We start from the raw sequence: 72,089 nt of genomic DNA on the forward strand, positions 1-72,089 counted from the left end.
ACTTATCTAATGCAAATACTACTGAAAGTAATTCTTTTTCAGTAGTTGAATAATTTATTTGGGCACTATTTAAGGTTCTACTAGCATAATAGATTGCATAAGGTTTTCCTTCTTTTCTTTGTCCTAACACAACTCCTATAGCATAATCACTTGCATCACACATTAATTCAAATGGTAAAGACCAATCTGGAGGTTGTAAAATAGGTGATGTAACTAAAAGATTAATAATTTTTTTAAAAGCATTTTCACATTTCTGAGTCCATTCAAATTGTGTATCTTTTGTTAAAAGAATTGAAATTGGTTTAGATATTATGCTGAAATTTTTTATAAACCTTCTATAAAATCCTGCATGACCCAAGAATGATCGAACATCTTTGATCGTTTTTGGTGATGTTAAATTAGCAATAACATCAACTTTGGCTTTATCAACTTTAATTCCTTTTTCAGATATCACATGTCCTAAAATAATCTCAGATTTAAACATATAATGACATTTTTCCAAATTTAAAACAAGATTTTTTTCTTCACATCTTTTTAATACTTCTTCTAGATTTTTAAGACAATTTTCAAATGAGTTTCCAAAAACAGTTATATAATCCATAAAAACTTCTACATATTCTTCAATCATATCACTGAAAATACTTAACATGCATCTTTGAAAAGTAGCTGGAGCATTACATAAACCAAATGGCATTCTTTTAAATGCAAAAGTTCCGAAAGGACAAGTAAAAGTAGTTTTTTCTTGATCTTCTAATGATATAGGTATTTGATAATACCCCGAATACCCATCAAGAAAACAGTAATAAGAATTTCCTGCTACTTTTTCTAGAATTTGATCTAAAAATGGTAGTGGGAAATGATCTTTTCTAGTTGCATCATTTAATTTTCTATAATCAATACACATACGCCAACTAGATGGAATCCTAGCTTGTAATAACTCTCCCTTTTCATTTTTTATAACAGTGATGCCGGACTTTTTAGGTACTACTTGTGTTGGACTTACCCATTTACTATCTGAAATTGCATAGATAATTCCAGCGTCTAATAGTTTTAATACTTTATTCTTAACAACTTCCTTCATATGTGGATTTAACCTTCTTTGTGGTTGTTGATATGTTTTAGCATTTTCTTCCAAGTGAATTTTATGTGTACAAATTAAAGGATTCATACCTTTTATATCTTTCAAAGTCCATCCAATTGCATTTTTATATTTTTTAAGTAATTTAATCAAATCTTCTTCTTGATTTGGCAACAGAGTGGAAGAAATTATAACAGAAATATTTTATTTTCACCAAGAAATACATATTTCAATTCTAATGGTAAAACTTTTAATTCAAGTTTTGTATTATCATCTTCTTTAAAATTATTTTTAGACTCAAAACTTTCTATTGAAAAAACTTCAGATTGTTGATTTAAGTTTTCTTCTTGTATATTTTCTTCCACAATTGTTTCAATTTCATTATCATATTCATTTTCATTAATACTTGGTTGTTTACATAAATTGAACACATTAAGTTCTAGAGTCATATTTCCAAAAGACAATTTCATTATTCCATTTCGACAATTAATTAAAGCATTTGAAGTTGCTAGAAATGGTCGTCCCAATATTACTGGAATTTCATTATGTACTTCTATTGGTTGTGTATTCAAAACAATAAAATCTACATGATATATGAATTTATCAAATTGAACCAACACATCTTCTACAATACCTCTAGGTATTTTGATTGACATATCCGCCAGTAAGAGAGTAACAGAAGTGGGTTTTAATTCTCCTAAATTAAGTTTTTCATAAACTGAATAAGGAAGTAAATTCACACTTGCTCCCAAATCCAACAAAGCTTTTTTAATTTTATTTTCTCCAATAATACATGAAATTGTTGGACAACCAGGATGTTTATATTTTAAACTAGAATTATTTTGAAGAATAGAACTTACTTGTTCAGCCAAGAATGTTTTTTTCTTCACATGCAATTTTCTCTTTACAGTACATAAGTATTTTAAAAATTTTGCATAAGAAGGTACTTGTTTAATAGCATCTAATAATGGAATATTTATCTTCACTTGTTTAAAAACTTCATAGATATCAGAATCACTTTTTTGTTTTTTATGATTTGTTAATGCATGAGGAAATGGTGGAGGTTTATTAGACTTATTTACTATTTCAGATGATTTATCATTCACCATATTATTCTTAAAATTTAAGGTATCATCATTCTCAAAAGTATCAGGATTATCATCCTTACTCTTTGATTTTAAATGATCCTTGTTTTCATTACTATATGGATCATTAACTATTTTACCATTTCTAAGGGTAATAACAGATTTTATTTGATCAATTTTTTCATTTTTTAATTCTTGATTTTGATTTTTAGGATTAAGTTGAGGTTGAGATGAAAATTTTCCTTTTTCATGAATATTAAGTGCAGATGCAAATTTTCCAAGAGTTTCTTTCAAATCACTCATAGATTGACTTTTTGAATATTGATAGACTCTTGCTTTTGGATAAATACATGAATTACATCTTCAAAGTTTTTTCTTGGAGGTGTAACATAAGGAATATAACCTTGATGATTTTGGTTATTTTGAAAATATTGTTGTGACGGTTGTGCATTATTATCATTCCTCCAACTAAAATTAGGATGATTTTTCCATCCAGGATTATATGATGGTGAAAAAAGATCTAGTATTGGTTTTTCATAATTGTTAACATAATTTGCTTGTTCGTGGAGACATTCTTTAAATGAAGGTAATGTTGGACAATCTTTTGTAGCATGATCATGTGTATCACATATATGACAAACAATTTCTTGAATACTTTTTAATTGACCACTCTTTTCATTTCTAATGACTCAAATTTTCTTGCTAAAGATGCAAGTTTAGCTTGAATATCTATATCATCTTTAAGATTATAGATACCACCCTCATTTGTTGAATTATTGTTTTAGTTGTTGGTGGTTCTATTGTGCCTATATTATCCCAATTTTGAGCATTTTCTGCTAATGAATCCAAATATTCCATAGCTTTATTTGGGTTTTTATCTTCAAAAGTTCCATTACACATGAATTCTATCATTTGCCTATCTTTATGTATTAGACCTTCATAAAAGTGAGAAACTATTCTCCATGTTTCAAAACCATGATGTGGGCATGTATTAAGTAATTCTTTATATCTATCCCAACATTGATAAAACGTTTCTCCTTGTTTTTGAGAAAAAGTTGTAATTTGTCTTTTAAAAGAGTTTGTTCTATGGGAGGGGAAAAACTTTTTGAGAAATTGTTGTTGCATTTCTTCCCATGATCTTATTGAACTTGATCTTAAATTTTGTAGCCATGTTTTAGCTTTATCTTTTAAAGAAAAAGGGAAAAGCTTTAATCGAACTATATCCATGCTACAATTTTGATCATTATAAATGTTACAAACTTCCTCAAATTCTCTTAGATGCAAATATGGATTTTCAGAATCTAAGCCATGAAAATTTGGTAAAAGTTGAATAATTTGAGGTTTGAAGTTGAAATTAGATGCATCAGGAGGAAAAACTAAACAAGATGGGGCACTAGTTCTAATAGGGTTCATATGGTGCCTAAGTGTTCTTAATTGATCATGTTCTTGATTATTATTATTATTATTATTATTATTATTATTATTATTATTATCATTATCTTGATTATTTGAATTATCATCCATGTTTAAATTATTTTCAAATACTCGAATAAGTCTACCACTTTTTTCGACTCCAAATACTCATACAAAAAAAAACAACACAATACTTATAAATAAAACATAATTAACAAATATAAACTTAATTTATACCTCCCCGGCAACGGCGCCAAAAACTTGCTACTACTTAAATAATAATTCACTCAAGTGTAGGTTGTCTGCAAGTAATATGTTTCGTAAGTACGAGATCGATCCTCAGAGAGGTTATTTTGAGTTTAAATTTATTAATTTATAGATTACCAAATGCAAGAATAAAGTTTTTAAATTATAAATTTTGTCAAGGCTTGAGGATTTATTCTTGGTTTGTGTAATATTGTTTAACTAAAAGTAAAACAAAAGAAACCACCATAAATAATGGTTCCAAGAAAATTAAATACACACATAATATAATATAGTTCCCACTATAAAAATACCGAATTAACCGATATTTTATATATGGTACCTATGATTATAATTATAACTATATAAATAAATAATTGCATAAAATAAATGTTAAATTAAATCATTATATTTCATTTAGAACAACCGGCAGAGCCACGCTATTGCCAAAATGAAATATATTGATTTAATAAGTTAGTTGCGGTAAAGTAAAAGTTAGTTGCGATAAAATAAATGTTAGTTGCGGAAAAGTAAAAGTTAGTTGCGAGAAAGTAAAATTTAGATGCGAAAAATAAAAGTTAGTAGCGATAAAGTAAATGTTAGATTGTTAGATGTTAGTATTAAATCATAATATTTCATTTAGAACAACCGGCAGAGCCACGCTATCGTCTAAATGAAATATTATGATATTATTATATAAATATATATATATCTATATATATATAATAATAAGTGATGAAATATTTATTGTATCAAAATTAAACAACAAATCAAGATAACCACTTTAATGGTATCAAGCATTTGATGTAAATTGATAACAACAAATAATTCATTTTTATACCTACAATAAAAATAAGTTGGCTAAATGAAAAGAAATAAAGAAAGAATATACAAAATATAAACAATCTTACTTCACCAAGAATGCATCCTCTTCACCTTGGCATAATAGATTTAGCTTGCCATAAGCTTACTTTTGATCAACACTAAAATATCACTCATAGTTGAGAACATGAAAGAAAATATATTGGAACTTAGAACTTTGATACACACTCACACTATATTTTACAATGAGATAGAATGATTCTCAAGCTAGCACAAGGCCTCTATTTATAGGCCAAATGAGAGCAAGGGTCAAAATTTTTATTAATGCCATGTAGTTGCAATAGTATTCTTTGTCTCCTCCAAGTTCAATTCCATGTCTCTTCTTTCAATGCTTTGTTCCACAACTTTAATCACCGAATTTGACTCTGCTCAAAACGGCAAACATGTGGGGAATTGTCTATAGATGAATTTGGCCACTTGGTTCATCTCATTTGGTTAAATATTGAAATAGCTATGATTTTTTTACTATATGCTGGTCATAGTAAAAGTAAATTTGTCCTCCTTTTGATATTTGCACAATTTGGTCATCTTAATGAACTTTTTAGGCAATCATGTCTTCTGAAAAGTTGTAGATAATTTCTCAAGGATTCCAAACATGTTTGAGTCACCTCCATTTGAATTTTCTAGCTTGAGTTATCATTATTTTACCAACACGTAGAAAACCTGAAAATAAAACATATTTAGTAAGACAATTAAATATAAACAAACAATACTAAAATAACATAATTTTATAATTTTAATGAAACTTAAATTTTAAAATACAGGTTTTAACATATAATAAATTATTAATTTTAAGTTTCATCAGTGGACATCGAGGGAAATGTAGCATGCATAATAGGTTCTGACTCTTCTTATAGTAAAAAGAAAAATAGGGAAAAGATTTGTGGAGAAAGACATCCAACGAAACTTGCTTGTATTAAAGCATGTTAGGCTCATAGTTTTGATTAAAGACAGATTTAGTAAAAGAAGAATTGTTTGAGGAACTCCAATCCAAGAATAAATCATATTTTATGGCAAGGATAAGGAACATAAATCCTTCCTTTCTGCTTCTCAGATCTAGAAAGGCATGGAGTATGACGAAGAAGTCTAACTAGCAATAATGAGAGAAGCAAAAGAAGGAATTAAGCTCAAGATATAAAATATTCCCGTGGTAGCGAGCTTTGGAAAAGTTACTTTGAATTATCTCATACTGTGATGTAGAATTCGAAAGTAACTTGATAGCTCGTGCTACACTATAATCTAAAGAACCCTAGGAAATGGCTTCAGTTGAACTCAAGAAGCTAAAAGATCAATTCCAAGATTTGTTAGTCAAAAACAAATCAGACTCAGTGCCTCTCCTTGGGGAGCTTCAGTCTTATTGACACAAAAGAATGGTGAAAGCACAAGATAGTGTGTCGATCTACAAAGAACTCAATATGATCAAGAACAAATGTCATCTTTCAAGAATAGATGACCTTTTCTATCAGTTAAAAGGAGCTAAGATCTTTTCGAAGCTCTATCTAAGGTCAGACTACCACAATTGAAGACCAAGGCAGAGAATATTCCTAAAACAGCCTTAAAAAGAAAAGGGTATGGACACTATGAGCTAACGATAATACCTTTTGGCCTGACCAATGCTCCAGCAACATTCATAGAACTCATGAACAGAGTGTTCAAGAAAATTCCTCGACAAGTTTGTAGTAGCATGAAATTCTTGCATATTCAACAAGTGAGTAAGACCGCAAGGAAGATCTTCGTCTTGCTCTACCCCTTGCTCAGAGGAAAATAACTAAATACTAAATTTAAGAAATGTGAATTTTGATTAAAAAGTGTCACATTCTTCGGTCATATAATCTCTGAAATGAGCATATCAGTGGATCATCAATAAGGTGGAGGCAATGATAGACTGGCCTTGATCGAATACCGGAATAGAAATTTGAATTTGGGATTAGTTGGCTATTAAGAAAATGTGTTGAAGGATTTTCTTCCGCTCACCAAGCTCACTCAGAAGAACTCTAAATTCAATTAGAGTGAAGAATGTGAGAAGAGTTTTTAGATCCTGAAAAAGAAACTCGTTTCTACGCTAGTATTAATACTTTCCGAAGAAGGCAAGAATTTCACAATTTACAATGATGTATCAAAAGAGGATTGTGATGTGTTCTCATTCAAGAGGGCAAGTAATTGCCTATGCATCAATGAAATTAAAACCATGTGAGCAAAATTATCCAACACATGATAGTGAATTAGCCACAGTTATATTTGAGCCAAAGATCCAGAGAATCAATTTCTTTGGTGTCAAATGTGTGAAATTTATCGATCATCAAAGCCTCAAATACTGTTCACACAAAAGGAATTAAACATGAGTCAAAGACGGTGGATCGAACTATTGAAGATATTTTAGGGCGTGTGATAGGATCGATTAACGTATCAAGAGTGTTTAGAAGAGGGGGTTGAATAAACACTCACAATTAAAACTAATCTTTTCGAATTTTGAATTCAGTTTGGTGACAAACTGATTCTCGGAATCTTGTTGGTCAATGACAATCAGTTAAACTAAAGTAGTTGCGGAAAATACCTGACTGAAAGATAGAATACGAAACTGAAATAAAATAGGCAAGGGTTGTTTCTGGATGTTCGGAGAATTTAATTACTTCTACGTCACCCCTTCTATCTGAAGGATAGGATATCCACTAAAAGACTTTGATCAAATACAAGAATTGTACTGACCCACTTCAGTTTGGACTTAACACTGCCAAAAACTGAAACTCTTAGTATTACAGAATGTTCTCAGTGCATAACTGACCTTAGCACTATCGAATTTCAACGATTATTACAACTTGCTAATGGGCTCAAATTGTAGCCTTAACTGCTACGAACATATCAAGTAAGATTGAGCTGAGATTTTGACAGAGTGACAGCAAGCTTTTTGAATAGTGTTGACTCTCTTTTCTTCAACTGTTCTTCTGTCATATTTATAAGTTTCTTTTCTCCAACGGTAACTTGAGATGAATTTGAATCTTTGTATCCGTTGATTATTCCTTGGACATTGTTTGCTTCATTTATTGTGATGCGGCGTCTTAATTGCTTTCGTCGAAATGTGTTTTTCTAAACTGTATTGATTGAAGTGCGGCGTTGCAATCTTCTATGTCTCTTGACGGTTGCTTGTTCTTTCCCGAGATTTGTTCAGTTGAAGGGTGCTTAGCATACGGCTGAATATATGAACTGATCAGTTTCCAACTGATCAGTCAGTTGATTTCAGTTATTAAGTCCAGTTGCTGAGTTCAGTTTACTTGATCAGTTGGTTCGTATTTTCAGTTGATTCATATTTTGTCAAACGCCGGAATTTAGTTTCCAACAATTTTCCCCTTTATGGTGTTTGACAAAACTAAGTAAATAATAACTGAACATCTGAGCTCATTGTAGATAAAATAAGAGATTGAATTTCTTGAACTGAAAGATATCTTGATTTAATAACAGCTGAATCTAATAATCTGATTAACTGCTTCTGCTGTTTTCTGCTGTTTTTCAAGATGCTCTTTGATCTTTGATTTCTTCCCCTTTTTTGTTAAACAAATCCATCTTCTCAGATAATTTTCGAACGTCGGTGGAAAGAATTTTGACATCTGCGGAGATACTTGAGACAGCAGTTTGTAAACAAGTCTGCAGCAATTCCATTTTATTAGAAACAGAAGTTTCCAATCGCTCAACTCGTTGACGGATTATATCCTGAGTTGTATAGAGACTTTGAGCTAGACCTCTGTTATTTTTCATCTCAAGTACAGTTCGGGTAAGAGACTCCATGTTTGCTTGAATGGCTTTCAGTTTTGCGGAGTCATATTCAATTAAAGAATCCAATTTGACAATATGAGAGAATTGTGTGGATTGAATTTTCTTTATTTCAGTAATCATATGCTGCATATTGTGCTGCATATTCTGGATTTTTTCATGAACAAGATCTATTTCTGTGGATTGAAGAGGAGGTGACTGATTAGATGTTCTTGGTTCATGTGAGACTTGATCAAAGACCACCATGGTTCTATCAGATAATATCGTTTCAGAGACAGTCTGTGCTGGAACATCTGTTTCAGTTACTGCTACTTGGACTGGAGGAGATGAAGATTGATGTTGATCAACAATTGGGCTTTCCTGCTGAATAAGATTTTCAGTGAAAGGGTCATGAACTGCCTCCATATTTTCAGCAATCTGTTGATTTGGTGATTGAGTAGGCACCACTGTTTGCTTCTTTAGTTCAGAAACAACAGGCTGAACTGGTGCTTCTGTTGAGATAGAAACCTCTTGAGTGATTTGATCAGTTGAGTGATCAACTTCTTCAGAAATGGTTTCATTATCCATAGATTCTGTCATTACTGCTTGAATTATTTCATTAATGTTGGCAAAATTCAACTCGGCTTCAGAGTACAGCTGATGTTCCACAGCAGATGATTGTGGCACATCCTGAACTGGTTCTTCAGTTGTAACAATAGTTTGTTCTGAGGATGGCTCTTTCTCCTGAGAGGAGGGGTCTTCTTCTTCTTCTTCAGAGACTTCAGAGGCTTCCTCAGGAAGAGCTAACTCCTGATCCATTTCCTACATTTTTATCTGAGCTTGCAAGCTAGTAAGATCTGTATCTAGCTGAGTGATCACAGCTCGATCATTATAGGCAGTTGGATTGGTGGGAATGTAGTTTGCCTTTAATTTCTCAAGCAGTTGAGATAGCTTCTTAGCTGGAATTTGATAAAAAAAATATGTTTCTCTCTCCAAAGCCTGAACAACTGTAGCAGCTTTGATCATCTTGAGGACAATTGCTTCCAGTTTGATAAATTTGTTCAGCTAGGATTTCTTTTTCAGCTGCTTAGCAAAAATTTGAGTTCTGTAGACGGTCCAGTCATCATAGATTTTAAGTTTTGATGCTGCAAAATTATTAACCTGTTCCCAAACAAGGTCAATATGAGTTTGAATTGAATTGGATGGCCTGGGCTCTTCAATCAATTTGCCTTTGCCTTTTTCAGTACTGAGGATGTGTGGAATTTCCAATCCAGTACGAGTAGTATCCACCTGTTCTATAATCTTTATACCTTTGGGTCTGGGAGGTGCTAGAACGGTAGGACGATTGATGTGGATTAGAGGAGCTTTGATTCTAACTGTTTCCTTTGTTGCACCAGCTGAGATTTCTGGTGGAATAATCTTCAGAGGAACTGCTTGGATAGGCTGTTGGGCATTTGAAGATATGAGTCTTTCAGTAGGAATTTATTCTACTGTGGTTGGTAATTTTGTCCTTTGTGTTCTTGGTTTCTTGGCAATTTTTGGAGAGGGCGTCTTCTCAGAATCGGATTCATTAATAATCAGTTTTCTTTTAACTGTCTTCAGTTGAGCCAATGTCTTCTCCTGTTTAACTGGTTTGGGAGCCGCCTGTTGAGTCCCAATCTCCTGTTTTATCTTTACAAACTGAGCAGGAGAAATGTCTAGTTTAGTCTTGAGTGGCAGCATATTCTTCCCATTGAAAATTTTGAATTTAGATAATTGCTCCGAATCATCAGCCACCAACCCTTTGACTTTCATCAAATAGCTTAGCGGCACTGCAAATCCTTTGGATTGCTTGGTGGAGGAAAACATGTTCTTCAAGATACTAAAAATGAGTTGCTTCCAGTTGAATTTTCTTCCAGCCATAATGATCGTAATAGCTTGAAACTTCTCCAAAGTCAGGGCAGCATACGATCCTGCCTTGGCCAATAGCCCTTTGGCTACGATATCAGCCAGCAACTGAACCTCATGCTTCAGTTCCTTCTTAGGATCGGAAACTTTGATTTTCCGTCCATCAGCAGAGAGTGCAGTTTGCATTTCTTCAATATCTGATGCTTTAACATCAGCAAGGTGTACTAATCCATCAGAGGGTAATGAAAAGATTTCTCCGAAAGAATCTTCAGAAATGGTCACCGACTGACCGTTAATAGTGGCAATGATGTTTCCATCAGAGTTGATATATCCATTTGAGTAGAGGTCTTTGAGTTCTTTTGGGTAAATCTCCTGCGAGTATTGTCCCAAAAACATTCTGAGACCAGCAGATTCAATCTTCAAAAAGACGTTCTTAATTTCAGCTTCGTGAACTGATAGAACTGAGTCAAAATCAATGGCCATAGCGTTCAACATGTGAGCTGGGATTTGATTCACCATTGCTGAGAGTAAGGAAACCTGAAATTTTGAGAAATACAAGCTCTGAATGTATGAGTTTGCTCTGATACCATTTGATAGGATCGATTAACGTATCAAGAGTGTTTAGAAGGGGGGTTGAATAAACACTCACAATTAAAACTAATCTTTTCGAATTTTGAATTCAGTTTGGTGACAAACTGATTCTCGGAATCTTGTTGGTCAATGACAATCAGTTAAACTAAAGTAGTTGCGGAAAATAACTGACTGAAAGATAGAATATGAAACTGAAATAAAATAGGCAAGGGTTGTTTCTGGATGTTCGGAGAATTTAATTACTCCTACGTCACCCTTTCTATCTCAAGGATAGGATATCCACTAAAAGACTTTGATCAAATACAAGAATTGTACTGACCCACTTCAGTTTGGACTTAACACTGCCAAAAACTGAAACTCTTAGTATTACAGAATGTTCTCAGTGCATAACTGACCTTAGCACTATCGAATTTCAACGATTATTACAACTTGCTAATGGGCTCAAATTGTAGCCTTAACTGCTACGAACATATCAAGTAAGATTGAGCTGAGATTTTGACAGAGTGACAGCAAGCTTTTTGAATAGTGTTGACTCTCTTTTCTTCAGCTGTTCTTCTGTCATATTTATAAGCTTCTTTTCTCCAACGGTAACTTGAGATGAATTTGAATCTTTGTATCCGTTGATTATTCCTTGGACATTGTTTGCTTCATTTATTGTGATGCGGCGTCTTAATTGCTTTCGCCGAAATGCATTTTTCTAAGCTGTATTGATTGAAGTGCGGCGTTGCAATCTTCTATGTCTCTTGACGGTTGATCGTTCTTTCCCGATATATGTTCAGTTGAAGGGTGCTTAGCATACGGCTGAATATATCAACTGATCATTCAGTTGATCAGTTTCCAACTGATCAGTCAGTTGATTTCAGTTATTAAGTCCAGTTGCTGAGTTCAGTTTACTCGATCAGTTGGTTCGTATTTTCAGTTGATTCATATTTTGTCAAACGTCGGAATTTAGTTTCCAACAGCGTGTGCCATGGACCTCGGAGGAATTAAATAAACACCCCCCTTGATTGAATTTGCCGATAACAATAATTATCATGGATTTATTGAAATCAGAGAGAAAGTTATCATGATACTTGAATTGTTGATAAAGTAGCTATTATCAAGCAAAAAACGCAAGGCAGCTCATGATCGACAAAAGAGCTGGGCTGATTTAAAGTGAAAACCATTGGAGTTTGAAATCGATGAGAAAGCTTACGATAAAGTTTCCCCTATGAAAAGAGTGGTTCGATTCAGTAAATCTAGAAAGCTAACTCCAAGGTATGTCGGACCCTTTGAAATACTGGGAAAAGTGGGAAACCTAGCTTATCGGCTGGCTTTACCACCAGGCATGTCAAGGATTGACAACGTCTTCCACGTCTCACAGCTAAGGAAGTATGTCTCAGATCCAAGTCAGAATCTTAAAGTTGCATCGCTACTAAACGAAGGGAAGAAGTCCCTATTCCAATAGTGGACACCAAAGACCAAGTGCTGAGACGCTAAACAATTCCATATGTCAAGATACAATGGTCAAATCATATGGAATGAGAAGCAACTTGGGAATTTGAAGAAAGTATGCGTACTCGACACCCTCATCAATTTAAAGATCTAGCTAACTAAAGTTTCGAGGACGAAACTTCCAATAAGGAGGGTGGGATGTGAGAACCCGGATTTTTCGAAGCAAAGCACCTCAAAAAGCTCGGAAAGTAGCTCAAAAAGAAGCCGAAGCAATGCAAAACCTTGAGAATTGAGGGTACGTCACTTGGAAAAGAAACCCTCGGCTCATACGCTAAAACCCTCAGCTCAAGGAAGCTCATTAATTGTCGGGGAGGAAATCCCTAGCTCATGAATTCAATATCCTAGCTCAAAGAAGCTCATCCTTTCTTGTCCTAAAAGAACCAAAATGGAGCTAGGAGAAGAGCTAAAAGATTGGACAAATTTGCAAGAAATGACCTTTGAGTTAACCAAGAAGAAGAGCTAAAGGAGCTAAAGGTTTGAACAAACTTATGGTGCAAGAGATGACCATTGAGTTAACCAAGGAAGGAGCTAAATGAGCTAAATGTTTGGACAAACTTATTATGCAAGAAATGACTATTGAGAAAACCAATGAAGGAGCTAAGGGAGGAGCTAAAAGGCTAGGACACATTTAAGGTGCAGGAAATGACCTTTGATGCTTGATATACCTTGACCATCATTATGAGCACAATTACTCCTTTTCTTAGGCTCCAATTGGTCGACCAAATGGGGTAGGGAAAGGCCATTTTGGCATCTATAAATAGGACATCAAGGTGATAGAAAAACCATTCCAAAAATTCTCCAAGTTTCGGCCCTCACCCTCATCAAGCCTCTCCAAAATTTCGGCCAAGCTAAGCAAGGAAGAAGAAAGAATTTTCGTGCAGTCAAGTGCTGAAATCCTGCGTCGAAGTGCTGCTCGATCAAAGATAGCATTTGCTGAGATTATGTCGAAGTGTTTTCTTCTATGCTTTGAAATTCTTTGGTTCCGCTGAATCCGTCTGAAACTCTGCTATCTGAAAACTCGGATACATTCTGTCTGGTAAACTCTGAATTCTGTGTTGCACTGTTACGATTCGAATTTGAAATGGGACGAGAATTGTAATTCTGTCTGGCCCCCATTGGTGGGTATAAAACCATGTTCTGTCTGACCCCCATCAATGGGTATAAAACTGTGTTCTAGCCTTACCCCTTAGAGGACTAACATATTGGGGACAATTTGACCATGGAAATGAGATGAGTAACAGTGTTGTGTCTGTTTGTGAATTTGTTATGCAATGATCTGATTTGCTTCCGAACTGCTTTGAATCAGCTGTTAACTTCTGTCTTATTCGCTTCGTTTCTGTTATGATATGTTAAGGGTAATAAGTTTTGAAAGTTTGTTAAAGAAATGTTTTAAGAAAACTAAGTTCTCTATATGTATCGTTGGAAATCGATCGACCCCCCACTTGCTGAGTGTTTCCCAAAACACTCACCCCTTACAAATTTCAGATAAAAACGAGGAGCAACTGAATGAGGAAGAGCAAGATGCTTTTTGGGGATGGTGAATCAAGGATCGAGATCAAGATTCAAGAATATTATTTTCCTTTGTTTAGTTCCGCATTTGCAACTCTGATGTATTTTATTCTATTGTCAATGTAAAGACAATTTTTTAATAATGAAAAAGACTGGTTTTTGGCATTTCGATACGAGGCTTAATTGTTTTCAAGAAATTTTTAAACAATGCTGGATGTAACCGACGCTTCGGACACGGGGCGTGACATGGACCCTATGGATTAATCAATCATCATTGCATGTGTATGAAAGATAGTAAATGTAAAAAGAACTTTTCAAAATCATTTGTCATATACTTCTTGAGAAAATGATTCATATACTTTGTATCAAAGACATGAAGGTAGACGAGTAGTAGCTAACAATTGTGATCAAGTTATTATTGATCATGGTAAGTACACATACAAATACATTCATAAAGGACCTGGTCGTGTACCGTTAAAGTTATGTAATAGACAGAATGAAGATGAAATCCAACAATATGTTGATGGAAGGTAGATTTGTGCTCCTGGGCACTCTGGAGAATTTACTCTTTTGAATTCAGTAGAATGTATGTATCCTTCATTTATTTGATTGCAAATACATTTACCAAACGAGTGTTTAATCCGTTTTGACCCGCTGCAACCCTTAAAAGATATACTTACAGATAAAAACAATTCCAATACTATTCTTACATAATTTCTCAAAATGAATTTTGATCCTTGTTTGGTTGAAAGTAATTATATAGGAAATTTCCACAATATTACATATGGATACAATCTGGGAAAAAATGGATTCGTTGAAGATGTCAAAATAAACTAGTCTGAAGGATATATGTTATATAATCGTATGAAAGTGAGAGATTTTATCTTCTTATACTTCCGAACCATATGAAAGAGCCAAGTTCTTGAAGAACTGATGATGGTAATGGAATTAAATATAAAACATTCAAAGATGTAGTTAAAATGAGAGGGCTTCTTCAACATGATGATTATATTCTCCAATATTTTCAAGAAGCGTGTTCTGTTAACATGTTGTCTTCATTAAGAAGGTTGTTCGTCTCCATATTACTGTTTTGTCAACTAACAAGAGTTAGAGAACTTTGGGATGAGTTCCACCTATATATGTCTGAAGATTATGGTAGATCAATTTTCAGAAGTAGTGTACTCATCACAAATAAATTGCTTCTTGAGATACAACAATTGATGCATCAATATAAAAAGAATTGGATGATTTTGATTTGCCGTCAGTAAATATCGAATTTTTAGGAGACTCGCCACTACCAAGAATAATCAAGGATGAGCTTTCAATTCAGACATCTGAAAAAGATTTGAGATTAATTGAACCTTTAAATTATCATCAATAGATGTCTTTTGATATTATGATGGAAAATATTACGTGCAATCTCTCAAAAACTTTCTTCATTGATGGTCCAGGAGGGACCGGTAAAACATTTTTTATCTATCAATTCTAGCAAACCTAAGAAAAATAGTAAAATTGTCACTGCAGTAGAAATGTCTAGGATAGTTGCAACATTGTTGTCATGTGGTAGGTTTGCACATTCACGCTTGCAAATCCCACTAAGCCCAACAACATCGAGACTGCAAGATTAAAAAACAGTCAGATTTTACGGAATTAATTAGATGTGCAACAGCTGTAGTATGGGATGAGCCTCCTATGGAAAATCGTTATGCTTTTGAATCTATTAGTCTAACTTTCAAAGATATACTTGTAGAGCCCAAAAATCAGTACACGTAAAACTCATGTATTTATTTAATTGTTAAATTTATTTATTTAAGTTCAAAATAATTTTTAATGATGCATGATTTATGAAATTGTATTATTTTAAATTATTTATGTTTATGTGATGCATGATAAAATGTTTTCTCGAGTTTCATGTTTCAGCGATTATTCGATGCGGGATCAAGGAAAAGAGACCGGCGACGATTTTGGCGATTTTAAAATGTGGTGTTTTATTTTTAAGTTAGGAAATGTCATTTAAATGATTCATTAAGTTTTAGCATTTTTAAAGCCTAATTTAATTATTAGGTGATTTTATGACTTTAAACTTTTTTTTTGAAAACGACCAACATCATTTATTCAACTTCAACTTGGGCATTACAGTCGTTCATTATAGTGCTAATAGAAAGCGGCATTACAACCGAAATACCAAAACAAGCTTGTTGGAGAGCTGTTTTAACCAGTGTGTGAGCGGCTCTATTTGCTTGTCTCCTAACGTGTTCGACTTTAAGCGAACTCTGATTCCTAGTCATAGCCCGGCAGACTGTGATAGTGAAGCCAAATTCAGTGAGATCTGGTGAGTCAGAGTGGATTGCATTTGTTGATATCTTTGAGTCTGTTTCCACTATTACCTTGTCATAGCCCATGTCTTTGATCCAACTTAGAGCTTCCTGGATTGCGAGTGCCTCTGCTTCCTTTACCAAAGCTGTTCCGTGGTGGAGACTGGTTCTGCAGATTATAAATGAGCCATTTGAGTCCCTAATTACCATGACAACCGTAAATGATTTTTTATTGGTATTAAAACCCGCATCCACATTACACTTGAAGAAATCTTCCGTGGGTTTCCTCCAGGCCATTTCAGTGCTGATATTCGGCTGTTGGTTTAGCTGTGATTCTACCGTTGTTACAGCAAGCCATTCATTAAGTGTGCCCATGGCGTATGCAACCGTCCGATTTGCGGAGGGTGATTTGTTGTTCCATACTCTTTCATTACGCGACATCCAAGCTTTCCAAGATGTTAAAGAACCAGTCATCAAAGTTCTCGATCTCGGGGGTAGTTGAATTGACTTCGATCTTCACAGAGGATATCTCCCAACAATCTTGTGCGAATTGGCACGTGTAGAACAGGTGCCAGGGTTGCTCTAGCATGGAGTTACAGTTTACATAGTTGGACGGGACCAGAAGACGCTTGTTCTGAAGGTTGATTCTTGTAGGGAGCCAATTCCGCACCATACGCCACGCAAAAGCTTTAACCTTAGGTCGCATGTTTAAGTCCCATAGTTTAGCCCAAGCGCCTGTTGTATTGTTAGCTCTGTCTGTGTCGATGATGTTCATGGCTAGATGATACCCTGATTTCACTGAATAATTTCCATTTGCTGTAGCGCCAGATTCGAACGTCCGGAGTGTTAGTCATAAGGGGGATGTTTGTGATTTCTGAAGTGTCTCGTGCGTAGAAAGTTTCTTAAATGAACTCGGTATCCCATTCGGGTGTGAAATGTATTAGTAAGTCAGCAACCTTCAGAGATTCTAGTCTCGGGATGATTTGAGTTTCAACTCGAGGCTTTTTGAGATTACGTAGCCACGGCTCTGACCATACCGAGATATTGCTGCCCCCTCCAATTCTCCAACAATAAACTTCACGAATTAAGGCTTGCGAGCTCCAAATACTCCTCCATATAAAGCTATGATTAGAACCTAAAGCCGCTTTCAGGAAATCCTTGTCCGGATAATATTTTGCTTTGAGAACTTGAGAGACAAGAGTATTGGGATTGGAAAGTATATTCCACCCTTGCTTGCCCAGCATCGCAAGATTAAAGCCATTAAGATTAGGGAATCCTAAGCCACCATTCTTCTTGTTCACACATAGTTGGTCCCAGTTTGTCCACCGGACACCTCGCGAATTTCCTCTCCGTTCCACACCAATAAGAGTTCATCATTCTTTGGAGTTCATCAGCTAAGGAAGCTGGGAGGAGAAAGATTTGCATACAGTAGGCTGGGATGGCCTGTGCAACTGATTTGATTAAGACTTCTCTCCCGGCCCTTGAGATAGAACGCCCATTCCAACTTTGGATGCGCTTCCACAAATGGTCTTTGAATTATGCGAAGTTAGCCTTCTTTTTGCTGCTTATGAGCGATGGCAGGCCCAGATACTTCCTTGTATTTAGGGGAGTTAAGACTCCCAAGGAAGAGGAGATATCGGTCTGGGTACCTGTTGGGACATTGCGGCTGAACATTATTCCAGATTTGTGCAGGTTAATCATCTGTCCAGAAGCTGCTTCAAAGGCTTGAAGAATATCCGTAATCTGGTTGCACTCCTCGATGTCTGCCCTGAAGAATAGAATACAATCATCAGCAAACATTAAGTGAGAAATAGATGGCGCCCTCCTACATACTTTGACCCCGTGAATGCCTCCCCTTACTTCGGCTTTAGACATCAAATATGAGAGCCCTTGTGTGCAGATGATAAATAGATATGGGGATAATGGGCATCCTTGTCAAAGACCTCTCTTCGCACTTATTGGACCGACCTTGATGTTATTGACTTTGATAGTGTAGGAGACCGATGTGATGCATAGCATTATGTAATTCACCCAGCGGTTGCAAAAACCCATCTTTAACATAATAGCTTTTAGGAATCCCCAATCTATACGGTCATAGGCTTTGCTAAAGTCAATTTTCAGAGCTATGTCCCCATTTTTTCCTTTGGTTTTTCGGTTCATAGAGTGGACTGTTTCAAAGGCCAAGATCACATTATCTGTGATTGCCCTACCTTTAGTGAAAGCGGATTGGTGTATGGATATAATGTGTGGCAAGATTCCCTTCATCTGATTAGCAAGAACTTTCGCTATTAGATTGTATAGAACATTACAAAGTGATATGGGCCTCAAGTCTGTCATAGATATAGGAGATTCACATTTGGGTATCAGCACAACGGTCGTGTTGTTCAGCTTTGGTGGCGATTGGAGACTTGATAGCCACATTTTACAGTCCTTTATCACTGAAGAGCCCACCAACTTCCAAAATTTCTGGAAAAATCCTGGGTTGAAACCGTCTGGTCCAGGAGACTTATCAGCTTTCATTTGAAAAATAGCTTGCTTGAATTCTGCATCTTCGAAAGGCGCTGTTAACATATCATTTACTTCATCGGAGACCACACGATCAACCATTTGCGTGACAGGTTCATAGTTTGCTGCTGTTTCCTTAAAAAGGTTCTCAAAGTATGTCTAGACAACCTTACAAATATCCGTAGTACTTGAGTGTCTTACCCCGTTATCATCGACAAGTGATTTGATCCGATTTCTTTCTTTTCTTTGAGTCGCCACTGATTGAAAATATTGTGTGTTAAGGTCTTCATCTTTGAGCCAATACTCCTTCGCTCGTTGCTTCCAATGCAGCTCTTCCTGAGTAATTAACGTGGTGAGTTTGTGCTTAATTTTTTGAATCCCAAGTGCATTTTCCTCACTATCGGACACCCGAAGCCTCTCGATATCCTTCTTGCATTGTTCAATATCGTCTTTGAAAATCCTATTCTTCTTTCGACCCCACTCAGCTAGTTTAGTAGACATTGACTCCAATTTTTCCATGATATTTCCCCCTGCACTGGTCTCCCATATGGAGGTGATAAATGGTTGTAAGTCTGGTTCTTTAAGCCATTTGTTTTCGAACATAAAGTCACGAGCTATGTCCATTTGCATACGAGGTGTGGTGTTTATGAGGATTGGTGAGTGATCTGACACAGAAGCACAAAAGTTATGGAATTGTGCAGAAGGAAACTTTGACATCCAAGAGGGTGTTACTAGAGCACGATCAAGGCGTTCTTCAACTGCCGTGGTTGTCCCTTTCCCTCTTGCCCACGTGAATGGGTACACTATTAATGGTAAGCCCGATAGACCACTATCCATAACCGCTTGCCGAAATCCATTGTATAGCCACTGTGGGTGTTCATGCTTTCCTTTCTTGTCATCTGGACTCAATAAATCATTAAAATCGCCAATAATACACCAGGGTAGAGTAGATTGAGAGCTGAGGGATCGGAGTAACGCCCAAGACTCTGATCTCTTTCCTCTATCATGGAATCCATAGAAGCTTGTAAGACGCCATCTTGAGATATTATCCGTATCAATTTCCATATCTATATGATTATGATAGAATCATGTAATATTACATACCACTAATTGTTTCCAAAAGACCGCTAACCCGCCGCTTCGACCAAACCTATCCACAGAAAAAGCACCAGCAAATCTTACCTTCACCCTTATTTCTTCAACCTTCACAGCATGCACTAGTGTTTCAGATAGAAACACCACGTCGGCCTTGTGAGCTTTAATAAGCTCACATAGGATTGGAACTGCACAAAGATGGCCAAGGCCTCGGCAATTCCAGCTCAAAATAATCATTGATCTCGGCGGGCCTGGTGTTCCAGGCCCTTCGTTAAAAAATGGTCACTCGGGAGCTTTGGGTAATGAAGCTGTTTATCAGTCTCTTCCTGTGCATAGTGGGATGATTCCAGATCCAGAACTTTATTTTGGGCTTTTGACCTCAACCCATCTCGTCTCCTTTTTTTATCGTCATGCATGGTAAGTTCTCTATTTTCATCTAGTTGATTGCCTTCAGTCTCGGGTACTATGTTTTCCATATTATCCAGAACGTTATTCGATTTGGCAACCACCAACTGAATCCCTGATTGATGGGGATTTAAATCTTTGGGTATCCCGTGATATCTCCTATAATCTCAGTCCTCTTTCCAAGTATCAAACCTTTCCTCTGTTGCGATTATACTCTTACCAGCGTCGCCCTTATCGTCTCGTAGCCATCGTTCTCCGCCGGTAGATGCCAACCGCCTTGGGATTGCCCTTAGCCATGTCCCCCATTCTTTTGTAAGGTTTGAATTGGATGCTTCAAAAAGGACTTCACAGAACTTGTCTGAATGGCCCAAAATGCCACAGTAGAAACAGAGAGTGTTTAGCTTTTCATATTTGAAGTGGACTATTGAGAACTCACCTCCTGCCTTCTTAATCTTCTTGATACTCTTTAGCGGTTTGCGAACATCCAGATCAACTCTTATGCGCATGTAACTCCTCCATAATGACGATTTGTTCTTGTCGTCGTACTCAATAAATCTTCCAATGAAATCTCCCAGCTGTTTACCTATGCTTTGAGACATAAAGCCCATGGGGAGGTTGTGCACTTGAATCCAAAAATAGACCGAGAATAAAGGCACATTTGTGGGGACTTCACCTAGGATTTAGCTTGTGATAAACAAGCAGAAAATTGTCGAAATTCCAGGGCCCCCCATCCATAATGCGGCTCAGGTCCATGGATTGAAATAACTGGAACAAGAAGATGTTAGATCCGATTTCTTTTACGGCCATGCCCCGAACCGGTCGCCAAATTTCCGCCATCCTATTACGCATGATGTTAAAGTTGATGGTTCGGTCAGTGAGGAATCTCCCAACCAAACAATATTCAGGATTCTGGTTTGGGTTCTGAATTTTTGATGATTCAAAGATCAATTCCTCTTCCTCCTCTGTGGAAAGGGAGAGGTTTTCAAATGAGGACTCCATTATCGAGGAAAACTCACCTCTCAATAGAAAGAAACCTTAGCCTCTCATGCAGAGATAAAACGACACATGACTCTTCAAAAATTTATAATAATTATGCAGTTGGAAAAACAATTGATATCTCACAACCAATTTTTAGCGTTGTGACTTTAAACTTTTAGAGATAACAATTGTGCATTTTATTTTAATTTAGGGGATTTTGTTTTGTTGATGGGAGTTAACATTTTTAATTATAATTTTTAATTGGGTAATTAAACAAATTTTATACCCTTAATTTTTCACAAAAACTCACACACACACATACTTTTACACACACACATACACGACAACACACACACACATTTCATTCCCCTCTTCAATTCATTTTTTTAAAAGAAAGGTTAGGGTTCTTGGAGAAACAGTATCCGCCCCTTCCCCTAGGATTTTTCCAGCAAGTTTCACCCTCTTTTCTACAAGAAAATCGTGTCATGTTTCGTCTCGGATCAACCCCTCGCATCTTTTCCGCTTCGGTGTCGTCGTTTCAGTAACTTTAAAAATCAAAAGGCATATATATTCTTTCGTTTATGCATCGATCTCGTCATAGTATATGTTTTTATGTTTATTATGTGTAAGAATTCATGTATGTTGTAAAAAGTTTAAGCAAAAATTGGTTGAATCGATTTTGAAACGATTTTAGTTCTGGAAACTAGAAATTTGCTGTCATTTTAAATACTTTGACTTTTCGGTCGATATTTTGGAAAAACTTTCAACATATAAAACGTAGTACTTTTTGATACCTTCGATTTGACAGTAAACTCGTAATTTTTGGACAAGAAACGAGTGAGATATGATTATTTTCGTAGGACTGCTCAAACTGCAATTTTCTGAAAATATTTTCTTGATGAATTCTTGAAGTTTATTTGTTGCAAGCTTCATTGGGAACCGTTGGGTGATCATTGATGCATTTAATTATTGTGAGTATGATGTTGGGATGATTTTTGGTGCTTTGTTTCATGTCGATAGGCACTTGGTTGCATTAGAAGTCGTAGGAAACATTTTGGTGTCAAAATGTCGTGTTCACGGTTTGAGTTCCGTTGTATGATTGCATCGTTGTTTTGAGGAGTCATGGAAGTTTGAATCATTGCCATAGCATCCTAGGATGGGTCTCGAGGTGTTGGTTCATGGTCCGTATGATTGAGTTAGGAGGATTAAGCCGCAAGTGTAGTGATTTCCGTTGGTTTACAATTCCAGAGTCTACACAGACCCAGAGCAGGACCCTGACACGGGGTCTGTGCCCTTGTTTCTTTCGAAGTGTGAATTTCCAGCGTCCACCCACACCCTTACTCGGGGTCCGTGTCTTCCATGTTAAAAAAAAATTTAAAAATATGTATATATATATATAGGGATTGTTTTGGGGTTTGGTATCATGATTTAGTACGATGATTAAACGAGGTCGAGTCCCGAGAGATTTAGAACATCATAAGGAAATTTGTCATTTTTGGGTGTGAGCATGACTAATACGTCTAAGTTATGAAAGATAAGTGTTTGAACTTATGTTAGTATGTGCAGCAGTGGCCTCAAGCGAGATCCAACGAATCCCTCAACGCCATGTAAGTATGTTCGACGTGCAAAATGAGAAAATATTTTATTTTTGAGGTATGCTAAATGTCTTGTGACCAATTATGAATGGGTTTGGAAGTCGGTAAACGTGGCCGAGGACCTCTCCACCCCGGTAAAGCATGACCGGGGGTTTAGATCAGGATTGGAAAGCGGTAAAGCATGACCAGGGACCAATCTACCCGATAAAGCATGACTGGGGATCTCATGTATGTGGTAGTGGATTTTTTCTGCCTGCCCAGTACTGTGATTTAGTCTGATCAGGCGCATTTATGTATGAGTCACTTGCTTTGAAACATATCTCTACGCAAAATGATGAAGTTTATGCATGTTCAAGTATGTATGATGCAAGTATGTTTATGAAAAGTTTTACGATAATGGCACGTCTATGTTTATGTAATTACGTTCAAGTTTCAAGTATGTACGTCCTATTTTATAGATGCACGTGGTTTTATTACGATTTACTTGTTATATCCAGTTTATACATGTTGAATCTTTAGACTCACTAGACTTGATCGATGCAGGTGAGGATGACCTTGAGGAGACGAGTGGTGGGGACCAGTGAGCCGGCTTGGACTGCGCGGGAGGCTAAACCCGAAGACCGCCCATGTTTTAAGATTTTTATGCATGTTTCAAATACTCTGGATTTTGATGGGATTGTTTATGATGTTTATCGATTACTTTAACAAACTTTATTTGTTATCTTTTGTCGCAAATATTTTGGATGAACAATATATTTTTATCGAAATTGAATGATGATTACTCATTTAAGAAAATTTTTATTTTTCCGCAAATTTTAAAATAGTTTAAAAGTACGGTACATTACAATACTGGATAATAAATTTTCATTTGGGGAAAAGACTATGATTTTTGGTGGAGATTTTAGGCAAATATTACCAGTTTTTAAACGAGGATCCATGAGAAATCAAATTGTTGCAAGCATTTAAAGATCGTCATTTCGAAATTATGTCAAGATATTATTACATATAGAACAAAATATGAAATATGCCCCAGATTTTTTCTCACAATTTCTATTACGTGTTAGTGATGGCTTGGAAGACACTGTGAATAATGATTTTATAAAGCTATCATATTCAATTATCATACCATGGGAAGGTAAACTATCAGCTTATCAGTTTTTTGATTAGGTTTCTCCTAATATGATAAATCATGTACACAATGCAAACTACATGGTTGACATAACTATTATTACTAAAAAAAAAATAGACATTGATGAAATGATTATTTTAAAATTTCGAGGAGAAGAAAAAGTATACTCATCTTGAGACTCCGTATAAGATGATAACAATAATCTTTTGTAAGAAGAGTTTTTGCATTTCTTTGTCCGAGTAGTTTGTCACCTTATAGAATCACATTAAAAAGTAGGTTACCCAATCATGCTCTTAAGAAATGTTGCACATGAACTAGGACTGTGCAATATAACAAGGTTAATATGCTGCAATCTCGAGAGAAACTTCATAGATGCGGAAATGATAACGGGATCTTACAAGGGTATAAGATATTTTCTACATCAAATGCCATTGAAAAGCGAAGTAAATTCAGAACTTCCATTTGAATTGATACGTAGAAAATACTCAATAAAATTAAGCTTTGCTTGGACAATAAACAAGGCATAATGTTAAATATTACTGAGTGTTGGTATCTTCCTTCGCAATCAGGTGTTTAGCCATTGTCAGTTTTATGTTACGCTATCAAGAGGAGTTTCTCGATATGGAAAATATGGAAAATTTACAATTTGTTTAGTAAAATATGGAAAATTACAAAATCGATATACTGTGTATACAAAAACCGTTGTGTACAAAGACATAATTCTAGCGAATTGATGAGAAAAAAATAATTTTGAGATATTTTGTTTATATTATAATAACAAAATTTTATTCAAATATTCATACAACTTATATACTTTATTTTTGAAGTAGCTCAATACTTAAACCTTTTGATGCACTTCAATGCCGACAAAACAAAAGATATTCTTTATTGTATAAGTGGATGTTATTGGAAAATATCAACGAGAAGAATTGTTGTTGAACGTCTGATGCATATAGTATATTTTAATTAAATGCTATTTTATTTGTGTTTCACAAATATATTTTATTTTATATATAAATACCAATATCTAACATTAATTTTAATAAATTTGAATCTTATTAAGACGTAGATAATTGGTTATTTCCATAAAACAAAAAAATAATGACATGCACTTGATTTTTTTTTACTTATTGGTTTTCTTATGTTAACCGAAAAAAATAAGATTTTCCAATAATGTTGATATAAAAAGGGTATTACAAAAATCAAATATTATGCATTTTCAATATTAATTTTATGTAATAGAAGAAAATTTTCACAATTTATAATTTTTATTCTGGAAGTTCTACAAGTCGAGTGAATCAAGCAAGAAAACATTTATTTAGATTTTTGTTTAGAAGTGAGCATGTTACAAAAATTTTAGAACAATTGACTCCGATAGCTGAAAGTGAGGGGATCAAAACTTTTATTCAAAGTGACGGTGAATACTTTATTAATTTTTTTTTTTTTTTTGTATTAAGTGTTTAATTTCAATAATCACTCAATTTCCTAAATTTTCATATGGATGTATTGCGTAAACATTTATGTATAATATCCAAAATTCAACGTATAAATTGATAAGAGTAGGTCTCTAGTGAGACGGTCTCACCAATCTTTATTTGTGAGACGAGTCAACCCTACCGATCGATATTCACAATAAAAAGTAATACTTTCAACATAAAAAATAATATTTTTTCATGTATGAGCCAAATGAGAGATCTGTCTCACAAAATACGACCCGTGAGACCGTCTCACATAAGTTTTTGTCAATTGATAAAGAGCTAAAAAAATCATTATATAATTTATATTGTATTATAATATCATCAAATTTCAAATTTATGGTATTCATCATTTAAGGGCAAAATTCATGGCATTCAAAATGAGATGAAAAAATTTAGGTCCATTTTTTTCTATATTAAACCCAACGTTTATACAGTGTAGATAGCGGGAAGAGCGCCCAGCTGTTTCCAAGGAAAACTCCTTTCAATGGCGCCACTGTTGCAGAGCTCGCAGCCATGGGTCGAGAAATAGTGATGATCTTTACTATTATTTCTCGAAATTCTCTCATACTTCAAACAATTTGCCTTCAATTCCTCGTAATTACTTATATTTTTAGTGTGTGTGTATCGACAGTCGGCCAAGGCAAGTGAAGGACGTAGCTCACCAAGACGAGGTCGTTCGAGTACTCACCCACACTCTCGAGACGGCTAATGTAATGTTTCTTGAAGGTCCTTTAACTAATTGGCGTATTTTGTATTTCGAATGGCCTATTCTTGTAGGAGTGTGTGATTTTAGGGTTTTTGTGATGATTATGTAGTGTCCACACATGCTCTTTTATGGGCCTCCTGGTACGGGGAAAACAACTACTGCCCTTGCAATTGCCCATCAGCTTTTCGGGTAATTTTACTCGTTTAGTATCTTATGTTTATACTTATTTTATTCAGGGAACATAGTTTATTTTTTGATTACGTTGGGGGTTTTTTTTTTTTTTTTTTGTGTGTCAACGTGGTTTTGGTAATGAGCTTTGCTGGTGTTGATGAGTTGTTTTTAAGGAATTTGAAAATCTTGTTATGGGACTTTCGATATTGTGATCAGTGAAATAAATACTCCTCTTCTTGAAGTGAATAATGCTTCTTGTGGTGGCGATGAATAACAACTTTCTAATAATTTACGTGAATTAGATTCTAAGAAATGTGAATTCTTGTAGGAACATTTAGGAACATTGATAAAGCTCAACACATCTTCAAATGTCTAGGTTCTTTGTGAATAATTTGTTCTTAAGTGCTTGCGAAAGTTAAGTGCTTATGATGCGCATCCTGCGCTTTTTAAGGAGAACTGCTAATTAGCGAGGAAGATGTCTTGATAATATCAAACTATGATTTTGGTTTGGAGACAGACACTTGTAAATGTGCATTCCACAATGGGATCGACTAAGAAGTTAATTTTTTTTGGAATTGAACCGTCTTTTCTGACAGACCTGAACTATACAAGTCCAGAGTGCTGGAGCTGAATGCTAGTGACGATCGAGGGATTAATGTTGTTCGCACAAAAATTAAAAACTTTGCTGCTGTAGCTGTTGGTTATGCTCGCCAAGGGTACTTCTTTGATATTTAGAATATTGCTTATTTTACTGCCTGTGCTCCTGTGTTCATTTGGATAACTTTATTCCTCATTGTAGTGGCTATCCTTGCCCACCGTATAAGATCATTATTCTTGATGAGGCGGATTCGATGACAGAAGATGCTCAGGCAGGCAGTCGAACCCTTGTTATCTTGTTAAATTTGAAATGTTATAAAACAATTTTTAAGTGCAACTTCTCACTCCGTAGAATGCCTTGCGACGGACAATGGAGACATACTCAAAAGTTACAAGATTCTTCTTCATTTGCAATTATATCAGCAGGTCGGTTGGACGTTCTTTGTTTTCCCCATAATCTTTGGTGCTTATATAAAAATGCGAACTTGTTGTCATCTAGTTTAATTAAATGATAGTGAAGTGGTAGGTGGTTTGCAATGGGAACTAGTGATAGAGAGGAGACTTAGGAGAATCACTATTATATCAGAGAACTAATTTGGTTTTATGCCTGGTAGGTCCACAGTGGAAGCCATTTTTTGTTATTAGACATATGATTGAGAAATATAGAGAACAGAAGATCCTGCATATGGTATTTATCTAATTAGAGAAAGCCTATGATAGACTGCCTAGAGAATTAATTTAATGGGTACATAGAAGGAAGCACGTGTCTCGATGTTACATCGAGATCATTAAATACATGTATGAAGGTGCCGTAACTAGTGTTAGGTTTGTTGGAGGCAAGTCATTTGAATTTTTGTGGCAGTAAGACTTCATCAAGGATTGGCTTTAAGTCCTTACCTCTTTGCTTTGATTATGAATGAGTTGACGAGACATATTCAGGATGAGGTAACTTAGTGTATGTTTGTATATGATATTATCCTGACAGGCGAAACTAAAAAAGGTGTAAATAAAAAATTAGATAGATGGCGTGAAGCTGTTGAAAGTAAAGGTTTTAGAATTAATAACTCAAAAACCAAATATTTAGGTTGTAACTTTGGTTCTGAATCTAGACGAATTGGTAGCCCAATTGAGATTGAAGGCCGAGAAGTCCCAGAATGTGAAGCTTTTCGCTATTAAGGATATATTATCCAAAAACCTAGGACATTAGAGATGATATAAACCTTATGATTAAAGCAGAGTGGATGAAAATGAGGATGACATCAGGAGGCTTATGCGATAAAAAGATGCATGCGAGATTGAAACAAAAATGTTATAAGACTATTGTTCGACCAGTTCTGCTTTATGGCTCGGTGTGTTGGGTCACTATAAGAACATATGCATAAGATTGTTGTAACAGAGATTCGTATGTTAAGATGGATGTGTGACAAAACGCGCAAAGATAAAATCAGAAATAAAAGAATTACAAGTTGTTTAGTTGGAGCCCTCATAGAGAATAAGATTAGGGAGAGACGACTAATATGGTTTGGTCACGTGAAGAGGAGACTAAACACGGCCTCTATCCGACATATCTTAGATTGATAGGTTAATGGAAGGAGTAAAAGGAGGGTTACGTTAAAAAAAACTTAGATAAAGTGGTTAAAGAGAATATCTTAGACTTCGGTATAAGAGATATGGGAAAAAATCTCTTAGTTTGGATATAACTAATATCCATATAGTTGGCCCTGCAACTAACGGGAATGTGCTATGATGACGATGATCTAGAAGAATTCAATTTACAGTATAGAAAATCCATGTTTTGGTAACATTTGTTGAATGGATAAACAGGTGTCAAGTACAATGCATGCCTACATGTGGAAACTGTCCATTTTTCTGAATTTGTGGATTTGGAAATTCTCTCTTAAAACTTCTTATAGTTTCTTGTAATTGTGAAACGGAGTCCATCATTATCACTATCCGAGATTCACTTTAAACTGTAACATACAGGGGCAGAAACAGTATTCTGAACGTGGAGACAGCAATTAACAGCTAAATTTGATTTGTTGGTGTCTTCTTTTAATGATATAGGATCGAGATGCAAAAAAATTAGCACCACAGAAAATGTGGAAATACAATTGAATCTAGTTTGTTGAAACCTGTAACCAACTAAAACTATGGAAAAATAAATACTTTTAAACAACAGGCACAATGCATGATAACAAATGTTTCTATGAACATTAGATAGTAATAACAAATTAATCATTTCTGTAGCAAAATAAATTTAAATAAATAATTCATGGTAGGTTGCTAAGTTTTTATACCTAAATTGATTAGGTATTTCCGGACCGTCTTCTTGTTTTTCTATTGTGCCATTGAAATAAAAAGTGGAAGATGTTTTAAAGCTTAGACCAGCCAATAAATATTTTTATTTTATGTTTACTGTCTTTAAAAAATATGTAAATTTAAATAAACATCCACTTGCCTCTTCTCTCTTCCTGTTGGATCAACTCTCGCTTTTCCTTGTTTTTCTTTTTCAATAAAATACTGTTGGGCATGATGAGCTATACGGATCTTATAATACAAAGTTGGATATTTAGGACCTGGGCCTGTAAGCAGCCTTGTCTGGCCTCCATTATGTTTCCCCGCTGGTAACATATGGAGTTGTTTTTTATATATATTTTATTATTTGAGTGACTTACAACCTAATATTTCCGCATGATTTTCCAGAGTTCGGGTTCTTTTCTGTTTTTAGCCTAATAAATTCATGAGAATTGACTTTTACAATAACTTAATTTGATGTAGAATTATAGAGCCGCTTGTCTCTAGATGTGCAAAGTTCCGATTTAAGCCACTGACTGAAGAAATAATGAGCAGTCGTGTGATATATATTTGCAAAGAAGAGGGTCTTGATTTGGATTCAGAGGTATGGTGTCATATGCTTAATATCCGAAGCTTGTTTAATTTATTATTTGCTCCTACTTGCAGTTTTGTTTAGTGTTTGTTACTCTGCACTGCTGTGTGCTATAGGCTCTTTCGACCCTAAGTTCCATTTCTCAAGGTGATCTTCGTCGTGCCATAACATACCTTCAAGTAAGATCCAACTCTGATTTTCAATATATTTACGTAGCTTTCTGGTAAAAAGTGTAAGAGATGCTTTATTCACATACAGACAATTGATGCATACTTTGGCTGGCTATTGCATCTAATAATTAGCCAAGTATACCTATCAGTTCCCATATTCATGCAATTATATCATTCATGCATGATGCTAAACCTGATCGTTGAAAAGACATAAGCGGTGAGATAGAAAAGTGGTTCTTGAACATGAAATTTATAAAGCAAAACAATCAGCAAAAAGTCATACTACAATGAATGTGTACATGCCTGTTACATATGTGTGCATCACAATCTTTTTTTCTTCGTTTTCTCATTATTCTCAGGGTGCTGCTCGCTTGTTTGGATCTTCAATTTCATCCAAAGACTTGATTAGTGTGTCTGGTGTAAGTTGATTTACTCCAGAATTTCGGAACTATAACTGAAACATTTCGGCATATCTTAACTCAGAAGTGCTTTTGCAAACCTACACTCATATATTATTTTCCTCTTTCCCTAGTATATAAAGATCAAGTTTGTCACCCTCTTTTGTAAGAGTTTCCTGAAAATTTTGATTTTAAGATGTTACACCTTAATCTCAATTAATTTTCAGCTTATTGGATGACTTTTCTCGCTAAGATGTTCAATTTGGAACACTGTCTCAAGCTGCATGTCTTTGATCAGGTCATCCCTGCAGAGGTTGTTCGGGCCCTGTTTTCTGCCTGCAAAAGTGGTAACTTTGACTTGGCTGACATAGAAGTCAAGAATGTGATTGCTGAAGGATATCCAGTTTCTCAAATGCTTTCTCAGGTCAGATTGCTATTTAATGATTCAATTGTATGTATCTAAGTTGTTAATGCTAAATGCTGACATGTTTCATGTTTCAGTTGTATGATGTAATTGTCGAGGCAGATGATATATCAGATGAACAGAAAGCAAGAATTTGCAAAAAATTTGCGGTGGCAGATAAGGTGACATACAATCTTTTGTTTACGCCAAAGACTCGTGTCTGTATTAGCCATACCACCTTATAGTATCCGCGTAAATCATTGCATCTTTTCCACATACGGTTGCTTTAATTTGAGAATGAATTTTAATTGGCGACAGAGAAGTTATATGTTTTGCTTCTGCATTTTGCAGTGTCTTGCAGATGGAGCGGAGGAGTATTTACAATTGCTGGATGTGGCTAGTAATATTATGCGTGCAATTCATAATATGCCCCAACAATTTTCCTTTGGGAATTGAGAATGCCGACTCCAAACATGCTTCCTAAGGTTTAAGATCTTAAATTCGTGCAGTAAGATCCATGAATGGCTTCTTGTTTTAGATATAGAATGAATATTGCGTGTGCTTAGAGGCATGTTGTGTCAATTCCATGGGGTTATCTTATCTATCTTGTAAAATGAATCCTTTCGAATTCGCTTTTGAATCCATGGGGTAGTCTATCTCACGGTTAGAATTCATTTTGGATTTATTTCCCGAAACTATATAACAAGCATCGGGCTTCCGCTGACTGTAGAAATATATGTGGGGAAATAAATCCAAAATGCAAGAGCAACTTCTAAGCCATAATTGCAATTTATTAATTTCAAAATGAGTAAATGATCAATAAAATCATCGACATAGTTGTTTTAGTGATCAGATTTGTCAGACAAAATAATTTTATGCAGTTCTTGATTCACACAAAATATGTTTTTTAGTTCGGTATATGATATTTGAGTATAAAATATTTCAAATCTAGCATTAATATATGATTTTTGAGTACTCGAACATATGTAAAAAAGATTAATATTAATAAAACGTTTATTTCTCATATAAAAATCGATATAAAATATTAAAAATATTATATTAATATATAATACTAAGTACAAAATATTTATAATTTGATATTAATATATGATTTATGAATACTCAAATATGTATAAAAAGTGTTGATATTAATTATGCAAATCTTTTTTCAGATGAAAATTTATAAAAATATATTATTAATATATGATATTTCAGTATTAATTTTTTCTGATCTGATATTGATGATATTTGACTACACAAGCAAGTGGAGCAAGTTTTAATATAATATAATTGTTTTAATTTTATAATCAAAATTTTATGTTTTAATTCATATCTAAAACAATAAATACGTAAATATTATATATTAGTTTCTAATTTTCAATATATTTTGTCGAATTTCATCAGAAAACACATATGAACATCAAGAATGCTGAAATATTTTTGTGTAAATTAAATACTGCCAAAAAATTTAGATTGAAAACAAATACAATTACACTGATAAATACTTTTACTCAATTCAAAAAATATTTTCCAATAGACGGGTCAAAGTCACCGTCTTGGTCTAAATGCTCAACTATGTTCTTGTGCGGTACCACTCGCACGTCCCGTTCTTAGGGGGAGTGTTAAAGTAGATGTCCGGCAAGCCAACTTGTGACTCCGATTTTATTGACTCTAATGTAAAACAATCTTTATTTTAATAATATTTTACGATTTTATACGATTATGACATTATATTTTATCTGTATACTCCTGCAAGCTGCATAGATAAAGTCTTTGAATATACAAAAGGTACCATGAGGTCTGCGTCACAACGTAATATCATGAAACTCATTAAGAAGTGTACCTATATTCTAAACAGGTTCCTAGTCAAATCAGCCGCCTAAAACAGGGATAAAGGTCGCTCGAGCTCGAGAATAGCATCTGTGCTATAAACGCCATGTTTAATTGGCAAGGGCATGGAGATGTTCATTCACACGGATGGATGATCATATGATGATGCACTGAACAACCCTTCCTCGGACTATCCAAGTGGTTCTCACTTATCGAGTGGAATAGTCCACAGTTATGGTTGTACATCACATTAATCCTTTGACCCGGGACAATGTAGGGGCTATACGTACTAGCATGCACTTTGATCCGTTTACCGACTCCATTGATGGTCATCAGGTGACGAGGTTGGGTGTAGTTTCGAAATACGTATGAGCAAATGCATTGTGGTCGGGGATTCACTGTTTGCCTACGGGTGAAGATATCATATGTGATCTGATGAGTTAATAGTGCAAGGAGTCTCTGGCCAGAGCAAGAAGTGTGCTTTAGAGAAAGGTGTTTTCCTAGTTGCACATACCATGCTACTATTAGTACTCAAAGATAAATCACATCGTTATCGAATTCATTTGCAACTCTCGATATACCAATAGTTGCAGATTCGATCGGGATATATATGTTGAAGGGACTGTACTGTACGCTAACCATGATTAAAGGTTCTTGCAGGCACTATCAGTGATACCTAGGGGATCATGGGGTCATGCTACTAGACGTTCTTACCATGATCCGATGGATGTAATCAGAAATGAGTTCTGATATTCTTGATCAAAGAGTTGATGAAAAGAATGGGGTTGACTAGGGTAAACCCGAATAAGAATAAATATTATTTTGAGTCACATGGAGATGTGAACTCACGGTTAGCTGTATCCCTGAACCATTGAGGGTCACACAAGTATTAGATTATATGTTCCCGTTGAGATAGTCAAATTTCAAGGAATTGGAATTTGACGACTATAGTTTGATGGAGATCAAACATGAAGCTTATAAAGGAGTTATGAACTGATTCTATAGGATGGAAGAGATGGAAGTTAACATGATTGCTAAATAAGGAAGGAGAGTGAAACTGCCTGTTTTGTGAAGGAGTTCACTAAAACTAGCAGCTGCCCAAACAAGATTTGTATCATTGGTACATTGACGCTTTCGGATCGTCGATCGGGATTATAATGAGTTCGGAATCTTTTTTTTTTTTTGTAAATTTGTAATTTACTACTTAAATGATTGTGCTAGTAGTAGTGACTACTAACATGCACAAATTCCCATAAATATTTTAGAGGAGTCTAGAATTAAATTAATCATAGAGTTAGTTTATAAATTAAATAATGGTTATTTAATTTAATATACATATTCATGTAATAAAATATGTGTATATGATATTATTATATCATGTATTATTAAAGGTTAATAAATACAGTATATATTAATTATATGAAAATTTAAATATAATGAAATTATTAGAGTCCTTGTGGAGAGAAATTCCTAATTAGATTAGGAGTCTCACTCTATATATACACCACTAGGACTCATAATTATTAACCTAATTTTGCACACACAAAAAAAAAAAGATAAATTCTCTCCAATCCCTCAAGCAAACTCACGGCCATCACCGAAATTTGGGAAGAAAATTTTGCCCAAATTAAGCAAATTGGATTTGCTTAAATTATTGATTAAGATCAATAATTATTTGGCTAATTATGGATTAAGAATAAATAAGATTTATTCAAAAATCCTCTCCAATTTTCTCCTTCAAAGTCTCAGCGACCACGAGTTTCTTGTGAAAAAATTTTCGGCCACCTTGTGTCCTTCCACCGCCGCGCCGACAACGTTGCACCATCTCCGGATTTTGGAAATTCGGAGGCTACAGTTTCAACGCATAAATTGTTTGGATTTTCTAGTGCAAACCAAACAAGGAAAACATCTCTGATCGTGGACCTAATTAGATGATCAAAGGAAGGACGTTCGTGGGGAATTACAAGAAAGACTATATCTGGCTCAAACCGGAATAGTTTGGAGTCCAATGTAATAAACGCAAAAATATGGCTCTAAACACCTTATGAATGTTTTTAAACACATGACGACCAGTAACAAAAAGTTTTAAACTTCCGAGTGCAAGAATAAGATGCACCAACAAGGAGCTAGAGATTTAAAAACAAATCCCCCTTTCAAATGTGATAATCTATTATATTCCACTTTTTTTATCCAATCAAATCTATAATAATAGTTTATTGGAAACAAACGGAATCTAAGATGAAGTAGTTATTGTTTCCAATAAATTTTATATTCAATCGAGACTGATTTTTATGATCTAGACTGATAAAAGACCACATATTCTCTCGTATGTGCTCACATGTAATGTCGCATGAAAAGCACATGTGACCCGAAAAGGGTCCAACAAATTGAAGAAGCCCTTCAAAAAGGAGTTCAAATATTAACAACAGATTTCAGTTCAAATTCGGTTAGAATTGCACCGAAAAAGTAAATTGTAATTCTGAAAAATAGAGCTCCGAAACATCGCAAAATTTTACATTGAATGATTCTCCAGGAAATATATATATTACACAACGGTGTAAATAGCAGCAGGTCATTTCTGTGCAATATGTAATTAATATATCTTGAAAAACAACGTTATTCTGCGCAAGTCGAAGGGGAAAGGGAGAAAAGCAGTCAATATACCGCACATAACCACATGTTGCATACATCACACATTAAGAAGACTTAACGATCCCTTTGACCACACCGGACAGAACAGAGTGATTTCAAAAGCGAGAAAATGCATATTGTTTGATGCGATTAAATTATCACCGTCTGTAGTAGCCACTCTGATTTTGAGGCGGAGGATATGGAGTAGAAACGGTGTAAGGAGGCCGAGGCATAGCTCCTGTTTGCTGAGGAGGTGTGTTATAGTACTGGCCATGCCAACCAGGATATGCAGGTTGGTCATATTCATGGCTCGGTGCTGGCTGTTGGTGTTGGGAAGGTGGGTAAGAGGGATTTGAAATGGCTCCATGATACTGTGGAGGCGGATGTTGAGACGTCCCGTAAGGAGGAGTTTGAGCATATGTGGACATTGTTGGCTGCTGAGGTATCTGGTACGTTGGGGTTGAGTTGGGCACGTTTGTATTTAACAGCTGTTGAGGATTAGGTCTTTGAGTTTGATGAGGCTGCCCGACGGTAGAATAAGTGTAAGCAGCAATATTCTTGCCATCTTGGAAGCTCAGACCTGACATTTGCCTCTGAACATCCTCGATCATCTCTCTGCACTGGATATTTCTAGTCATCACAAAATCACTGCACTGCTGCTTCACGATTGATATTGCATCCTTTTCACGGAGAAACATAATCAGAGATGACAATTTATCTTGCGAACAAATATCATAAGATTAAACGGTGTCATAGTACAACAAGTAATTTTTGTGTGCCTGCCCACATGACCAAAAGGAAGGATAATGACGGATAAATCACAACCAACCACCCTCCAGTCCACCTTTAGCAACAATCTTTCGATTTAAAAGGATAAATAATTTATTTTTCAAGGAATAAATCAGATCGAGGAGAACCTATCCTTCAGCCATTGGCAGGCAACTGAAGTTTTGAGTGTCAGTATCAGTCGTATACATAAAGCGCTTTAGTCACATATAAATCTCTACTCTCCCTAATTTTTCCACTTAAAGGTCATTCCATTATTTAATGTATGCCTTAAAATATGTCTGCAGGTTGTTTATACCATAGCTTAAAGCATATTCGAGTCGGTAGGGTGGAATTTAGTTAGCTCCACAAAGTGTCATGATTGTCAATAAAGGCACGCTGCTCAAATTCTGGTTTACTTTTTGTTTCAAACATACATCCAAGAAAACGAAGGAAGATTGTGTATCCTGTGCTGACCCACCAGCCCAATTGTAGACTTCTTCCATAAAAAAGTTCCTACTAAATTAACGAAGTAGATGAAATGACACCAGAAAATTTGTACCTGAAGGGTTACATAGAACTTCAACCCTTCATTGATGTTCTCCTTGATCTCTCGGTATTTGGCGATGGCGGCTTCAATCTGTTTATAACTCCTCTCACGAGATGCTGAGAGATCATAAAAAAGGAATATCATACAGAGTTTGTACTGGAAAATAGACTACATTTGCTTCAAGTAATTTAATAACTGAGTGTCGAAGATGTTCCTGCATGAGAAAGAAACTAGTTTTCCTGCTTACTGGTACTATAATCGTAACCTGTTTGTTCATCAAGTAAAAGCTAAATACATCCTCGAATCATCACCCATCGGAAAGAGGATGCAATAGAAAAAAAGAAAAAAAAAGAACATAAACATTGGTAGAGAAATCCAGGTAACCATGGATAGTTGCCCACAGAATCTAAAAAGGTTTAGCAAAAATAAGAAATACTTTAAGAAAATTGTATACATGGGTAATTAACATGGACACTCCTTGAGTGATGTCTAATTATAAAACACCAACTGAAATTTGAATAACTACAGCGAAAGCTCCACAAATTTAGCTAAACAATAGGGACATCCTCTGAGGTTAACTTGCCTTACATTTATGACATTGTTTGAAGGGGTTTAACCTTAGAATTAGAAACTGTAATCACAATTACTTAAATCCAAGGAATGTTAATATAATTAGATCCAATCTCAAGGGTGTTGGGAGTAATTACCCTAATAAATAGGTAATAAGCCTACGTCCTACATAGTTTATTGCCCCTCAAAGGGAGACGCGTGAAATGCACTTGGCTTGATTTAGAAAGAGCTCATATTTATTCTTTGATAAAGTTGAGACCCATGTGATTTAAGACTAAATCATTAGACACTAAATTACTAAACAAATAACTGAAAGGCTATTGCTTAATCTCTTCGAAGAAAAATGCATATAATAGAAAAAATTATTTGGATACATTAAGAAAACAAATTTCGAATAAAGTCGGAGTTCTTGACAAGGCAATTTACAGGTTCCCCAACAGCATAATGCAGAATGGCATACCTTTATAATCTTCAACGTTAAAGATAGCGGCAAACTCATCATTTTGGGACTGTAGAGGGATAAAATACCACGTTAGATGTTTTAATTTTTTCAATATGTGCAACAATCCATGGGAAACGATTTCTAAGATAGAAACAAATAAATCAGATGAAAGCAGACAACGCTTGAAATATAGCTTCGGGTACGATAAAAACTGGCAAATTTAAATAAATTTTATCAGCATGAAGTTGCATAAACGAGGAAGTGGCACTTTATAAGCAGTCTGACTACTAGTGTGCCTATTTTCCTTAACGGGGAAACGATTTCTACGATAGAAATAAATCAGATGAAGGCAGAAAACACTTGAAATATAGCTTTGGGTATGATAAAGACTGACAAATCATATGGCAACTTTAAATAAATATCAGCATGAAATTGCTTAAATGAGGAAGGGGCGCTTTATAAGCAGTCGACTAACTAGTATGCCTCTTTTCCTGATGGTTACTTCAACCAACGACAAAACAATCTTCATGATAATGAAGGAGAACAGATGTAATCAAGTATATTCCATGCATTTCACCATAAAAATCATGATGGCGCTATAAGCAATCATAGTAAGCCAACTAGCCACAAAAAGTCATGATGAATCAACAAATTTTAGTTTACAGGTCGAAGAACCTACATGAACACTACCACAATTTTAAGATTGCCATCGAAAAATTTAGACCTGGATATGCCTCAACAGTTGTTCTTGAGCTTCAAGGTTTTGAGCAATTTCTTCACAAATGTGATTGTACTTCGATATCTCCTTTCTAAAAAGATCCTCGTGGGAACCAGTGGAGTTCATCAACTTGGGCAGTATATCATCCTACGTCACAAACCACAAGTACATCAAGCCAAACTAAATACTCGACATGGTTCAGGGTAAAGAGCAAAATCAATAAAGCGGGTAATCAAAGAGAATTGAAGGGTTAAATCAAACATTACTATATAGGTGAACTCCAAACATAAACATTTGTAATGAACTCCATCACTCATGCAAAAAGCTATGAGCCAAAATGCACAAAACATCTGATCCACAAAACTGAAAAACCTAAAACAATAAATAACGATATCATAAGAGTAAATGTAATTTCTAAGCACCTCCACATAGGTAACTAACAAAATACACCGGCAAGGGTTTAAATTGAATGCACAAGCTGGAGACAGAGAACAAAAGCATCACCACCCAGTGCAATTTCACCATGAAAACTTAACAAAAACATGTTCGTTAAAAAGCTAGCCCCATCTTACCTTCCTCTTCATCTCTTTCAGCATGTCTTCAAGACCTGCCCTCTGAGCTCCAAGGGTTTCCATTTGCCTCTGCAAAAACATGAAATCAATCATAAGCATTTTAATACTGCTCAGTCCCCAAAAAGATTCTAACATCATTCTGAAACATTCGAGGAGCTAAAAGAATAGTTTTATTAAAATAATACAAAAAGTAACAAAGAATTATTCATGCATACAACTAATATTTCTAACAAAGTTACTTGCACAATTGAAAAATTCGTTTAATTTTAAAAAGTGTAATAAAATTTAATGGCAAGGACAATACAAACATAAATGACAAATCATGTGAGGCATCAATAACAACAAAATGAAAGCAGTACATAACAGTAGACAGTTTTCTGCATCTAACAACATTTGATACATTTCAGAAGCATGTCCAGAAATAGCACCGCTGAAGTAAAACGCCACATTGAATTTCATCTTTGAAGGAAGATAATCGATGCTACACGACACACATATAAAAGGCTAATTGCACCAAGGCCCCTTGTAAAAAGTTCAAAATTTATAAAAACCGCTAAAAGTATTAATAGACGAATACATCCTGCATTTTTTTAAATGAAGCACATTTAACACATGTATTAAAAAAAATTCAAGCGCATTTACCCCATTTGTAAGGGGTTTTATGCCTGATTTTAAAAAACACTGGGTTGTAAATGCACTAAATTTTTCACAGGGGTTTCTTTGTTTTTCTGAGTTTTTACAAGTGGTCTTGATGCAATTTACCCGCACGTATGAATTATATTCCATCTGCTAAGACTAAAAATGTTTGAATTTCATGCTTTCTGTATATTAAAGCAAGCATCACTAGCTATTGAGAAAGATACCATCAATAAATAAATAATAATAAAATAAAATAAGCACGTAGAGGAGTTGCGACGGAATATCTAATAGGATATATATAGCCTCGGATGGACTGAATTACCAAGCTATGCTTCAGGGCTCCCACTATGGCATCTTCATTAGCATCCAGTGACATTATAGGCCTGGCAAGACTTGGCAGGGCAGATCCAATCTATCAAAATGTAAATACCCAAACATATAAGGACATGGTGTCATTGGTTTCAATAGGAAAACCGCATATCATCAGTCTTAAAGTAATGAAATACTGCATAGATTCACTGCCAAATATGGTAGACTAATATAACAGACGAAAGCATTAATCAAAGAACACAATGACAGACAAGGATTTCATTATTTCTACCTTTCATTATTTGATTTTAATTGATTGTGATAACCCGTGGAAAAGTAGTGTACATTTGACATAATCACAAACTAGATAATGATTGTATTAGTTATGGACCGAAACAAAAATGCAACTGCAATCCACGGTCGTAGCCTGGATAGTTAGCCGACAAACAATCTAGTCCAAAGTGCATTTATAGGATTGGAAAAGGATCCAAAAACATAGTAAAACTTTGGTAATTTCAAGTAACTATATCGAAAAGGAAAAAATGCTACACAATTACAAAAATAATCAAATGTCATTTAGATTTCTATGATTTCCTATTCACGAACAGTACAATATCAATTCACAAAAGTGGAGACAATGATCAAGCTGACCTAAAACTTTGAGCATTGTGAAGCCAGTTAAATTTCACCAAAGTGAAGTTCACAAGCTTACCGGACGGCAGTCAAGGATTGACATAAGTGCTGAATGTTCTCTTGCAGATCTCTCAATTCGAGCATCGCTTTCAGCAGCTTGCTTCAAATTTGCTGCAAACCTATTTAACCTGTCCTGCAAATTTTTTGTCAAGGTACTAGATTGTGGCCTGGTCCACCGAGTTCCAAATTGATTTCTGAACTGCACATCCTCTGCTGCCTCTTTCTGCAGCTGCTCCTCCGTCTGAACCAACAATTCCTGGTTTACTCTCCTTAGATCTTTAAGTTGCTGAAGTTCGCCTTCCAAAGCAGCTGGTCCCCCACTAATCTGTACAGCCTCAACTTCTTCTGTTAAAGCCATTGGCAGGTTGTAATTCCCTTCCAAAGCAAGGATTGAATCAGGCAAATCCATTTCCTTAAGTCTCACGCGAGCTAGTTCACTTCCCTGTTGCAACTTCTCAGCCTGCATCCTAATGATATCGTCTACCATTTCAGTATACCTAGAAAGGGATTTAGTACTACTGTCAGGAACAAGACTCGCAAACATCTTCCCGCTGCTAGCATCCAACACCTCATTCATTGGCATAGGCTTAACCATGGAAAAGGTGGGAAGTGGTGGTAAAGAACTAGCAGGAGGAACCCTCATTAGGTACACTCTGTCATTCTCCTTAATGGCCCTCTCCAAGTTTTGATTTAGACTAGTTTCTAATTTATTTATTGCATCCAACAGCTGCTGAGCTGCCCCTTTGGGAGATGACTTTTTTGCATCAGACAGAACATTAACCCCGCATTTCAACCGTGCAATCTCCTCAGCAATCTCTTCTTTCCCATGTAGCTCTAAACTATATCTATAGCAAGCCTCTGCATAAAATAAAGCTGCCTTAAGATGAACATGAGCAATCCAGGGCTTCTCAAAGTGCTGGTTCAAAGGAGCAGCATTCAACGCTGCTAAAGCTTCCTCGTAGAATATACCGGCCTGCGATCATGATAACACAAATTCAATTTAACGTGTTCCATAGATAAATCAAAATCAAAAAATGAAAACACTGTGCTCCCATTGGGCGTGCAATACATCTACACTTAAATCTTGAGTCAAAATCAATATAGAGTCAGTCGAACAAGGATTCCGATCATCAAACTTGCACATTTATTAAGCAACATTCTACTCGAATACATAACTAAAGATGAAAACCAAGCATTTCCTTGAGAGACCATAATTATAGAAGGGTGTAATTTGACTATAATACACCATGAAAACATCAGGAAGCATCCAAATCGTTCTTGACAAGAAACAAAGGAGGAATACAGTTTGCACACCGACCTGTCTTGAGATCTTCGCACAGACACCGGCACTGCTTCCTTTTGCTATGGTATTCTCATATACACATTCCTGAGCCTGAGCTAACATCAGCCGCTCCAACATTCCAGCACACTCTACTGACACATCCGGCGTTGTAGAGCTTCCTACTGATGCCTTCATAGCTACATTGTCCCTCAAAAATGCAAACACACCAGCAGCTGAAATAAATGAATGTGAAGCCTGTCTCCTTCCCTCTACAGCAGACCGATCAGAACTTAATCCAATTTGGCTGTGGACAGCACCCAAATTAAACAACACTGCAGCTTTTTCTATAAAATAAAATAAATTTGAAAGTTAATGTAATCATACAAAATATTTCTTAGAAAAATAATAACTATTTATTGCACGAGGAGTAGGCAGCTGCACTCATGTTCTTCAAGCACAAAAATCAGAGCATATCAAACTATCTGAGTTTCCATGTCTAAAGGCTTCATTTCATACTTAAACACCGGACACAAAAGAGAACCTCATCGCGGTAACGTGGCATTAGATTTTGCTTTCTTTTCGTGGATGACCCGTGCATTACAGATACTACCATGAAACTTAGACATCCCGAATGTCGTGAAAATCAATCAGTGCCTATATCAAAGTGCACCAAATGTACTTTATTTCAAAAGAAAGTTCACCGTCATCACAGTTGTATATCAGCTGCACTTCCCGGATTAATTTTGTAGATAGAGAGGCATTAGCGGGCATCAATTTCTCCCCAGCGACCATAATGAAAAAAAAACATATAGAAAAACAAATAAACCTCAATGATACATTAAACAATTACCTACCTAAGTGGATATTCTGCTGCGAAGCCTTCTGCTTATTCTTAAAGGCGTCAAACCACGTGAACGACACCGTATTGACGTGATCCTTATCCGCAGAAATAGGGAACCTAGACTCCACGGCACAAAGAGCTTTATAGTAGTTCTGCAACAGGTCACGACGCGCCGACAGCGAATCGGATGCTCCGCCGCGCTCGATGTCGGAGCGGAATTGCTTCAACGTTTGAAGATCGTCTTCCAGATTCTGCGCCTCGCGCTCGGAATAGTTGATCACTACGAAATTGCGCAGCGGCCTGTACAAATCGAGCGAGTTGGTCTTCTTCTCGAAGATCGCCAGCATGATATTGGTGGTGGACGACGGAGCCGCCATAAACGGTGGCGGTGAATCCGAGTACAGAAACAATCGAATCGAAATCGAACGAATCTATGCGGAGACAGATGAGATGTAAGGATATTTATCAGACAATCTTTTCCTTCGTTAGAAAGTAATAAATCGGAAACAAATATATATTTTTAACGCTTCAATGCACAAGTTCTGTTCATATATATTACAATAGTTTTAATAGTTAATTAGAATAATTATTTAAATATATATCGAACATGTTGTTAAAAGGCATGTATCCTAAAGATATACTACAGCTAGACAAAGTTTCCAACCTATATATCATATTTAGATATCATACGAGGCTTAGAATAAAATTGAATTAAGAAAATGTGGTATTTAAATCTTGGAATAATAATTAAAATGAGGTTCATAAATGGAACTTTCACAAATCACAAATCACAAAATATAAAAGAATACCAAAGAAATTAAACAACAGAGTATTTTACCAATGTAGAAACATAAATTCATAAAAAAAAACACCCATAAACGTTATCTCTCGACTAAGCATGCCGAATGGCTACAACATCAATTTATTATTTTCTGGTTAAACTCGAACTTTGTATTTATCATTTTCTAGTTCATCTATTACCTTATGTTTTAACCAGAAACCTTTATATTAAATCAAAATTCCAAAACTCAAATAAATCTTTTATCATCTAATTAAAATTTCAAGTTACAAATAAATATAGATCATGTCATATTAAGGTAATGATTTAACACGTATAATTTAGCTTGTCATTCAATATAATTTATGAAATACATAAAATATAAACAATGAATAAAAACAGATAATAAATCAATAAAGCAAACTTACAAGTTTGTAACAAGAACTTGAAGCTTTTAAATTAATCTCTTTAAGAAAGGTTGTTTACAAACGGGAAATAGAGGGAAGCAAATTCGACCATGTTTTTCTAAGAGCACAATACAAACTATAAATAAAAGGAATAATCGAACATGAAACATCGGATTCCAACTAAAAAATAAAAAGTATATAAAATAAATAGTTAAATAGTGCAATACTTTATAAAAATAAATAGTGACAAGGTCACCAAAATCAAAGATTCTGACATCTTTTGTCGTTGTTCATTATCTTCATGAGTCGTCTGCAATATTGTCCTTCAATGAATTCTTCAATTTTTCAAAAATATTATCAATATTGAAGCATTTTGGAATATCTTCCTCTGGATCTTGGACATCATGCATATTTATTAGATGAATGAATTGATTGTCACTTAATTCAGATGTCATTGATTTATCAGATTTAGTATCTGAACATTCATTATTCTTATAAAGATCTTTTTCATCTCTTCAATGTATACATCGATCATTTTTTCTTTGGAATATATTTCAGAATATTTCTAAGTGAGGATCTTGAAAGGACTCAAAGATTCTTTTTCCTTTTCTTGTTGCATTGCATAATCTTTTTGATATAAAAGAATTTTTTCTTCCATTTGTTGAATTGCTTTAAAGACATAAGACTTTCCTGTTTCAGGATCATCTCGTAATAATTTTTCCTAAAATTTTGTAGGACTAACCCTCCGTATGCAGGAAATTCTTTCATCAGTATGACCAAATTCAGGCCTCCATCTCCATATCCATGGAATTCCAAATTCCATGAAGAATAGATATAAAGTCTTTCCATCAATCCAAGATTCTGAAAATAATTTTTTAATACTTGAAAAAACATTTAACTAAGTATTCATTGGTTTTATAAAAACCTCTAGCAAAATTTTTGCTCATGGTCCGAATATTTTCCACCAAGTCATAAACCAGTTAGGAATTGAATAGTGAACAACATTTTCACATATTTTCAGAAACCAACTATGTTTTCTTTTTTCATTTTCAAGTTTTATTAAAACTCTTAATGTAATCCCAAAAATTGAATTTAAAATTCATTTGATGATTTTGAGAATAAATTCTTTCTCAACAAGTGGAGATATACCACATTTTTCAATATATATAATCTTCTTTATAATAAATTTTGGAAGTTATAACTTCCTTTTTGGTTGAGTATTACTATAAAAGTGAGTTATTTTAACACTTTTAGTGGATAATAGAATATTTTAATAAAATCATCACTGTTTATAAGAACCATATATGTATGATATATTAGTTAAATATATTTCCATGATAGTCCATAGAGTTTTTTCCTATTGAGAATCTTTTTCTTCTATAAAAAGTATGAGATCACGATATTTAGTCTCTGTATATAAGGTTGAATCATTTTTTTCTTCTTTAATAATATTAGCATATGATGCTGAAGAAGTATCATAATTATATTTATGTTTATTTTTCAAGAATTTTTGAAATTCCTCATATAAAAAATTATCAATATCCATAGTATTACTGGATGAAGAACTGGTAATGTTCTAGGCTATTAGCCTCTGCGTACCATACTGTGCAATTATATTAGGGTGTTTTCTCCTACCACCCCTTCTTAAGACCCTCAAAAACCCTCGACCAGTTGCTGGAAATTTCAGCCCTTCTCAAGATTCAAATCCCTAGTTCACCTAGCCTCTCAAAACTAGACCCTAGACCCAAACCAACGTGACCAGCTCATAGATCACTATCCTAAGGTCGAGATCAAGCAGTGGACTCCCTCGTGGACCAACCTCACTCACATCTACAGCCCCTTCCCATCAGATCGCTCGGCTTCACCAAGAAATAACCTAACTAACCATTCAACCTTCCCATCGACCTCACTCTTGCGACCATCAGCTCATGGCCCCTTCTCAGCCTTGAGACTGACCCACCAGGGTCTGATCTACGGCTAGAACCAAGCCATGCATTGCTGCTCCCATCCCTGTCACCCGATCTAGCCATATCGAGCCTTAAACCTAGACCAAACCCCTCGGCCCTTGCATGTTTCGATCCTCAAAGCCGATCTTCACTCCTAGACGTCTTCCAACATAATGAACACCGCCCCTACACCGAGATTTAGCAGCCCCCTTATACACACAAGCAAGAAATCTTAATCCTCATGTCAAGAATATGCATGATTTTGTTTCAAAATCGTGTAAAACCAATGCACAATGATAAATCTGATATGTATTATGCATAAACATAAAAATACACATTATGCTATAAAATAGTCTCATCAAGCCCAAAAACACTCTCGTAAAATATTTCATTTAAGTACATTTTTGAAAATATTGTCTGAACCCTCAGAAAGTCCCCCGACTTGCTAAAATTTGTATATCGATTTAAAATATGACCCGGTGAGTAAAAATACCCTACAAAGCTCATTTTCAAAAATCACCCTTAATTACACCATATTAAATAATTAAAAATAATTATTTAATAACTTTTTTTTGTCCCCGCTCTCTGTACCTTGTTCGAGCGTGAAATACTACTAAAAGCCCTAATACATGAAATAAAACACATGTTCATGTCATGATCATGCATTTAATGAGGTAAAAATAATCAAACATATGTTTCAATAAAAACTTTATATTGGACCTTACATATTATAATTAGAATCAGAATCCTGATTGAAATCTATTATTATTTTAAATAATGTTTCTTTGATATACTCATCTATATTTAATTTATTAATTTTTGTTTTAGCCCAAAATTGATTGGCATAATGTCCAGGCTTTTTACGTTTTCTACAAATAAAAAATTTATTTTTATCTTTATATATTTCTGCTTTCTGTAATTCACATATTTATTTTTTTTTCATTTTTCTATCTTTTTGTGTATCAGACAAATGTCTTTTCTTTCTATAAAATTTTTCTTCTTTATCTTTTATTTTCTTTTTTACCTTTGTTAGGTAAATCCATCTCAAATTGATTGCAAAACTTTCTAATTGTTTTTTCTCAAGTAGATTCTGTCTTTTAATTTGATTATTCAAGTTTAATTCATTAGAAAGAGCTAAACCCTCTTGTATGTAAGTACTTATTAACTTAACATAAGTATAAATTTAATATGGAATATATATTTCATCTTTTCTTAATATTTTTCTGATTCTTTCAGTAAAAAGAAAAGGTAAAACATCTATGAATTAACTTTTCAAAGACTATTATTACAGTCTGATATATCATATATACGAGATAAAAATGTATCTTTATACCATCTAAAATCAGCAAGAGTTTTGCATTTAAATTACTTAATAAAGTACGAATTTGTTCACTATTATAAGTGAATCTACCAGTAAAATATTCAATCATTGTCATTATTAAAGAATAGACTGCATTTTTTATTTGAATGTTGCTTTCAACTTTTATTGAATTTAAAAAATAATCTTTATAAGATTGATTTAAATGACTATCCCACCAACCTTTAAGTTAGCCACTAAAACATGTTGTAATCATTATAGCAATATTTTTATCATTATTTTCTGAATTTTTACACACAGTACTATATATAAGCATTCTGTAAGCAATATTATAAATTTGTTTATCACTAAAACATCAATATTGCATTCATAAATACTTTTTCCATTACAACTATTAGAGAAATACGTTCTTGTTCTTCGAAAAGAACATCTATGTGAGTAGGTCTATCATAATAATATTTGGTTTGGAAGGTTTATCTGTCCATTTATTTTATTAATTTCTTCATCAGAAGAATTTTTATTATTTTATCAGAAACAGAAATTTTAAATTTAAAATCTTTTATTTCTGGAGGGGATTGGATAGAAAAAGATGCGATAGAAACAATAGTAGTTTCTTACTTAGTTTGTCTATGAACATCAGGTTTAATCTGATTGATTGTCATAGTAATTTTATATATGCGATCTTTAAGAGAAATAATTTCTTTTCCTATTATTGTAAGATACAGATTTGTATATATATTTTTCAAGTATTTGATTAATATTTTTAACAGTTATATGCAACATATCATTATCAAATAATTTTGAAAAATCAGTAAAATTTAAAACTTTATTATTTTTTTATATAATAAAAGATTGTTAAGGATGATAAAAAGATTTTTGACTCTGTCCGGAAGAAAGTTTATAATTTCTTTCAAGAACAGAAATATAATCTATAATAAATGTTTTAAAAAATCAAGGAACAAAATGTATTAATTTATTTTGACATTCACAAAACTTAAAAAATTTTATAACAATATAATCAAATTCTTCGTCAGATAAACTTTTAAAATATCATTCTATGAAAGATTCCCATTTGAGTTGATAAAATTCTGCATTAATCATCGCTCTAGCACGTGATCCTTTAGTAAAATCAATTTTTGATTTTTTTTATCCATTAAATAGTAAAATTCATTTCTGAAACTGTGTCAGTTTCCCTGACTTTTTGAAAATTATTTTGATGAACTTTATTATTTTGATTAATGTTTAAATCTTCTACTGTATCCTTTATAGAAGATTCCGTGTCTTCTCTTATTTGAGAAGTAGAAGCTCTAGAAATTTGTGAAATATCTACCAAATAATCCAAAGGTGAAATAAAAGAATGATTAAATCTTGATCTAACATTAATAGAAGATAATAATAATCTTCTTTGTTCATTATTGAACTTTATTTGAACAGATCTTTAATTAATTTGTATAACTTGTTGTAAATCCTTATTTATTGTAAGATTTCTAGGAACATCTTGTTCAATTATCCAGTTTTCTGGAAATTCAATTTCTTCTCATTTAATAGATCTACGAGTTGTAATATTAGATCTATTGAAATTAGTTTCTACAAGAATAGTTTCATTTAGTTTTTTTTATCTATTCTTTTACATATAGGATTTAATGTGAATCATGGTTTATAATAAATACGATAACATATATAACACATGACTTATGTACCATGAGTACAATTATAACCACGAGTTTAACATTTAATGTTAAAGAATCTAATATATTTATATCATACAAGAATAAAGATAAATTAGGATAAACATCAAAATATACTGGACTATGAGCCAGACTAGATGAATGATTCCCATAAAAGATTGTTTCCAATTTAAATTTATATCATCTCTTAAAGTTGCTATAAACTTTTCTGATAAACATTCTAAAGTTAAAGTTCTAAAAACTATTTCTATTAATCCAATATGAATAAATCTATAATTTTTCCTATGAGATAAGATATCTTTATTGTTTAATAATTTAATAACAATTTCTTCATTAGAAGAAGTACTGATAATTCTGTAGTTTTAACTACTTGTTTGAAACCAATTCAAGATTCATAATTTATAAATCATTTTAGGTTCTATCTTAAGAATACTCCATTTATTTAATAAATATAAATTATCTGATAAATCATATTCTTTATTTAAACTATTTTGATTAGTTTTTTTTATTCCAAAAATATTTATTGAATAAAAGTGCTAAATCATAAATCGAAACTATTTTATGGCTCTGATATCATACGTGAACCAGTATTTCTCAGTGTTATGATCCGTGACCTATCTTAATGAATAAAAAAATTCTTAAATAATTAATTAATATATTAGAAGAAATTTTACGCGTCTTTTGGCGTGTGGAGAACGTTTTCCTGACGTTGAAAACGCGTCTTTTATTGTTTCCTCGATAAGTACACGCGACTACGCATTGTTTGAAGCCCTCTTGCGGAAGAATCTGGAGAGGAGCTCAAATTCGCAAAATCTCAGTTACTACATAATCCTGCTCCTTCTCTTTGAACTCAGATCTGTTGATCAGGTATGGATTCTTGAATAGCTTCGTGCTGAATTTCGGTTATTATTGCCATTATTTTTGGTAAACTTTTGAGTTTTGTGGGCTCTGTTTCAAGATTTGGATGCATATCTCTTCGAAATGTTTTTTGAATGCTCGATCTATGTTTTGTTCGTCCTTTGGAACGTCGAAATCACATGCTTTTGGTGCGAAATCACAGTGATAATGGTTTTGCGTAGGTTGACTTTTTTACCGTTTTGTTTATGCGGTGTTTTGGGATTCTTGTGTATAGGGTTTTTACGTCACTAGATTTCTAATTGGTCTTTTGTTCAGGAAAATTTTGGGTTTTGTAGTTTGTGTTATTGGCCACTGGGAACCTTTAGTCCTGACCACCTCATATTGTGTTCTTGGGGAGGAACGATCCCCTATTAGGGAGAATACATGTAAAATTTGTAGACTTTCTTATATGGCGGCGTGTGCCTAATTCTCACCGGCTGGTTTTGCGAGAGAGGTGGAGACTCTTCTAGTGTCAAGTTTCTGTTTATTGTTTTTAATGAAACCGGGTGGAGATAAAGGAGATTCGAGCTTTTATCTTATCTTGAGCTTTCGTGATTCGCTTCTTGCCCAGTGGATTTTTGTGGTATTTGTAGTTGAAATCTTGTTTGGTGATGGAATCATTTTGACTTCTCTATGTAACTTGGTAAATTTGCTACATTTTGTGTTAAAGTGACCAAAACAGTTTGTTCAGGATTCTTTTGAGGCTAATCTTATTGATAGAAATTGGCTGACTGGTATCATGTTTGCATCATTTGTTTGTTGTTTACGTTTTTGGTTATGCATCATGGTTTTTGTGCTTGATGGTTTCACATTTTTGTTTGGTGGCAGAAGAACTAACATTTTTCCCTTCTCTTTTTTGAGATGGCTTTCTGGTCATCATCATACCAAATGCAGGTACAGTTGTGTTTATGGATGCCAAGAAATTTATGCAGTTGCTTGAGGAGAAACAAAAGAGAGTATTGGCCAAGAAAGAAGCCCCTCTGAAATGGGAACAGAAACTTGAAGCTGCTGCTGCAACACGTAGAGCTGATACTGAAGTGAGAGAAAGGAAAACAAAAGTTTCCAAGCACAAAAGGAGATCAGTTTCAATCTCAGATAGTTATAGTGATTCTGATACTGATAGTCAGAGCCATGAACGGAGGAGAAAGAGAACCAAGAAATACCACAAGAGGCAAACGAAGCACAGCCATTATGACTCTGGTGACCATGAAAAGAGGAAGGACAAGAGAAGGAAGCTAAAGAGACGATCTTCTGGTTCTGATGATAGCAGTGATGAATATGACAGTGATTCAGAAGAGGATAGGAAGAAGACACACCATAAGAGACAGAGGTATGTTTCAAGCACCGAATATGGTGCTTCGGACCCTTCTAGTGACGAAGATGATAATCCTGTCGGAAGAAGGAGCCATTCCCGGCATCGCAGACATCATCGAAGAACAAATTCGAGCCTTACAGATTCTTCAAGTGGTGATGATGATGTCCAGAAAAGTAGCCATGCGAAGCACACTAAGCAGCACAAACGATCACACTTCTCCATACATCATCAACTGTCTCATAGCCATGAGTACTCATCAGACTCTGACGGACACAGACATGGCAGAAGAAGCAGATCTGTGGATAAATCATGCGATGATGATAATGATGATGGAAAAAGTAGAATAGAGAAGAAAAAGAACTGCAGTCGTCGACGCAGTCACCACCACCACCGGAATGGGAATAGCCACTCGGACAAGCTGCCACCAGAGAATAATGTGGCATCACCGCAGTTAAATCAAAATGGCAAACATCTTGAAAATGATTCTGGAGAGCCTGATCTGAATGGCCATGCGCTATACTTGTCCACATATCAGTTAAAATCATCAGGCTCTCAGATTTCCTTGGCGTTTTCTGCTAGGGGGTATTCTTAAAATTTGACAATGATTGCTCGTCTGTTGGACTGCTGCTACTACACGAGTATATGGAAGAATGTGTCTTGAACCATGTTGAACTTCATTTGTGGTTGCTAGTTTTGTGAACATTGTCTATGAAAGTACCAAAATTTCATATTTCGATTTTTTTGGTTATGAAAACATAAAAATTACAGGTGAAAAAAAATAATTTTTTAAAAATTATTGTTCGTCTTAAAAGCCTATTATGATATTTTTTCATACCAAAAACACAGAAGGATGAAATGAATTATTATTCCCAAAAGCCTGTCAACTTAATCTTGACATGAATACGTTAAAAACAATTATTAAGTATTATTTTTTAAAACAATTTGATAAGTAGTAAAACATAATTTATTGTGTAAATAGTTTCATTTTGTTTTAGTAAAACATTCGTAAGATTAGATTAAGTCTAATTTCATGAAAAAATTTAGAAAATGATGCAATTTATATAAATATTAATTGAAATTATTTTGTTTTTTTACTAATTTTGGATTTTTGGTAGGTCGGATGCGTCGAGTCCCACCTGAAGCCGATTATTTTTACGGGTCATCAAACTGACATTTTGCTAATAATAAATCAGTAAGATTATCATATCTTTAATTATCACTTATTAAAAAGAACTAATTTTTAAAATTTTGAATTTTATCAATGAAAGCATTAATTAATTAAATGAATTATAAATCAAGAAAACAACATTTGGATAAGAAAACTTTTAATTTGAGTTTACACTAAGCTTTGTCAACAATTTTTCACATGTTGAACTAACCATACGCAGATTAGTCGGTACCAAATAAGAAAAAAGATTCACAGCGAACACATCAAATATTCAAACGAATAAAATTAAGCAAAAATATACAACGCCATTGCGTCGTGAACTTCCTTTGTTATGTCAACAAACGAGGGCCGGCTAGGTATTCTCAACGTGACCCGGCTCATATGAAACGGGAACACGGATACATTCAGAAAATATGGTCCCAAGGGTAAAACAGAAGAATTCTTGATGTTGGCATGCCCAAGAATTAACTTATTTTGGCTAGGGAAGGACAAAGGAAGCTGTGAAAGGTTAGATGTATCTAAGCAGAAGACTCCTTGGCAATCTTCTCTGCCTTGGCGATGACCTCTTCGATTCCTCCAACCATGTAAAAAGATTGTTCTGAAAGATCGTCATATTTTCCGTCCAAGACTCCCTGTTGTAAGCAATAAAACGTGTCATCGTGCCAACTTGTGCCAGTAATAGACGACAGGATAATTCAAATAATGATAGGAAAAGGAAAAAAAAGGCTGTTGGGGTACTGGATATCATCATATTGATCAGAAAGCTTCGCAAGGGATAAACAAAAATCCAAAAAAAAAAAAAACATTGAGGCACATTAATTAAAGTAAACAAAGATTGCATTTGGATCAAAGACTTAAACTTGACAGATGAATAAAAGGAGTGGAGTTCAAACTACTTAAATGACGAAAATTTCAAACATATTGTAAAAAATGACATAACTTCGTGGATAACGATTGGAAACTCATAAGCAAAATACAAACAATCAGAACATAATTGTAACAATTTGAAATTTTGAGTTTCAAATCATTCGGTCAAGACAACCCCGGACTGCATTTGAAACAGCTACTTTAAATTTGAGAAACGAGGATTTCAAATTACTCTAATTTGAGAGGTTAGAATGATTGTACTACGATAAAACAACTAAAGATCTTAAGGTTGCATTTAGCTCAATGAATTTGGATTTGATCAACAATTTGAAATTTTGAGTTTCAAATCAGTCAATCAAGCCAACCCCAGACTGCATTTGAAACAGCTACTTTAAATTTGAGAGAACGATTTGAAATTTGGATTTCAAATTACTTTAATTTGAGAGGTTAGAATCATCCTACTACGTTAGAACTAAAGATCTGAAGGTTGCATTTAGCTCAACGAATTTGGATTTGATTAACAGATGTAAAAGATGGAATTCAAACGCCTTCAATTTCAGGGAATTTAAAATAAATTAGAATGACTTGAAAAAGTAGTAATCGAATCTAAAATCTAATTTAAATATGAAGTCAATAATTTTGGATTTCAAATCAATCAATCCAAACAATCCATACAAAATTAGTTTGATCACCAAATCCAACGATACCTTAAAATACAATTAACTCAAATCATAGATTTTTTAAATCCTTCCACGCAAATGCAGTCCAACCATTTCGGGAGGAATTGACATTCTAGTAAATGAATAAGAAACTGAAGCTCGTTTAAGAAACCAGTTCACTTCAGAAATAATACAAAATTTCAAATCCTCAAAACAAAGCACTTGTCTAGACACATCCCGCACAATAGTCAGCATTTGAAATAAAATTATTCAATTCTGTTATCTGAATTGATTGTGTTTGTTTGGGTGTTTTTGAACTCCATATATTTAAGCAAAATAATATATCTGGGTGATGCATGATAATGGATTCTCAAATCCTTCCCAAATGAGACCATTAGAAATCCATCTCTCATTTCCTTGCTTAACTCCAAATTCTCATATCAGAATGCAACCTTGGTGATATCATGTACGAGTGTCGTAATATAGGCAAGTTCATTGAAAATTGCAAATTAAGCATTCATGAAAACAGTAAATTCCCCAGGATGAAAATTGCAAATTAAGCATTCATGAAAACAGTAAATTCCCCAGGATGAGATTCAAATAAATTTTACCTGGAAGCTGGTGACGCTCTCTTTCAACTCTACATACTTTCCAGGGGCACCAGTGAAAACTTCTGCAACATGGAAAGGCTGGCTCAAGAACCGTTGAATTTTACGAGCACGTGCAACAGTCAATTTGTCATCCTCACTAAGCTCATCCATTCCAAGAATGGCAATAATATCTTGAAGATTCTTGTAGTTTTGGAGGACTTTCTGTACGCCTCGAGCTGTGTTGTAGTGATCCTCTCCCAGAATGTGTGGGGAAAGCATACGAGATGTTGAGTCCAGAGGATCGACGGCAGGATAGATACCAAGCTCAGAAATCTAATCGAAATAGTAACAAGAATAGCAATATTCAAAAAATGAATTGTTATATTCTGCTTCTTTGACGAAATTCAAGAAACTCCATATACCTGTCGAGATAACACAGTTGTGGCATCCAAGTGAGCAAAGGTTGTTGCAGGGGCTGGATCTGTCAAGTCATCAGCTGGCACATAAATGGCTTGGACGGATGTAATGGAACCTTTCTTAGTAGTAGTAATGCGTTCTTGAAGGCCTCCAAGATCGGTAGCCAGCGTAGGTTGATATCCGACGGCAGATGGGATACGCCCAAGCAAAGCAGACACTTCTGAGTTGGCCTGAAAGGGTTTATAATGGTACATATTACCATATGGGACATATGCCACAAACGCAAAGAACTTTTCAAGAATGATCATAAGCACCAAACTTACCTGAGTAAAACGGAAGATATTGTCAATGAAGAGGAGCACATCTTGTCCTTCTGCATCTCGGAAATGTTCAGCCACTGTAAGTCCAGTAAGTCCCACACGAGCACGAGCGCCAGGCGGTTCATTCATTTGACCATAGACAAGGGCACACTTGCTCTCAGCCTAAGAATTCAGTATCCAAAAGAAGAATAAGAAAAAAGGCATGATCAAATTTGATAAAACAATCATGAAACTAGATTCATGCAGACCTGCTTGTCACCTAGCTTAATAACACCACTCTCAATCATTTCCCTGTACAAATCATTGCCCTCTCGAGTACGTTCTCCCACACCAGCAAAGACAGAGAAACCACCTGGCAAAGAAAATAATAGACAGTCAGAGATGCCCGAGAAACAACAGCTAATTACCATATAAATTCATCAAACAAGGGAACAAACCATGAGCTTTTGCAACATTATTAATCAGTTCCATGATAAGCACGGTTTTTCCTACACCAGCACCGCCAAATAAACCAATTTTGCCTCCTCTTTGGTAAGGTGCAAGAAGGTCGACGACCTGGGATAAAAAACACAGTATAGTTTTGCATCGTGATCAAAACTCCAATGTTTGACAAGTACACCATAATAACATCAATTAAGACATAAGTAATCAAACAAAGTTGGCTTGATTATAATTCAGAAAGCACCTTGATACCAGTGACGAGAATTTGTTGCTCTGTTGCTTGCTCCACAAAGGAAGGAGCTTCACGGTGAATTGGTAAAAAGTGTTCAGTGTCTGCAACATAGATCACTCGTTATAAAAGGTGCAACTTTACTTTACCCAAATACATAACAAAACAAATACATAAACAAAAACAAAAAGAGGATAAATTCACTTACTAATATCGCCTCTGTGATCAATTGGCTCTCCGATGACGTTAATGATACGTCCAAGGGTTGCTCTACCGACAGGCACCTATGAACGAATGAAGTTAGTGAAAACAAATTGCCCCCAATACATCTCATGAAGAACTAATCATACACAACGCTCTAATTGCATATAAAGACACCTCAAGTTCACGTTTGATCGTCTGCAAAATGCATGAAGGAAAAATAGGTCTTGCCAAGCCAAACAAAGAACTCAAATCCAATCAATTTCATACTAGGAAATAGGAATGAACCAAAACACTGGTCGATCTAGTTCAAACCACGCTCAAATTATGTCAAAATTAAGTTCCACTCCAAGAACTCAAATGCTTCCAAAAAATCAAAAAATCAACCATGGTTGAATCCCCAGAAGATAGAGAATCAACAACAATTCCATCTAAAAAAATCAGTCAATAAAAAGGACAAGTATTTGTGTCTCACGGTAATGGGGGATCCAGTGTTAAGTACACGCTGGCCTCGGACCAACCCTTCAGTTCCATCCATAGCAATACACCTCACCACATTCTCACCCAAGTGCTGCGCCACCTCCAAAACAAGCCTTATCTGATTATCCAGCACCTCCAAAGCCGTCAAAATCGGGGGTAAACCCTCGGCAAATCTCACATCGACAACGGCTCCGATGACCTGGCACACCTTCCCGATCGCGCCCTGGCCAGTGAACTCATCGGTGATTTTCCCCGATAGCCCACCCGTGGACGGGGCAGGGGCGGAGGGGGTGGCAGCCGCGGCGGACGATGTGGCGTAGTGAGCAGCAAAGCGGTGCAGGAAGTGACCAGCGGGAGAGGGACGGTGCAGCGGCCGAGGCTTGGGGGCGGCGAAGAATGGGGATCTAGAGGCGCGAGCAGCGGAGGATCGGAGGATCGAGGCTAACAGCCTCCGAGAAGCCATGGAGGCAGAATCGTTGATGAGAGATAGAGAGAGAAGTGAGCAAAGTGAAATGGTCAAAAACAAGTGGTTTGTAAGAGAGTGAAGAGGTTAGAGAGAGAGCACTGAGTGTTAGCTTGTTAAACGACGGCGTTTTACTCATATAATTTGATATTGCTCTTTTAATAAATCACTAAAATTAATTGTACATATTATATTTTACGGAAAATTGTCATCTAACCATTTTTAACCATTTTTAAATATCGTAAAAATAATAGGAAAAATTAGAGATAAATCTCCAAATCAAACAATAAGTTTTTATTTACTTTTTGTACTATAAAAACTTTGTTTATACTCTCTAACTATGTTAAAAATGTCGAAAATATCTTTATTTGTTTTATTGGGCAAGAAATGATATCAGATTCGAGTTAAAATTATTTCAGACATACAATGCTATTATTATTGTGTAATTAAATTTTTGAGGAGGTTAATTATCAAAATTATGGATCTGAACATATATTCGAGATTTAATATTTACAAAACTTATTCCAATACTTTTGAATATTTACAAGAAGAGCTAACCGATGTTAGACAACATGAACAAAGAGGAACACATTAGAATCTTAAGTAAAATTATGATTCAAAATAAAAAGGTTATTAGAAATCGTCTCGAATTCCTCTAAACTCTTCGGAGATCTTAGAAAGATCCAAAAAACGGTACATAACTATGACAATCAGCTATATTTGTAGCACATAAAATCGAAGAAATCCTTGAAAACAAGAAGAAATTCTCGGAAAATTAAGGGATATTCAAACAAGAATCCAAACTCTAGAACAACAACCAAGTTCTAGTAAAAAGATCTCGGACGAAAGGTTACCACCATCTTTTGATATTAAATTCTTATTACACCAAAGAGGGAAGACCAAGATAATACCAAAACCTTTAGCCGATGAAGCAAAATGATCGATCTGATTAAAACTGTTTCATAAAAAATTAAGATGACGACAACTATAGAAAGAATTGGTCTAGAAGATCTTCAAGACCTTGCAGAATCTTTTGTGAATCTCAAGATCATAGATTTGAAGATGATTACAATAGGTGGCAAACCTTCTTCAATAACTTGGTCATCTTCCCATGAACCACCAAATGAAAGTGTAAGATCTTATAATACAAATATGAGAAGACGACCCCAAACAGAGTTCCAAGTAGGTGGAGAAGCACACTCAACAGGAATAAGGTCAAGGAGAAATCAAATTCTCTTGTACCAAACACCTTGTGGGAAGTCTGTTTTAGAACCAATACATTCTTATGGGATTATGCTTAACCTTGATGTGTTGGATTTCAAAAATAGAGAATATATCATTGATGAATGGACATTGACTATAAGAGTCACAACATGCACACTTGATCTCAACAAGTAATGATTCATTAAATTTTTAGAAATGATTCTAATGAGATCAATTAAAATTGTTTGATGACTAAAACTTTCATGAAATGACACTGTAAGGTCCAAAAATAAGATGACGTAATCCAACTGCATGCAAATCTAGAGAAAATAGAAAATGACTAATTAAATGGTTTCAATGACATGAAATAATTATGATATGCATGATTACATGTTTAAAAATAGGGTTTATTGTTAAAATGCATAAAACTGTATTTTCAAAAGTTATTCGAGACGCGATCGATATATGGAGACCGATGACTGAATAAGGGAAAATATTTTTATTAAATAATTGTTTTTAATTATTTAAAAAATGTAGGTGATTTTATACGCCGAGTCGTAATTTTTAACGGTATTCGATTTTCGATGAAAATATGAATTTTTTGAGAACTCGGCTAATATTTTCACGAACTTTCATGAACGAAATATTTTAAATATTCACTAATGGGCTTAATGAGCCTATTAAATCATGTTAATGGGCCTAGGCTTGTACACATGGTTTAATTAACAATAAAAAGACTAAACCCTACCCCAAAACTCCATACATCTCACGCCCAACACACACACACAACACACACAAGAACTCTTGGCAGCCATAACACACGCACACATGAGAGTTATTCAAGGGAGGGTCATGGTTTTCAAAGGAAATTCAGCCTAGGAGTTCCACATCGTCGTTTTTCGCATCGTCAACACGTTTTTGTGCATAAATTACGCAAAAGCACGTCATAAATCTTCTTTTTCTCATCTATCACACCATATTACGTGTAAGATCCAAAATTAAAAAGACGTAATCCAACTGCATGCAATCTAAGAAAAAATAAATAATAGCTAATTAAATGATTTTAATGGCTTAAATTGATTATGTTGGATATGTTTATATGGTTTTAAAGTAGTTTGTTACTTGAATGCATAAAAATATATTTTTAAAGGTTATTCGAGATGCAATCGAAGAACGAAGACCGGGGGCTGAAAAATGAAAAATACTTTTATGAAATACTTATTTTTAATTATTTAAAATGAAGTGCATGCTTCATGTTATTTTTGAAAATAAGGAGTTTTGAGGTGATTTTATTCGCCGAGACGTAAATTTTAACTGTATTCGATTTTCATCGAAGATATGAACTTTTTTGACAATAATAATTTCACGAACTTTTCTAAACGAAATATTTTAAATAAGCACTAATGAGCTTAATGGACCTAGTGTACCATACTAATGGACCTAGGCTTGTACACTTAATAATTATCAAATTTTTTAAAGCACAAACCATTTCCATTATTATTAAAACACATGCCCCTCCCCTCCTATACACAAGGACTCTCTCCCACCAGCAAATACATGGCACACACGATACTTTTAAGGGGAAGGCTTCGGTTTTTCACAAGGGTTTCAGTCCTAGGAGTTTACGTTGTCGTTCTTCGCATCGTCGACGTATTTTTGTGCGTAATATACGCAAAGGCACGTCATAATTCTTTATTTCTCATCTATCACACGCAAATATGTATTTAATTATCGTTTTCATGAAAAACATGAATCCCTTCTCATTATTTTCGTTTTTATAACCATGGGTTTAAGGTATGAGTTTTGTTCCAAAAACTTGATATTTAATTGCGTGAAGGGGCTACCATGATTAAGGACCAAGATGGAATGTTTTTACACAAGTTAGGAGTCCTAGGATGCACAGTGATAGGCTGCACATGAACTAGAACCAGCTGGAACCAATATTGCATGTTTTAATGTCAAGGCTCGGTTAAAGGGGAACCACGGTGCATGGCTCGGCCAGGGCTTGACTAGGGCTGGGCTGGGACATGGTTGGGTCTGGAGAGGAGTCCTAGCCACGCTAGGACTCAAGCTAGTCGGCTAGGGAAGAGTCCAAGCGAACTAGGACACTTCCCAAACCCACCCGAGTGAAGCAGTGTGCAAGAGGGCTCGCGGCTGGGGTCAAGGATCCAGGCTAGGTCTATAGGGTCCTGAGAGGGTTCATGAGGAACTAGGCTTAGTAGTAAGGGTCCTAGCTGGGTTTCGAAGAGTCCTAGGCTTGAAGGATTCTCGGTCGCGACACTTGTCTGGTGGAGGGGGCTTCGGCGCGGGTCAGGGCTAGGTCCTAGGGGTCCAGTGGGTCAAGCAGGGTCCAGGGAAATTCTGGTCAGGGGTTGGCTCAAGGTGGCTTGGGCCTTGGCTCGATGAAACCGTGAGTTGGCTCGAGGGTGTTCTTGGAGGGCTCAGTTTTAGGGTTTCTATGGTTATGGGTCAAACCGTGGTTCAACGGGGGCCGAATCATGTTCACGAGGGTAAATTAAATATAAAAAGTCTATGTTTTAAATTTGAGAATTTAATATGAAAGTTTGAATTTATTCGAGATTAAAACGCATTAAGAATTGTTAATTACGAAATAAATAAAAATCCATGAATTTAAGCTAAATAAAAATATTAAAAAATTAAATTAAGCTTAAATAGTTATTTGGGATGGTCTAGAGTAAACGGAAATAAGAAAAGTTCAAAATCGTGAAATTTTACGTCTATGGGTAAAACAGTCATTTTACATCTGAAAAATAGTAAAACCTCGTGGCAGTGCCCTGAATGATGTAAAATATGTTAATATTATTATTTTAAATATTTATGGATTTTTATGATAAAACGTTAATGCTAAAAGATATGTTGCATGCTTGGTTTAAAAGAAAAATAATTTATGCATGTTTAATTTTTATAAATTGATGAAAATATGAAATGTTGAAGGAAGTGAAGTAATTGTGACTAATACGATGATACGGTGATACATTAATACGATGATATGTAAGGCCAAGGCTCATTTGACGGGTGAGAGTGTCGTTGATTCGCCCAGTACTCTGGTAATACAGATGTATCCATCGATCTTCAGCTAATACGAAAGTCACAATTAACGATCTGAATTCAACGGAAGGAAAATGTATATGTATATGATGAAAATGAATATGTTTATGATGATATGAATTTTTTTTAAGTCAATGCATGTTACGAAATGTTATTTTAAGTAAAAGTATTTTCACTGTTGCATGTGATTGTATACATATTACTTGCTATCAAGATTATGGTTTGCTGAGTCATTAGACTCACTAGGTGTGATGGATGCAGGTGAGCATGGTATTAATGTAGATGGAGTCTTCATGGTTGATCTTGCTGGACTGAATGTGAATATAACCCGAGGACCAGCGCTAGTTTTTCCGCATTTATGATTTAAAGTTTATGTTAAAGACTTTTACGACTGTTATTATGCTTTTGAGTGGTTTTTGGGAGGTTGTTAGATTTATCTTTATTTTGAGATATTGTTAAATTAGGATTGGCGTCGTTTGATGATTTTATGTTTTGAACTACTTCCTTTGGATTTTCAAATATGGTTGAATGTTTTATTTTAAAATAGTGCAAAGTTATTTTAAAAATATTTTAAGTATATATATATGTATCGGCCAAATCTAGTAGGATAGAAAAAAATTTCTAGTACTTTTTAAGCAACACGAGTAGTGGACGTTTCATTACGCGTTTGAATTGTGTTTGCATGAAAAAGATGTTGGCCTTGCTTTTATTTTTGTTTTATGCTTTAACATGACAAGAACTTATGTGTTCATGATCCAAAACCTATGATATTATTGCATGAAGGGGCTGCCATGTTAGGGTGACTTGAGGGGACGATTTTCCAGCGTGTTAGGAGTCACACGAGTTATGGTTAAAGGCTGCACATGAAGGGGATAGGGCTGGAACGAAAATATTGCATGTTGGGCACTAGGGATACAGTTAGGGGGAAAACCACCGTACGGCTCGACCAGAACTTGACCAAGGCTCGGGCTGGACGCATCTAGGTGCGAGGAAGAGTCCTACCCACGATGCACGATGGGACTCTTCCCACGCAGCCGAGGGCTGTGCGGCCCAAAAGGGGAACCACGTCTGGGCCAAGGGGTCCAGGTTAGCTCTAAGGGTGGTCTAGGGAGGGTCACAAGGCCCTGGGCTCGGGTGGTGGCTTGGGTGAGGAGTCCTAGAGGTGTAGGAGTCCTAGCGCGCAAGTGAGGATATCGCGTGGCTTGTCTCGATTCGAGCAGGGAGTGCAGCGGGCTATGGGATGGTTAAGTGGGTCATATCTGGTCCATAGGGTCCCTAGGTGGTCCTGTCAGGGGCTGGCTCAAGGTAACTCGGGCATGGCTTGATGAAACCGAGAGTTGGCTCAGGGTAAGTGGCTAGGGTTCGGTTATTGGGTTTAAAAGGATAAAGGGTCGAACATTGGTCCACGGGGGTCGAATCATGGTTCACAAGGGTAATTTAGGTAATAAAAGTCTATGTTTGAAATTTGGGATTTAAATAATAAAGTTTGAATTAATTCGAGAATTTAAACACTCTACGAATTAATAATTAGGAAATTAAATCAAAAGCCTCGAATTTAAGCTAAATAAAATATAACAAATTTAAGTTAAGCTTAAATAATTATTTGGGATGGTCTAGAGTTAACGAAAGTAAGAAAAAGTCAACAATCGAGAAATTCTAAGTCTAGGGGTAAAACAATCATTTTACACCTAAAAATAGTAGACGTCCTGGCAGTACCCTGAATGTTGTAATATATGCTAAAATATTTATGGAATTTTATGATGAAACGTTAAAGCTAGAAGATCTGTTGCATGTTTGGTTTAAAAGAAAAATGATTATTATATGCTTGAATTTTTATAAGTGATGAAAATACGAAAAGTTGAAGGAGGTGAAGTGATTGTGACTAATACGATGATTATGATGATACGATGATTATGATGATATGTAAGACCAAGGTTCAGTTGACGGGTGAGAGTGTCGATGATGTCCCCGTCGCCCAGTACTGTGGTTATACATAGATGGTTTCATCGACCTTCAGCTGATATGAAAGTCACAATTAACGATCCGAATTCAATAAAAAGGAAAACGTATACGTATACGATGAAAAGAAAAATGTTTATGTTTATGTAAGTTCCTATAAATCTATTTTAAGTAAAATTATTTTCACTGTCTCATGTGATTGTATAGTATTACTTGTTACCAAGATTATGGTTTGCTGAGTCATTAGACTCACTAGGTGTGATCGATGCAGGTGAGCATGATAATGATATTGCTGAGGGACTTGATGGTTGATCTTACTGGACTGAAGGTGCACACAACCCGAGGACCATCGCTAGTTTTCCGCATTTATATTAAGTTTATGATTTAAGTTTATGTTAAAGATTATTATGATGCTTTTGAGTGGTTTTGAGAGGATGCTAGAGTTAGGTTATTTTGAAATATTGCTAAGTTTATATTTGGTAAACGATTGACGATTTATGTTTTGAATTCTTTCCTTTGAATTTTCAAATATAGTTGGTTGTTTTCTTTTTAAAATGGTGCAAAGTTATTTTAAATATATAAATATATATATATATATATATATATATATATATATATGTATAGAAGTGTTCGGCCGAAATAAAAGAAAAAAATATTCTAGTACTTTTTAAGAAAAACGAGCAGTGAACGTTTCAGTTGGTATCAGAGCTGTGACGTCTACTAATCTAATGCAACCCTACTGAAAATGTGCACTTTAAAAATAATCGTAAACAATCGAACAATAGAATACTGTAGTTTAAAATTTGCCAACTCGGCCCTTAACCATGCAGGAACGAAATTGAAATGAGTAAAATACTGAAAATCAATATCATAACATCATAACGTATAAACTGGTCATGTCTACTCAAAAATCATGAAATCGTGATGTGCGGAAAAGTGTGGTCTTCGGGTCGTGCGCCCACATCCAGCCCTGCCTACTCAGAGTTCGGTACCTCCAGTCTCCTCATCCAAATGCTCACCTGCATCACAAACGCTTAGTGAGTCTAAAGACTCAACACACCTGTATCGTGATATCAAATACATATACATATCATGCAACAGTGAAAAATACCGTATTCAACACACATTTCATGATCAGAGAAAACTCGTATGCATAATAATAACATGTCAAAACATAATAATAATCATAGCGCATATCATCAAATCAACATATATGAGTTCGTTTTCTTAATTTGACTTATGTTCGTTAGCTGTGACTTTCGTATTATCATGTCAGTCGATGGATCCTTCTACGTGTAACCGCGGTACCCGGCGGTGGGGACATCAGCGACAACATTACCCATCCACTGAGCCTTGGCCTTACATATCATCGTATTAACGTATTCGTATTAGTCACAACCAACTTCCTTCCTTCAAAACATGTCATCATATTAATCACTTAATAAAACATGCGTATACATAAACTTTTCTTAAAATCAAGCACGCAACGTAACTTTCATAATTTCATAAAAATCATATTCATGATGCATAAACATTTAAAACATGATAGAATTGTGCTCAGGGCGCTGCCAGGACTAAAAACTCACCCCGGGTGCAAAATGACCATTTTGCACCCGGAAACCCAAAATGACCGTTTTACTACTGGACCTCTAAATTTCGACTCAAAGCTTACCAAAATCCTTAAAACATCCCCAAACATAATTAAAATTGTTTCTTAGATGTAAAATCGAGTCCGTTTCAAAACTTAACCGATTCATTTTAAAATTTGGACCGAGATCCCGGTTTTAACCCGAATCGAACCGAAACTTAACCAAATTTCTCCCAACCTTTTACCACACCTTATAAACACATTAAAAACCTTAAAACCCTCAAGACCAGACCCCTAAACCTCTCAACCACACCCTGAATGTTGCTGGAAAAATTCTGCAACTCTCCAATCAAAACCCTAGGTGCAAAAACCCATAATTATTCGTCCCTAACTCAAGACCAAGTGGACCAACCTCGAGCCACTCACTCTTGAGCCAGCCTCAGACCCTCCTAGACCTGCTGAACTCACGGCCCCAGCACCATGCAAACCGTGAAATGCACACACTCGCTATTTGCCCTAAGCCGCAACACTCGAGTTTCCTCACCCTTCCCGCAATCGGCCGGCTACAAGGTTGGTTCTAGTGGTGGTTGAGCCTCCCCGAGCCACTTCTCAGACCCACTAGGGTCTGGTACATGCCTCAGTTCAGCCCTTACACCGCCAGCTCCCCCCTTGGCTCGATCCACAACCCAAAACAAGACACATTCCAACACAACCTCTCGGCCCTTAGCTTGTCGCGCCTAACCATGTCTCTAGCCTCGTGACAGCCACTTATTCATCATGTACAACCTCTTAGAATCGACACATGACAGCCCCCTCGCAGCAAATCATTAAAACGTGAGGTGCCGAGAAGATGCATGCGTGAATCAAGGAAAAGAGACACCATAAACACTTGTTCATGCAAAAACCGTTCAATGCATGCACAAATCACACATGACATCATGATAACGACATGAACGATGCTTAAAAAAAATACATAGCGTGCCTTGGTGATTTATGGTCGAAAGCTTGAAGAAAAATGCGTCGGGAAAGCACCAGAGGAGCGGGAAGGATCTTCTTGGAAAGCACACAGCTAGGCCGAAACTTTGCTGCTGAAAAACTCACGTGGAGGCTGCTATGAGAGGGGAGGTACGGCTGCTAGGGTTAAGGGGAGTTTAGGGTTAGTGAAAGTAGGTTGAGGTTTATTTAAAATGCACTAATGGCCCTATAAGGTGATTAAAGGAGTTTAGCAAGGGTTTTAGGCCCATTATAAAACCAACCCATCAAGCCAAAAAATACTTCCGAAAAATAAAACGTTTTGGTACGTTTTTGAAAATATCGCCCGAGCTCTCAAAAAGTCCTCCGAATAGTTAAAATTTGCGTACCGGTTAAAAATACGACCAATCGAGTAAAAATACCCATTTTGGCCCATTTTCGAAAAATACACTTAAAAGCACTCCATAATAATTAATTAAGATTAATCACTTCATAAAATAATTTTTCCTGATAATTCTCCGGTCTCCGTTCCTCGTTCGAGCGCGAAATGAATCTAGAAACCCTAATGCATGAACTTTCAAAATTAACGTGAAATAAATACTAACCATGAAATAATTATGCATTAAATGCATAAAAATAAATAAATACATAATTTAAATAAAACTCTAGATTGCATGCATTCAGGTTACGTAATTTAAATTTCCTGGACCTTATAACTTCCCCCCCTTTAAAATAAAATTTCGTCCTCGAAATATAAAAAAATACCGAATAACTCTGGTTATCGACTCCTCATCTCGGCCTCAGTCTCCCAAGTAGCCTCCTCCTCGGAATGATTCAACCACTTGACTTTGACCCTGTGGATCACCTTGTTCCGGAGCCTCCTCTCCTGTCTATCGAAAATCTGAGTGGGTTTCTCCTCGAATGACAGGTGCGGTGTTAGTTGAAGTGGCTCATAGTTCAGCACGTACGAAGGATTCGACAAGTACTTCCGCAACATAGAGACGTACAGTGTCTCGTATGGAGCCATACCGATCGATGCCTGATAACTGTTGTTGTATGTGAACTCCACAAGAGGTAACTTCGGCTCCCAGCTGCCATGGAAGTCGATCATGCAGGCTCGGAGTAGGTCCTCCAGAATCGGAATCACTCTCTCCGACTGCCCGTCTGTCTGAGGATGGAAAGAAGTACTAAACAACAGCTTAGTACCCAATACCTGGTGTAGAATGTTCCAGAACACAGACGTGAATCTCGGATCCCTCCTGACACGATGGACACTGGAATCCCGTGCAGCCTGACTATCTCTCTGATGTACAACTCTGCATACTGAGTCACGGTGAACGTCTTCCTTATCGGTAGAAAATGAGCTGATTTAGTGAGCTTATCAACAATCACCCAGATGGCATTAAATCCTCCAATAGTCCTCGGAAGTCTTGTCACAAAGTCCATGGTATTGTTCTCTCATTTCCACTCGGGAATATGGAGTGGTCTAAACTTCTATGCAGATCTTTGATGCTCTGCCTTGACCTGCTGACAGGTCAAACACTCGGAAACGAATCTCAGAACATCCCGCTTCATGCCTGGCTACCAATAAAGAGTCTGAAGGTCTTTATACATCTTTGTACTCCCTGGATGGATGGAGTACGAGGTGCTATGGGCCTTGCTCAAGATATCTGCTCTTAAGGAATCACTGTCAGGAACCCATAGGCGGTCCCTATATCGGACTATGCCGTCCACAAATGTATACAATATCTGGCCCTTAGCCTCGTCCTTTTGTCTCCACTTCTGCAATTGCTCTTCAGAAGTCTGCCCTGCCCGAATTCTGTCTCTCAATGTCGGTTGTACTGTTAGAGTAGCAAGGTTTGGGGCATCTCCCCCGGCATAAACAACAAGCTCAAACCTCTGAATCTCTGCCTGTAATGGTTTCTGTACCGACAACTGAGCAATCACTGCGTGCTTCCTGCTCAGAGCGTCTTCAACCACATTAGCCTTACCCGGATGGTAGCTAATGTGGCAGTCATAATATTTCACTAGCTCCAGCCATCTCCTCTGTCTCATGTTCAGCTCTTTCTGTGTGAAGAAGTGCTTCAGGCTCTTGTGATCAGTGAAAATCCAGCACTTCTCCCCATACAGATAGTGCTCCAAATCTGTAGGGAAAATACCACTGCTGCTAGATCGAGGTAATGAGTCGGATAATTCTTCTCATGGACCTTTAGCTATCTGGATGCGTTAGCTATAACTCTGTCATGCTGCATCAGAACCGTGTCCAAACTGAGCTTCGAAGCATCTGTATAAACCACGAACTCTCCCTGCCCTGATGGCAAAGCTAGAACTAATGCTGTGGTCAATGCTAGCTTCAGTCTGTCAAAACTCTACTGGCACTCAGATCCCCAGATAAACTTGGCATTCTTCTTCGTCAAGGCGGTCATAGGCACTGCGATAGAAGAGAAGCCCTGAATGAATTTCCTGTAGTGCCCAGCCAATCCCAAAAAGCTACAGATCTCTATCATGCTCTTAGAAACTGGCCAATCTCTGACTACTTAGACCTTATTGGTCGACCTCAATACCCTCTCGAGATACGATGTGGCCCAAGAACGCCACTCTGTCAAGACAGAACTCGAACTTACTGAACTTGGCATATAGCCGTTTGTCCTGTAAAGTCAGCAGTACGGTCCTCAGGTGCTGACTGTGCTCCTCTCTGCTTTTCGAATATATCAGGATATCGTCAATGAAAACTATGACGAACTGATCCAAGTATGGCTGAAACACGCGATTCATGAGATCCATGAACATCACTGGTGCGTTAGTCAAACCGAAGGGTATCACCAAAACTCATAGTACCCATAGCGCGTCCGAAAGGCTGTCTTACACACGTCAGACTCTCTCACCTTGAGCTGATGGTATCCGGATCGAAGATCTATCTTTGAGAACACTGATGCTCCTTGAAGCTGATCAAACAAATCCTCGATCTTCGGCAATGGATACTTGTTCTTGACTGTGACTTTGTTAAGCTCTCGGTAGTCGATGTAAAGCCGCATGCTGCAATCTTTCTTCTTGAAAAATAGTAACGATGCGCCCCATGGAGAACCTCTAGGGCGAATGAAACCCTTATCTAGCAAATCCTGTATCTGATCTTTCAGTTCTTTCATTTCTGCAGGTTCTAGATGATAGGGTGTCTTAGAGATCGGCACTGTACCTGTCATGAGCTCAATAGAAAAGTCCACCTCCATGTCTGGTGGAATGCGTGAAACATCGTCAGGGTAAACAGTGAGAACTCTCTGGCCACATCGACGTCCTCTAGCCTCTGATCGATTGGCTCTGACATTGATACAATGCTGGAACAAAATTGAAACGACCTCGATTTTTTTTCTTCTTAAATCATAAATTCTTAATTACTAAATAACATAATTTAACAATTTAAATCTCAAGTGCATAAAACATAGTCCTAAATCAACACCTAACCAAAACTTCCTAAATTGACCTTTAAAAAGATCAACTAACAATAAATAAAGCATAAAAATATCTCTAATAAAAATCATGAACATAAATCTTTAAATCATAAATCTAATAAGCTAGTGCGGAAACATAAAGGCCCTCGGGTGTGTACTGCTGCACTCGATCGACTCAATCGTCACCGCCTCCAAAAACCATCAAATCCAGTATCATACAAACCTAGTGAGTCTAAAAACTCAACACGTTCTAAACATGGATAGCAAATAATACATATACATTCACATGCATTTAAAAATCATATTTTTATTTAAAATAATATTTTGAACATAAATAAACCATTAAAAATCATTTAAGTATAATTAAATCATAAATAGTAAAATCATTTTAAAATAACTTTAAGCATAAATAAATCTTTAAAAATCAATTAAAAATAACTTTAATCATCATCATAAATCATATATCATAAAAATCATTTTTATCATAAGCTTTCAAACATATATCATTTTGGGTGAAGTTTGATCCTTGAAAGTGACTAGGTTTTATCCTTTGGTCGACTGCAGTCTTAGCTCCACATGGGCCATGGGGGTGTGCACTAGGCTCCACCATGGAAATACGATCGTCGGGGTTCCCTCAGGGGCCTTTTCCCATAGACGGGTTCCCTCGGGGTCTTTTTCCAAACATGGGTTCCCTCTGGGGACGATCGTATTCCCTCAGGGGCCTTTTCCCATAGACGGGTTCCCTCGGGGGCCTTTTTCCAAACATGGGTTCCCTCTGGGGACGATCGTATTTCCACGGTGGAGCCTAGTGCACACCCCCATGGACCATGTGGAGCTAAGACTGCAGTCGACCAAAGGATAAAAGTTAGTCACTTTCAAGGATCAAACTTCACCCAAAATGATATATGATTGAAAGCTTATGATAAAAATGATTTTTATGATATATGATTTATGATGATGATTAAAGCTATTTTTAAATGATTTTTAAAGATTTATTTATGCTTAAAGTTATTTTAAAATGATTTTACTATTTATGATTTAATTATGCTTAAATGATTTTTAATGGTTTATTTATGTTCAAAATATTATTTTAAATAAAAATATGATTTTTAAATGCATGTGAATGTATATGTATTATTTGCTATCCATGTTTAGAACGTGTTGAGTCTTTAGACTCACTAGGTTTGTATGATGCTGAATTTGATGGTTTTTGGAGGCGGTGACGATTGAGTCGATCAAGTGCAGCAGTATACACCCGAGGGCCTTTATGTTTCCGCACTAGCTTATTAGATTTATGATTTAAAGATTTATGTTCATGATTTTTATTAGAGATATTTTTATGCTTTATTTATTGTTAGTTGATCTTTTTAAAGGTCAATTTAGGAAGTTTTGGTTAGGTGTTGATTTAGGACTATGTTTTATGCACTTGAGATTTAAATTGTTAAATTATCTTATTTAGTAATTAAGAATTTATGATTTTAGAAGAAAAAAATCGAGGTCATTTCAGTTGGTATCAGAGCCGACCTCTCTTAGTACGGTGTGGTTCGGTGACGAACCAAGCAGAAGCTGGTGGGCATGTGAGGCCCGGGGCCGAAGAGGGCGGGGGGTGATCGCCGGTGCCATGAGGTTGCACGGACAATGAGCGGCTTCTGACAGGCTTCTAGGTGGAGGGAACATGAATGAACCGATCCCACACCGGAATGAGAGGGATTCCAAGACTGTTCAATGTAATGGACTGTACAGTTGAAGAGGGCTTAAAAGATTTGATTTGTACTACTCATATCATGAAGGTGCATCTTCTTTTCGGTAGCTCATCACATAAGAACTCCAAAGTTAAGTGTGCTTGACTTGGGGCAATTTTGGGATGAGTGACCTCCTGGAAAGTTTCCTAGGGTGCGTGTGAGTGAGGACATAAGCACGCTGGAAAGACTCGTCTTGGTACAGTGAGGACAGTCGTCGAATCTGGGGCGTTACAAAAATTCCTGGCAGCCCTTCTTCATAAGATTTCTCGCACACATACAAGAAATGACGTGCGACATCTGCTGGTGTATGGCAGCCTAAAAAATAAACGGCTTCCCACTGGACGGTCGGATAGACACTTACCTCTGTAAAAAGTCTATGAAAACCCCGTTCAAAGAAACCCAGTCCATACCAAGAATAATGTCGAACTCTGGTAACGGTAACAGTATCAAATCCGCTTGTACCGTAAATTTCTGTAACCGAAGCTCCAATCTCTTCACTATCTGAGAAGTGAACATCTGATTCCCGGAAGGAATCGATACTCTGAACCTTGAATCCATTGCCACTGGTATGATTCCTAGTCGCTTGACGAACGATTCGGATGTAAACAAATGTGTAGCTCCTGAATCTAGCAATGCATGCGTGGCTACACCTGAAATATATATCCTTACTGCGACAAAACATACCATCAAATCTGATCGCGTTGAAACTTAAGAAATTTTTTACTAGAAATTATCCTCAAAATCCACGGATTTGATCCCATGTCCCACGTAAATTTCAAAAATAAATATCAAAAGTTCGGAATTTGCATTTTAGCCCTTAAAGTTTTGAAAATTTACTTTGACCCCTATAAAAATTTCGAAATATGTGGTTCGACTCCTCAACATTTTCGAATTCTAACTCCAAAACACGTCGGGAAGTCACCGGAGGAGCGGGCAAGGATCTTCTTGGAAAGCACACATCTAGGCCGAAATTTTGCTACTGAAAAACTCACGTGGAGGCTGCTATGAGAGGGGAGGATGGCTGCTAGTGTTAAGGGGAGTTTAGGTTTAGTGAAAGTAGGTTTAGGTTTATTTAAAATGCACTAATGGGCCTTATAAGGTGATTAAAGGACTTTAGCAAGGGTTTAGGCCCATTATAAATAAAACCAACCATCAAACCCAAAAATACTCCCGAAAAATAAAATGTTTTGGTACGTTTTTTAAAATATCGCCCAAGCTCTCAAAAAATCCTCCGAATCGTTAAAATTTGCGTACCGGTTAAAAATACGACCAAGCGAGTAAAAATACCCATTAAGGCTCATTTTCGAAAAATACACTTAAAAACAC

The 72,089-nt window shown here is 35.7% G+C and overlaps 5 protein-coding genes and 1 non-coding gene across 9 annotated transcripts; 3 read left to right on the forward strand and 3 right to left on the reverse strand.

The window, feature by feature from the left end:
* The first annotated feature begins 3,133 nt into the window (after positions 1-3,133).
* On the forward strand, positions 3,134-3,244 carry LOC142523527 (small nucleolar RNA R71). Its single transcript, XR_012814716.1, has one exon. It is a non-coding gene; the product is annotated as a small nucleolar RNA R71 (small nucleolar RNA).
* A 13,427-nt stretch (positions 3,245-16,671) lies between these two features.
* On the reverse strand, positions 16,672-20,854 carry LOC142521946 (uncharacterized). Its single transcript, XM_075625117.1, has 9 exons — positions 20,683-20,854; positions 20,467-20,604; positions 20,128-20,361; positions 19,916-20,029; positions 18,948-19,813; positions 18,185-18,881; positions 17,891-18,004; positions 17,377-17,517; positions 16,672-17,057 (listed from the first exon to the last, which is right to left on the reverse strand). The coding sequence occupies exons 1-9, from the start codon at positions 20,852-20,854 to the stop codon at positions 16,672-16,674; spliced, it is 2,862 nt and encodes a 953-aa protein (XP_075481232.1).
* Positions 20,855-25,798: 4,944 nt separating this feature from the next.
* Positions 25,799-31,432, forward strand: LOC142523016 (replication factor C subunit 2). 2 transcript variants are annotated; one of them, XM_075626653.1, is made up of 12 exons: positions 25,799-25,954; positions 26,058-26,136; positions 26,242-26,321; positions 26,900-27,019; positions 27,103-27,172; positions 27,253-27,326; positions 29,679-29,799; positions 29,904-29,966; positions 30,317-30,376; positions 30,654-30,779; positions 30,857-30,940; positions 31,110-31,432. In XM_075626653.1, the coding sequence occupies exons 1-12, from the start codon at positions 25,911-25,913 to the stop codon at positions 31,212-31,214; spliced, it is 1,026 nt and encodes a 341-aa protein (XP_075482768.1). In that variant the 5' UTR covers positions 25,799-25,910; the 3' UTR covers positions 31,215-31,432. The 2 variants fall into 2 exon arrangements, with proteins under 2 accessions (XP_075482768.1, XP_075482769.1); XM_075626654.1 differs by lacking the exon at positions 30,317-30,376.
* A 3,643-nt stretch (positions 31,433-35,075) lies between these two features.
* Positions 35,076-43,096, reverse strand: LOC142523190 (vacuolar-sorting protein BRO1-like). 2 transcript variants are annotated; one of them, XM_075626845.1, is made up of 9 exons: positions 42,614-43,096; positions 41,796-42,103; positions 40,497-41,450; positions 39,798-39,887; positions 38,837-38,905; positions 38,271-38,411; positions 37,565-37,613; positions 36,547-36,650; positions 35,076-35,899 (listed from the first exon to the last, which is right to left on the reverse strand). In XM_075626845.1, exons 1-9 carry the CDS (start codon positions 42,975-42,977, stop codon positions 35,378-35,380), a joined length of 2,601 nt encoding a protein of 866 aa, XP_075482960.1. In that variant the 5' UTR covers positions 42,978-43,096; the 3' UTR covers positions 35,076-35,377. The 2 variants fall into 2 exon arrangements, with proteins under 2 accessions (XP_075482960.1, XP_075482961.1); XM_075626846.1 differs by lacking the exon at positions 42,614-43,096 and adding an exon at positions 42,461-42,566.
* A 6,354-nt stretch (positions 43,097-49,450) lies between these two features.
* LOC142522345 (uncharacterized) lies at positions 49,451-51,679 on the forward strand. Of its 2 annotated transcripts, none has more exons than XM_075625670.1 (2): positions 49,451-49,604; positions 50,496-51,679. In XM_075625670.1, exon 2 carries the CDS (start codon positions 50,543-50,545, stop codon positions 51,539-51,541), a length of 999 nt encoding a protein of 332 aa, XP_075481785.1. In that variant the 5' UTR covers positions 49,451-49,604; positions 50,496-50,542; the 3' UTR covers positions 51,542-51,679. The 2 variants fall into 2 exon arrangements, with proteins under 2 accessions (XP_075481785.1, XP_075481786.1); XM_075625671.1 differs by having other exon boundaries at positions 49,456-49,604; positions 50,529-51,679.
* A 671-nt stretch (positions 51,680-52,350) lies between these two features.
* LOC142522299 (ATP synthase subunit beta, mitochondrial) lies at positions 52,351-56,847 on the reverse strand. Its single transcript, XM_075625587.1, has 9 exons — positions 56,317-56,847; positions 55,849-55,924; positions 55,656-55,744; positions 55,408-55,525; positions 55,219-55,322; positions 54,974-55,132; positions 54,656-54,880; positions 54,255-54,566; positions 52,351-52,749 (listed from the first exon to the last, which is right to left on the reverse strand). Exons 1-9 carry the CDS (start codon positions 56,782-56,784, stop codon positions 52,636-52,638), a joined length of 1,665 nt encoding a protein of 554 aa, XP_075481702.1. The 5' UTR covers positions 56,785-56,847; the 3' UTR covers positions 52,351-52,635.
* Positions 56,848-72,089: the final 15,242 nt, after the last annotated feature.

This window comes from Primulina tabacum, chromosome 13 (assembly GCF_025594145.1).
Source record: "Primulina tabacum isolate GXHZ01 chromosome 13, ASM2559414v2, whole genome shotgun sequence".
NCBI classification, from domain to species: Eukaryota; Viridiplantae; Streptophyta; class Magnoliopsida; order Lamiales; family Gesneriaceae; genus Primulina; species Primulina tabacum.

Coding starts and splice junctions, on each gene's coding strand:
- LOC142523190 (XM_075626845.1), bottom strand. CDS start 42,977: ATGGCGGCTCCGTCGTCCACCACCAATATCATGCTGGCGATCTTCGAG. Junction 37,614..38,270: donor AACTGTTGAGGCATATCCAG/GTCTAAATTTTT, acceptor ATCCCTCTACAG/TCCCAAAATGATGAGTTTGC. Junction 35,900..36,546: donor AGTTCTATGTAACCCTTCAG/GTACAAATTTTC, acceptor CTCCGTGAAAAG/GATGCAATATCAATCGTGAA.
- LOC142522345 (XM_075625670.1), top strand. CDS start 50,543: ATGGATGCCAAGAAATTTATGCAGTTGCTTGAGGAGAAACAAAAGAGA.
- LOC142523016 (XM_075626653.1), top strand. CDS start 25,911: ATGGCGCCACTGTTGCAGAGCTCGCAGCCATGGGTCGAGAAATA. Junction 25,955..26,057: donor CAGCCATGGGTCGAGAAATA/GTGATGATCTTT, acceptor GTGTATCGACAG/TCGGCCAAGGCAAGTGAAGG. Junction 30,941..31,109: donor AATTTGCGGTGGCAGATAAG/GTGACATACAAT, acceptor TGCATTTTGCAG/TGTCTTGCAGATGGAGCGGA.
- LOC142522299 (XM_075625587.1), bottom strand. CDS start 56,784: ATGGCTTCTCGGAGGCTGTTAGCCTCGATCCTCCGATCCTCCGCTGCT. Junction 55,925..56,316: donor ACACTGGATCCCCCATTACC/GTGAGACACAAA, acceptor ATTCGTTCATAG/GTGCCTGTCGGTAGAGCAAC. Junction 54,881..54,973: donor ATATCTTCCGTTTTACTCAG/GTAAGTTTGGTG, acceptor AAACCCTTTCAG/GCCAACTCAGAAGTGTCTGC.
- LOC142521946 (XM_075625117.1), bottom strand. CDS start 20,854: ATGGGCTTTATGTCTCAAAGCATAGGTAAACAGCTGGGAGATTTCATT. Junction 19,814..19,915: donor GGTGAAGGTAAGATTTGCTG/GTGCTTTTTCTG, acceptor ATAATCATATAG/ATATGGAAATTGATACGGAT. Junction 18,005..18,184: donor TCCAATAAGTGCGAAGAGAG/GTCTTTGACAAG, acceptor TCTTCAGGGCAG/ACATCGAGGAGTGCAACCAG.